Genomic DNA, 72089 nt, shown 5'->3' with positions numbered 1-72089 from the left:
CAGGGTCGGTTTCTCATATTAAATTACTACCATTATTATGGGATTGTTTTCTCAAATTTATAAGTATACATATTTTACGGGATTATTTTCTTATATTGACAAATATACCCCTTATACGGGGTTGTTTTCTCATATTATAAAATTAACCCATTTAAGGGCTTATTTTCTCATACTCTCAAATATACCAAAATAACGGGGCTAGTTTCTCCGATTGATAAATATCCCCTTATTACGGGGTTATTTGCTAATATTTATGAATATACCCGTTTTATAATGTTGTTTTCTCATATTAAAAGATTAACCCGAACTACGAGGCTGTTCTCTTAGACTTGTAATTAAACTACTTTTACGGGGTTATTTTCTCAAATTCATAAAAATACAAGTTTTACAGGGTTATTTTTTTATATTGATAAATATACCACTTTTACAATGTCGTTTTCTCATATTAAATTATTAGCACTATTATGGGGTTGTTTTTTCAAATTCATAAATATACACGTTCTACGAGGTTATTTTCTTATATTGATAAATGTACCACTTTTATGGGATTATTTTCTCATATTTAATTATTAGCACTACTATGGGGTTGTTTTCTCTAATTCATAAATATACAAGTTTTACAGGTTATTTTCTTATATTGACAAATATACCCCTTGTACGGGGTTGTTTTCTCATATTATAAAATTAACCCATTTAAGGTGTTGTTTTCTCATACTCACAAATATACCACCAATTACAGGGTTATTTCATCATATTAGTAAATATCACTGTATTACGGGGTTATTTTCTTATATTGATAAATATACCACTTTTACGGGGTCCTTTTCTCATACTAAATTATTCGCACTATTATGGTGTTGTTTTTTCAAATTCATAAAATATACACGTTTTACGGAGTTATTTTCTTATATTGATAAATATACCCCTTTTACGGGGTTGTTCTCATATTATAAAATTAACCCATTTAAAGGGTTGTTTTCTCTTACTAACAAATATACCAAAATTACGGAATTATTTTCTCCAATTGAGAAATATCCCCGTATTACGGGGTTGTTTTCTCATATTAAAAAATTTACCCCTTCTACGAGGCTGTTTTCTTAGGCTCGCGATTACACTACTTTTAAGGGGTTGTTTTCTCATATTCATAAATATATACGTTTTAGGGGATTATTTTCTTATATTAAGAAATATACCACTTTTACAAGGTCGTTTTCTCATATTAAATTATTATCACTATTTTGGGGTTGCTTTCTCAAATTTATAAATATACATGTTTTACGGAATTATTTTCTTATATGGACAAATATACTCATTTTACGAGGTTGTTTTCTCATATTATAGAATTAACCCATTTGAGGGATTGTTTTCTCATACTTAAAAACATGCCAAAATTACGGAGTTATTTTCTCCAATTGATAAATATCCCCGTATTACGGGGTTGTTTTGTTATATTAAAAAGTTTTTCCCTTCTACGAGGCTGTTTTCTCAAACTCGCAATTACACTACTTTTACGGGGGTGTTATTTCATATTCATAAATATACACATTTTACGAGGTTATTTTCTTATATTGATAATATGCCACTTTTACGGGGTTTTCTCAATTTATAAATGTACACGTTTTATGGGATTATTTTCTTATATTGATAAATATACCACTTTTACGGGGTCGTTTTCTCATGTTAAATTATTAACACTATTACATGGTTATTTTCTCAAATTTATAAATATACACTTTTACGGGGTCGTTTTCTCATGTTAAATTATTAACACTATTACATGGTTATTTTCTCAAATTTATAAATATACACGTTTTACGGAGTTATTTTCTTATATTGTCAAATATACCCCTATTACGGGGCTGTTTTTTAATATTTGTAAATATACCCCTTTTACGAAGTTATTTTCTCATATTAAAAATTTACCCCTTCTAGAGGCTGTTTTGTTAAACTCGCAATTACACTACTTTTACGGGTTTGTTTTCTCAGATTCATTAGTATATAAGTTTTACGGGGTTATTTTCTTATTTTGATAAATATACCACTTTTACAACGTCGTTTTCTCATATTAAATTATTAGCACTACTATGGGGTTCTTTTCTCAAATTCATAAATATACATGTTTTACAGGATTATTTTCTTATATCGACAAATATACCCGTTTTATGGGGTTGTTTTCTCAAACTATAAAATTAGCCCATTTAAGGGGTTATTCTCTCATACTTACATAAATACTAAAATAACGGTGTTATTTCATCCAATTGATAAATATCCTCGTATTACGAGGTTGTTCTCTAATATTTATTAATATCTTATAAGGTTGTTTTCTCATATTAAAAGATTTACCCGTATTACCAGACTGTTCTCTTAGACTCGCAATTACACTACTTTTACGGGGTTGTTTTCTCATATTCATAAATATACAAGTTTTACGGGGTTATTTTCTTATATTAATTAATATACTACTTTTACAAGGTTGTTTTCTCATATTAAATTATTAGCACTATTACGGGGTTGTTTTCTCAAATTTACAAATATAAACTTTTTACGGATTTATTTTCTTATATTGACAAATATACCACTTTTACGGGGTTGTTTTCTCATATTATAAAATTAATCCATTCAAGGGGTTGTTTTCTCATACTCACAAATATACTACAATTACAGGGTTGTTTCCTCAGATTCATAAATATCACCGTACTACAGAGTTGTTTTCTAATATTTATAAATATACCCCTCTTACGGGGTTGTTTTCTCATATTAAATTTTTACCTCTTCTACGAGGCTGTTTCCTAAGGCACACAATTACACTATTTTTACGGGGCTGTTTTCTCAGATTCATAAATATACAAGTTTTATGGGATTATTTTCTTATATTGATAAATATACCACTTTTACGGGATCGTTTTCTCCAATTGATAAATATCCTCATATTACAGGGTTGTTTTCTAATATTTATTAATATCTTATAGGGTTGTTTTCTCATATTAAAATATTTACCCGTATTACGAGACTGTTCTCTTAGACTCGCAATTACACTACTTTTACGGGGTTGTTTTCTCATATTCATAAATATACAAGTTTTACAAGGTTATTTTCTTATATTGATAAATATATCACTTTTATAGCGTAGTTTTCTCATATTAAATTATTAGCACTATTATGAGGTTATTTTTTTAAATTCGTAAATATACACGTTTTACAGAGTTATTTTTTTATATTGATAAATATACCCCTTTTACGGGGTTGTTTTTTCAAATTCATAAATATACATGTTTTACGGGGTTATTTTCTTATATTGATAAATGTTCCACTTTTATAAGATCATTTTCTCATATTTAATTATTAGCACTATCATGGGGTTGTTTTCTCTAATTCATAAATATACAAGTTTTACAGGTTAGTTTCTTATATTGACAAATATACCCCTTGTACAGGGTTGTGTTCTCATATTATAAAATTAACCCATTTAAGGTGTTGTTTTCTCATACTCACAAATATACCACCAATTACAGGGTTATTTCATCAGATTAGTAAATATCACTATATTACAGGGTTATTTTTTTATATTGATAAATATACCACTTTTACGGGGTCCTTTTCTCATACTAAATTATTAGCACTATTATGGATTTGTTTTTTCAAATTCATAAAATATACACAATTTACGGAGTTATTTTCTTATATTGACCAATATACCCCTTTTACGGGGCTGTTCTCATATTATAAAATTAACCCATTTAAAGGGTTGTTTTCTCTTACTAACAAATATATCAAAATTACGAAATTATTTTCTCCGACTGATAAACATTCCCGTATTACGGGGTTGTTTTCTCATATTAAAAAATTTACCCCTTCTACAAGGCTATTTTCTCAGAATCGCAATTACACTACTTTTAAGGGGTTGTTTTCTCAGATTCATAAATATACACGTTTTAGGGAATTATTTTCTTATATTAAGAAATATACTACTTTTACGGGGTCGTTTTCTCATATTAAATTATTATCACTATTTTAAGGTTGCTTTCTCAAATTTATAAATATACATGTTTTACGGAATTATTTTCTTATATGGACAAATATACTCTTTTTACAGGGTTGTTTTCTCATATTATAAAATTAACCCATTTGAGGGATTATTTTCTCATACTTAAAAACATGCCAAAATTACGGAGTTATTTTCTCCGATTGATAAATATCCCCGTATTACGGGGTTGTTTCGTCATATTAAAAAATTTTCCCCTTCTACGAGGTTGTTTTATCAAACTCGCAATTACACTACTTTTACAGGGTTGTTATTTCATATTCATAAATATACACATTTTATGAGGTTATTTTCTTATATTGATAAATATGCCACTTTTACGGGGTTGTTTTCTCAGAATCATAAATATATACGTTTTATAGGATTATTTTCTTACATTGATAAATATACCACTTTTACGGGGTCGTTTTCTCATATTAAATTATTAGCACTATTATGGGGTTGTATTCTCAAATTTATAAATATACACGTTTTATGGAGTTATTTTCTTATATTAACAAATATACCCCTATTACGGGGCTGTTTTTTAATATTTGTAAATATACCCATCTTACGGAGTTATTTTTTCATATTAAAAATTTACCCCTTCTAGAGGCTGTTTTGTTAAACTCGCAATTACACTACTTTTACGGGGTTATTTTCTCAGATTCATAAATATACACGTTTTACGGGATTATTTTCTTATATTGAGAAATATACCACTTCTACAGCGACATTTTCTCATATTAAATTATTAGTACTACTATGGGGTTGTTTTCTCAAATTCATAAATATACATGTTTTACAGGATTATTTTGTATCGACAAATATACTCGTTTTATGGGGTTGTTTTGTCATTCTATAAAATTAGCCCATTTAAGGGGTTGTTTTCTCATACTTACAAAAATACTAAAATAACGATGTTATTTCCTCCAATTGATAAATATCCTCGTATTACGGGGTTATTTTCTAATATTTATTAATATCTTACAAGGTTGTTTTCTCATATTAAAAGATTTATCCGTATTACGAGACTGTTCTCTTAGATTTGCAATTACACTACTTTTACGGGGTTGTTTTCTTAGATTCAAAAATATATAAGTTTTACGGGGTTATTTTCTTATATTGACAAATATAAACATTTTAAGGGTTTGTTTTCTCATACTCAGAAATATACCATAATTACAGGGTTATTTTCTCCAATTCATAGATATCCCTGTATTATAGAATTATTTTCTAATACTTATAAATATACCCCTCTTACGGGGTTGTTTTATCATATTAAAAAATTTACCCCTACTACGAGGTTGTTCTCTTAGACTCGCAATTACACTACGTTTACGGGATTGTTTTCTCAGATTTACAAATGTACAAGTTTTACGTGGTTATTTTCTTAGATTGATAAATATACTACTTTTACAAGGTCATTTTCTCATACTAAATTATTAGCACTATTACGGGGTTATTTTCTCAAATTCATAAACATACATATTTTATGCGATTATTTTCTTATATTGAAAAATATACCCCTTATACGGGGTTGTTTTCTCATATTATAAAATTAGCCCATTTAAGGGGTTGTTTTCTCATACTCACAAATATACCAAAATAACGGGGTTATTTTCTCCGATTGATAAATATCCTCATATTACGGAGTTATTTTTTAATATTTTGAATATACCCCTCTTATAGGGTTGTTTTCTCATATTAAAGATTTACCCGTACTACAAGGTTGTTCTCTTAGACTCGCAATTACACTACTTTTACAGGGTTGTTTTCTCAGATTCATAAAAATACAAGTTTACAGGGTTATTTTCTTATATTGATAAATATACCAGTTTTACAATGTCGTTTTCTCATATTAAATTATTAGCACTATTATGGGGTTGTGTTTTTAAATTTATAAATATACACGTTTTACGGATTTATTTCTTAAATTAACAAATATACCACTTTTACGGGGTTGTTTTCTCATATTATAAAATTAATCCATTCAAGGGGTTGTTTTCTCATACTCACAAATACACCACAATTACGGGGTTATTTCCTCAAATTCATAAATATCACCGTATTACGGAGATGTTTTCTAATATTTATAAATATACCCCTTTTACGGGGTTGTTTTCTCATATTAAAAAATTTACCTCTTCTTCGAGGCTGTTTTCTGAGGCTTGCAATTACACTACTTTTACGGGGTTGTTTTCTCAGATTCATAAATATACAAGTTTTACGGGATTATTTTCTTATATTGATAAATTTTCCACTTTTACGGGAACATTTTCTCATATTTAATTATTAGCACTATCATGGGGTTGTTTTCTCTAATTCATAAATATACAAGTTTTATGGGTTATTTTCTTATATTGACGAATATACCCCTTGTACGGGGTTGTTTTCTCATATTATAAAATTAACCCATTTAAGGTGTTGTTTTCTCATACTCACAAATGTATCACCAATTACGGGGTTATTTCATCATATTAGTAAATACCACTGTATTACGGGGTTGTTTTCTAATATTTATAAATGTACCCCTCTTACGGTATTATTTTCTCATATTAAAAAATTTATCCCTTCTACGATGTTGTTTTCTTAGACTCGTAATTAGATTACTTTTACGGGGTTATTCTCTCAAATTCATAAATATACACGTTTTACGGAGTTATTTTCTTATATTGATAAATATATCCTTTTTACGGGGTTGTTTTCTCATATTATAAAATTAACCCATTTAAGGGGTTTTTTTTCTCATACTCACAAATATACCAAAATTACGAGGTTATTTTTCTCGATTGATAAATATCCTCGTATTACGGGATTGTTGGCTAATATTTATAAATATATCCCTCTTAAGGGGTTGTTTTCTCATATTAAAGAATTTACCCTTCTATGAAGCTGTTTTCTTAAACTTGCAATTACACTACTTTTACGGAATTATTTTCTCAGATTCATGAATATATATATTTTACGGGGTTAGTTTCTTATATTGATAAATATACCACTTTTACGGGATCCTTCTTTCATATTATAAAATTAACCCATTCAAGGGGTTGTTTTCTTATATAAAAACATGTACCACAATTACAGGGTTATTTACTAATATTTATAAATATACCCCTCTTACGAGGTTGTTTTCTCATATTAAAAAATTTACCTCTTATGCGATGCTGCTTTCTTAGACTCGAAATTACATTACTTTACGGGGTTGTTTTCTCCGATTCATTAATATACATGTTTTTACGGGATTATTTTCTTATATTGATAATATATCACTTTTACGGGGTCGTTTCTCACATTGAATTATTAGCACTATTACGGGGTTGTTTTCTCAAATTTATAAATAAATACATTTTACGGGGTTACTTTCTTATATTGACAAATATACCCCTTTTACGGGGTTGCTTTCTCATATTTTAAAATTAACCCTTTTGAGGGGTTTTTTTCTCATACTCACAAATATAACAAGATTACGGGGTTATTTTCTCCGATTGATTAATATCCCCGTATTACGGGGTTATTTCTAATGTTTATAAATATACTCCTCTTACGAGGTTGTTTTCTCATACTAAAAATTTACCTCCTCTATAATGCTATTTTCTTAGACTCGCAATTACATTACTTTTACAGTTTCTCCAATTCATAAATATACATGTTTTACGTGATTATTTTCTTATATTGATAAATTTACCCCTTTTATAGGGTTGTTTTCTCATATTATAAAATTAATCCTTTTGAGGGGTTTTTATCTTATACTAAAAAATATGCCAAAATTACAGGGTCATTTTCTTCGATTGATAAATATCTCTGTATTACGGGGTTGTTTTCTAATATTTATAAATATACTCCTATTACGGGGTTGTTTTCTCATATTAAAAAATTTACCCCTTCTACGATGTTGTTTTCTTCGACTCGCAATTACACTACTTTTACGGGTTTGTTTTCTCATATTCATAAATATACATGTTTTACGAAGTTATTTTCTTATATTGATAAATATACCACTTTTACAGGGTCGTTTTCTCATATTAAATTATTAGCACTATTATGGGGTTGTTTTCTCAAATTCATTAATATACACGGTTTATGGGGTTATTTTCATATATCGACAAATATACCACTTTTACGGGGTTTTTTTATCATATTATAAAATTAACCCATTTAAGGGGTTATTTTCTGACACTCACAAATATACTACAATTTTACAGGGTTATTTTCTCCGATTGATAAATATCCCTGTAGTACAGGGTTATTTTCTGATATCTATAAATACACCCCTCTTAAGGGGTTGTTTTCTCATATTAAAAAATTTACCCCTTCTACGACGTTATTTTCTTAGACTCGTAATTACATTACTTTGACGGGGTTATTTTCTCCGATTCGTAAATATATATGTTGTACGGGATTATTTTCTTATATTGATAATACACCCCTTCTACGATGTTGTTTTCTTCGACTCACAATTACACTTCTTTTACCTTGTTGTTTTCTTAGATTCATAAATATATATATTTTACAGGGTTGTTTTCTTAGATTCATAAATATACATGTTTTACGGGGCTATTTTTTAGATTCATAAATATACATGTTTTACGGGATTATTTTCTCCAATTGATAAATGCCCCCATGTTACGGGGTGGTTTTCTAATATTTATAAATATACTCCTATTACGGGGTTATTTTCTCATATTAAAAAATTTACCCCTTCTAGGATGCTGTTTTCTTCGACATGCAATTACACTACTTTTACGGGGTTGTTTTCTTAGATTCATAAATATAGATGTTTTACGGGGTTATTTTCTTATATTGACAAATGTACCCCATTTACAGAGTTATTTTCTAATATTATAAAATTAACCCATTTAAGGGGTTGTTTTCTCATACTCACAAATATGCCACAATTACAGAGTTATTTTCTCCGATTGATAAATATCCCCATATTACAGGGTTGATTTCTAATATTTATAAATATACCCCTCTTACGGGGTGGTTTTCTCATATTAAAAAATTTACCCCTTCTACCATGCTGTTTTTGTAGACTTGCAATTACACTACTTTTATCGGGTGGTTTTCTCATATTCATAGATATACATGTTTTGGGGGATTATTTTCTTATATGGATAAATATACCCCTTTTATAGGGTTGTTTTCTCATATTATAAAATTAACTCATTCAAGGGGTTGTTTTCTCATGCTCACAAATATACCACAATTACAGGGTTATTTTCTTCGATTGATAAATATCTCCGCATTACGGGTTTATTTTCTAATATTTATAATATACCCCTCTTACGGGGTTGTTTTCTCATATTAAATAATTTACACTTTCTACGACGTTGTTTTCTTAGAGTCACAATTATATTACTTTTACGGGGTTGTTTTCTCCGATTTAAAATTATATATATTTTACGGGATTATTTTGTTATATTGATAAATATAGCACTTTTACGGTGTCTTTTTCTCATATTAAATTATTAGCAATATTATGGGGTTGTTTTCTCAAAATCATACATAAACACGTTTTACGAGGTTATTTTCTCATATTGACAAATATACCCCTATTACGGGGTTGTTTTATCATATTATAAAATCAACCCTTTTAAGGGGTTTTTTCTCATACTAAAAAATATACCAAGATTACGGGGTTATTTTCTCTTATTGATAAATATTCTTGTGTTACGGGGTTATTTTTTAATATTTATAAATATACTCCTCTTACCGGTTATTTTCTCATATTAATAAATTTATCTCTACTACGAAGTTGTTCTCTTAGACTCACAATTACACTACTTTTACGGGGTTATTTTCTCGAATTCATAAATAAACACGTTTTATGGGGTTATTTTCTTATTTTGATAAATATACCACTTTTACAAGGTCGTTTTCTCATATTAAATTATAAGAAATATTATGGGGTTGTTTTCTCAAATTTATAAATGTACACGTTTTACGATATTATTTTCTTACGTTGACAAACATACCCCTTTTACGGAATTGTTTTCTCACATTATAAAATTAACCCATTTACGGGGTTATTTTCTTCAATTGATAAGTATCCTCGTATTACGGGGTTGTTTGCTAATATTTATCAATATACCCCTCTTACGGGATTATTTTCTCATATTAAAAAATTTACCCCTTCTACAACTATGTTTTCTTAGACTCGCATTTACATTACTTTTACGAGGTTTTTTTCTCAAATTCATATATATACACATTTTATGGGGTTATTTTCTTATATTGATAAAAATATCACTTTTACGAATTCGTTTCTCATACTAAATTATTCACAGTATTATGTGGTTGTTTTCTCAAATTCATAAATATACACGTTTTACGAAATTATTTTCTTATATTGATAAATATAACAATTTTACCGGGTTGTTTTCTCATATTATAAAATTAACCCATTTAAAGGGTTGTTTTCTCATACTCACAAATATACGATAATTACGTAGTCATTTTCTCCGATTGATAAATATCCCTGTATTACGGGGTTGTTTTCTAACATTTATAAATATACCCCTCTTACGGGTGTATTCTCTCACATTAAAAAGTTTACTCCTTCTACGAGGCTTTTTTCTGAGACTCGCAATTACACTACTTTTATGGGGTTGTTTTCTCATATTCATAAATATACATGTTTCACGGAGTTATTTTCTATACCACTTTTACAGGGTCATTTCTCATATTAAATTATTAGCACTATTATGGGATTTTTTCTCAAATTCATTAAATATATATGTTTTACGGTGTTATTTTTTATATTGACAAATATACCCCTTTTTCGGGATTTTTTTATCATATTATAAAATTAAGCCATTTAAAGGGTTATTTTCTCATACTAAAAAATATACCACAATTACGGGTTTATTTTATCAGATCCATAAATATCACCGAATTATGGGGTTGTTTTCTAATATTTATGAATATACCCCTCTTACGGGGTTGTTTTCCCAGATTCATAAATATACATATTTTACGGGATTATTTTCTTATATTGATAATATACCCCTTTTACGGGGTTGTTTTCTCATATTATAAAATTAACCCATTCAAGGGGTTATTTTCTCATACTCATAAAATATACCACAATTACTGGATTATTTTCTCCGATTGTTAAATATCCCTGTATTATGGGGTTATTTTCTAATATTTATAAATATACCCCTCTAACGGGGTTGTTTTCTCATATTTGAAAATTTACCCCTTCTACGACGTTGTTTTCTTAGACTCACAATTACATCACTTTTATGGGGTTGTGTTTCTCCGATTGATAAATATATATGTTTCACATTATTATTTTCTTATATTGATAAATATACCACCTTTACGGGGCCGTTTTCTCATATTGAATTATTAGCACTATTATCGGGTTGTTTTCTCTAATTTATGAATAAATATATTTTACGGAATTATTTTCTTATATTAACAAATATACCTCTTTACTGGGTTATTTTCTCATATTATAAAATTAACCCTTTTGCGGGTTTTCTTCCCATACTAAACAATATACCAAGATTACAGGGTTATTTTCTCCGATTGATAAATATCCCTGTATTACAAGGTTATTTTGAAATATTTATAAATATACCCCTCTTACGAGGTTGTTTTCTCATATTAATAAATTTACTACAAGACTCGTAATTATACTATTTTTACAGGGTTGTTTTCTCAGATTCATAAATAAACACGTTTTACAGGGTTATTTTCTGATATTTATAAATATACCATTTTTATGGGATCTTTTTCTCATATTAAATTATTAATACTATTATGGGGTTGTTTTTTTAAATTCATAAATGTACACGTTTTACGGGATTATTTTCTTATATTGTACCATTTTTACGGGATTGTTTTCTCATGTTTTAAAATTAACCCATTTAAGGGGTTGTTTTCTCATACTCACAAATATACCATAATGGCAAGGTTATTTCATGAGATTCATAAATATCACCGAATTACGGGATTATTTTCTAATATTTATAAATATACCCCTCTTATGGGGTTGTTTATCCAGATTCATAAATATACATGTTTTACGTAGTTATTTTGTTATATTAACAAATATACCCCTTTTATGGGGTTGTTTTCTCATATTATAAAATTAATCCTTTTGAGAGGTCTTTTTCTCATACTCACAGATGTATCAAGATTACGGGATTAATTTCTCCGATAGATAAATCTCCCCGTATTACGGGGTTTTTTTTAATATTTATAAATATACTCCTTTTACGGGGTTGTTTTCTCATATTAATAAATTTACCCATAGTACGAGGTTGTTCTCGTAGACTAGCAATTATACTATTTTTACAGGATTGTTTCCTCATATTCATAAATAAACATATTTTAAGGGGTTATATTCTCATATTGATAAATATAACACTTTTACAGGGTCACTTTCTCAAATTAAATTATTAGCATTACTCTGGGGTTGTTTTCTCAAATTCATAAATATACACGTTTTATGGGGTTATTTTCTTATATTGACAAATATATCCCTTTTACGGGATTCTTTTCTCATATTCTAAAATTAACCCATTTAATGGGTTGTTTTCTCATACTCACAGATATACTAAAATTACGCTGTTATTTTCTTCGATTGATAAATATTCCTGTATTACGGGGTTGTTTTCTAATATTTATAAATATAACCCTCTTACAGGATTGTTGAAAACATTAAAAAATTTACCCTTTGTATGAGACTATTTTTTGAGACTCGTAATTACACTACTTTCATGGGATTGTTTTCTCATATTCATAAATATACACGTTTTACAAAGTTATTTTCTTAAATTGATAAATATACCACTTTTACGGGGTTGTTTTCTCATATTATATTATTAGCACTATTATGGGGTTATTTTCTCAAATTCATTAATATACATGTTTTACGAGGTTCTTTTCTTATATTGATTAATAAACTCCTTTTACGAGGTTGTTTTCTCATATTATAAAATTAATACATTTAAGGGGTTGTTTTCTCGTACTCACAAATATACGACAATTACGGGATTATTTCATTAGATTCATAAAATATCACCGTATTATGCGGCTGTTTTCTAGTATTTATAAATATAGCCCTCTTACAGGGTTGTTTACTCATATTGAAAAATTTACTTTTTCTACGATGCTGTTCTTTGAGACCCGCAATTACACTACTTTTGCGGGGTTATTTTCTTAGATCATAAATATACTTGTTTTATGGGGTTACTTTTTTATATCGAATAATATACCCATTTTACGGAGTTGTTTTCTTATATTATAAAATTACCCCATTTAAGGGGTTGTTTTCTCATACTCACAAATATACCACTATTACAAGGTTATTTTCTCCGATTGATAAATATCACCATGTTACGGGGTTGTTTTCTCATATTAAAAAATTTACCCCTTCTACGATGTTGTTTTCTTAGACTTGCAATTACACTACTTTTACCGGGTGGTTTTCTCAGATTCATAAATATACATGTTTTACAGGATTATTTTCTTATATCGAGAAATATACTCGTTTCACGGGGTTGTTTACTCATATTATAAAATTAACCCATTTAAGATGTTTTCTCATACTCACAAATATACCACAATTACAAGGTTATTTTCTCCGATTGATAAATATTCCCATTGACGGTGTTGTTTTCTAATATTTATAAATATACCTCTCTTATGAGGTTGTTTTCTCATATTAAAAAATTTACCCCTTCTACGATGCTGTTTTCTTAGACTCGCAATTACACTACTCTTTTACCGGGTGGTTTTCTCAGATTCATAAATATACATGTTTTAGAGGATTATTTTCTTATATCGACAAATATACCGGTTTTACGGGGTTGTTTACTCATATTATAAAATTAACCTATTTAAGGTGTTATTTTCTCATACTCATAAAAATACCAGAATTACAAGGTTATTTTCTACGATTGATAAATTTCTCCATGTTACAGTGTTGTTTTCTAATATTTATAAATACACCCCTCTTACGGGGTTGTTTTCTCATATTAAAAATTTACCCCTTCTAGGATGTTGTTTTCTTAGACTCGCAATTACACTACTTTTATCGGATGGTTTTTCTCAAATTCATAAATATACAAGTTTTACAGGATTATTTTCTTATATTGATAAATATACCCATTTTACAGGGTTGTTTTCTCATATTATAAAATTAAACCATTTAAGGTGTTATTTTCTCATACTCACAAAAATACCACAATTACGGGGTTATTTTTTTGGATTGATAAATATCCCCGTATTACGGGGTTGTTTTCTAATATTTATAAATATATCCCACTTACAGGGTTGTTTCTCATATTAAAAGATTTACCCCTACTATGAGGTTGTTCTCTTAGACTCGCAATTACACTAATTTTACGGGGTTGTTTCCTCAGATTTATAAATATACTAGTTTTATGGGGTTATTTTCTTATATTGATAAATATACCATTTTTACGGCGTCGTTTTCCTATATTAAATTATTAGCACTATTATGGGGTTATTTTTTCAAATTCATAAATATACACGTTTTATGAGGTTATTTTTTTATATTGACAAATATACCCCTTTTACGGGGTTTTTTTTTCTCATATTATAAAATTAACCCATTTAAGGGGTTGTTTTCTCATACTCACAAATATACCATAATTATGAGGTTATTTCATCATATTCATAAACATCACCATATTACGGGGCTGTTTTCTAATATACCACTCTTATGGGTTATTTTCCCACATTAAAATATTTACCCCTTCAACGAGGCTCTTTTCTGAGACTCATAATTATGCTACTTTTACGGGATTGTTTTCTCATATTCATAAATATACACATTTTACGAAGTTAATTCCTTATATTGATAAATATACCACTTTTACAGGGTCGTTTTCCCGTATTATATTATTAGCATTATTGTAACGCCTGCATTTTCTCATCATTCATGTTATGTGCATTTACATTTAATCATTGGGCATATGATGGTATATCAATGATATTTTTATTTTATGAGAACATATATATATTAATTATAAGTAGAGAATAAGAAGCATGATATTAGATTATTAATTTAGATAAGTTGATTAAGTACTTGGGTTATGTGTATTAAGCCTTAAGACTTAATTGAACCAATAGTTGAAGGTTGGGTAAATATATTGGACTTAAAAGATACAATTAAAAGTTAGTACCTATATATGTTTAGTAAGAATTGATTTAGGGTGATAAAAATAGTTTAGTAGGTGGTGGCATTAAGAGAGGAATATTGGAAATTGGAACCATGAGTAAGCTCATTTTACCTCTTCATTTCTCTAAAATTCGTACATGGCCAAAAACACAAAATTTGGAATAAGAGAGAGGAGTGGAATACCTAGAAAAACTTAAGATTAAGATAGGATTTTGCCAACTATTGAAGGAGCCAAGCTAAAGCTAAAGGATTTAAGCATATTAGCAACCCAAAAGCTGAAATTGGTAAGTTGTTACTTGAGTGTTATTAATTTGTGATTAGGGTTCTTGATTACAAATTGGAAAAACTTCATTTGATGCTCTCATTAATTAATTAAAGATCTGATTATCATGAATTAGTAGAGTATTGAATGATTGCATAAAGATTAAGCTTGATTTGAGTTTAAGTATGTTAAGATAGAAAACTGTCAAAATTCCAGCAACCTTGATGTTCTGTATTTTAGGCATAACATGGGTTATATAAGTCCAAATTAAGCTTAATTGGTGTCTATGGAAAGTTTAATAAGTCCTCTATAACTTTGTAGTTTTGTGATTTTGCTATTTTTGCCGTTTGGGTTGCTTAAATTGAGCAAACAGATTGCTGCTCGGGTACAACTAGCTGTATGACCCTTGCTCAGTAATTTGAAAATAATTAAATCTATAGAAGTCAGAATTGAGTAATTCTTCTTGGAGATGAAACTAGACACATAAATGGATATGTCTATTTAATATGAGAGTTTTGCATTAAGCCAATTTTTCCCAGCAATAAATATACCTTGGTACTAAATTCTGTCTAGAAAACAGAAATGTTGGAGATTAGTTTTATGCAATTTATTGATGTTAATTTGAGTTAAATTTGTATTTAACTAGATGGGAAATATTTATAGGATATTAAAACAGTAATTGAGAGTCTTAGAGGAAGAGTTAGACCTATGAATTAGAGAGGGGATGATCTTGTAGTGCATTAGAACTCGCATTTACATGAATATTTGTAATATGCATGAAATGTGAATTGATGAATGTGTTGACAGGTACTCAAAGGCCTGGAAAGGAAGTTGTGGAGAAAGGAGGTTCTTATATGCTAAAGGAATAAGTATATTTTGAGTAAGTAAATAGTTAATATTTGCTATGTTCATATATTTAATCAAATGTTCCGCAAATGGTTGCGTTTGCTTAATATTGTTTATGTTTGAATGGCTGAGATGGAAATGATTGGTGTTGAGTGGAACAATTGTTATTGCTGAAATATGATATAAGTGAAATGATTGAATTGTGATGTTAAGTGCATATGTGCATGTGAATGGTGGATTCCCCTGTGAAAAAAAAAAGATATATATATAAAGCCTTGGGAGGCTAAAGCCTAGAGAGGCTATAAAAGTGTATAATGTGAGATGAGGCGAGTGACTTACGTGTGTGATATGTGAGGATGAGGCGGAGCAGCACATTAAAGGGGATCTACAAGCCGTGAGAACTAACCATAATTGTTGAATTGTATTTCTTCTATGATGGTTGTAATGAATTGAGTAGAATGGTATGACTTTATACCTAAACTATGAATATCATGGAAAGTTATGTGATTGGGTGGAAATTGTATTAAGTGTATGTGATATAGATTATGTTGATTATTTATTTACCGAAATGGAGGCTCACCCTCTCCAAAATTTTTCTTTTCAGGTTTGTAAATAGTAGTGCATCCGTTGGTTGTATGCGAAGTCTAGCTTTTAGCAGTTCTGTCAAGTTGGGCCAGTTTTGTGAAGTCTCCTCCTGATGCATTTTTGTATGCAGTTATGTGATATATATGGAAGTATGCCTTATAAGGCATAAGAAGATGTTTGTAATACTTGTTAAATGATGTTTAAGTATAATCATATGTTTATATGTTAATAACCTTGTGTCTGGATTCTTAATAACCTACATATTGACCTATCTACCTGTAGTATATATTCTACGACGCTTATATGCTTCCTGGCTAATGTTTATTGGTAAGCATGTGATGGGGGTGTTACAATTATTATGGGGTTGTTTTCTCAAATTCATTAATATATATGTTTTACGGGGTTCTTTTCTTATATTGATAAATATATCCCTTTTACGGGGTTGTTTTCTCATATTATAAAATTAATCCATTTAAGGGGTTGTTTTCTCATACTTACAAATATATCACAATTACAGGGTTATTTCATCAGATTCATGAACATTACTGTATTACGGGGCTGTTTTCTAATATTTATAATTATACCCTTCTTACAAGGTTATTTTCTAATATTAAAAAACTCACCCCTTCTATGACGCTGTTTTCTTAGACTCGTAATTACAATACTTTTATGGGGTTGTTTTCTGAGATTCATAAATATACACGTCTTATAGGGTTATTTCCTTATATTGATAAATATACCACTTTTATGGGGTCGTTTTCTCATATTAAATTATTAGCACTATTATGGGGTTGTTTTCTCAAATTCATTAATATACATGTTTTACGGAGTTATTGTTTTATATCAACAAATATACCCATTTTACAGGGTCGTTTTCTGATATTATATAATTAACCTATTTAAGGGGTTGTTTTCTCATACTCACAAATATACCATAATTACGGAGTTATTTTCTCCGATTAATAAATATCCTCGTATTATGGGGTTATTTTCTAATATTTATAAATATACCCCTATTACAGGGTTACTATGAGGCTGTTCTCTTAGACTCACAATTATACTACATTTACGAGGTTGTTTTCTTAGATTTATAAATATACAAGTTTACGGGGTTATTTTCTTATATTAATAAATATCCCACTTTTATAGTGTCATTTTCTCATATTAAATTATTAGCACTATTATGGGGTCATTTTTTCAAATTCATAAATATACACATTTTACGGGGTTATTTTCTTATATTGACAAATATACCCCTTTTATGGGGTTATTTTCTCATATTATAAAATTAATCCATTTAAGGGGTTGTTTTCTCATTCTTACAAATGTACCACAATTACGGGGTAGGCTTAAGCCACCAAATCCTGCAGTAAGCCTGACTATTCACTAACTCGATCAAATTGAAATTCAGACTCAATCCAAAGTATTGATTCACAATTAACCTTAACCATCAAATTCTGCATATTTAATTCAGTGTGCCAACATAATTAGGCAAGACTCGAATTTACATAAAATTACAAACTGATAAGTCTAAAATTTCTACTGTGGAGAATCTAGAATTTTACAAGTCAAACATACAAAAATCGATTACATTAACCTGATGATGAATGAGTCGGGTTGCTAGATAAGAATTGTAGGAAGACTAACAATCACCTGAAAAATAATGAAATTGAGACTTTCAATCTCGAGAGTGAGTTAAAATCATATATCCCAAAATGAATATAAATACTTCAATAAAACATTTGTTTAATTAAAATAAAATACGTGTCATGCTATGCTGTTGTAAAATAAAAATAAATAAATCTTTGTTCATACCACGAGACGGAGTACCTCAGTAGAACCCTAGCCCCATCACTAACAGTCTCGATTCTCTCATTCCAACAAAACTGGCGCCCAGAGAGCGAAACTCGACCAGGGTCCTTAAATCCAGTTCGGTCACTTAATTATCACTAACAGTCTTAGCCTTTCAGCTCTCTTACTCCAATAAGATTGGCACTCAGATAGCGAAGCTCGACTAAGGTCCTTAAGTCTAGTATGTTCACTTAAGTATCCAAATAAGTCGGCGCCTAGAGAGCAATGCTCGACCAGAAACTTTTACTTCGGCAACACACTCTACTCAGTCCAGAGTGTAATGCTCGACTAGGACAAGTCCTAAATTTATGTTCTTAAATCTACCCTTTTTACTATCTATCTCAGATTTCTACCAGTATGCACGCAGTCTTGATGCAACCCATCAAGTGGCATGTTCTACTGTCGTCCCATTCCAATTCAACATGCAATCAATAAAATCATAATGCAAAAAATGAAACATATATAAATAGTGAATAAATAAATAATTAAAATATTAAATAATGTAATTAGAACTATTTCATAAGATCTTGGCATGACACATGTCAATCAGAAATCTTGCAAATTTTCCGATTAACCCTTCAACTTTTCTTTAGCTTTTCAATTAAGCCCCTAACTATTTAATTTGGGTCAAATTAGAATTATTGAGAAATATATAATTACTTATTTACCCTTGCTTTTAAATATAAAATTACTAAAATGCCCTTGCCGACACATTTAATTATAAAAATTCCAACCATACAAATTTTAATTGAAATCCCAAATTAATAAAAATTATATTTTTAACCCTTATTTCAAAATTAATTATCAATTTAATCCTAACACTTAATTAACTTAATTAATCAATTTGCTAACTATTTTTCAGTTAAAATCAACACCATTTGCTAATTAAAATTTATCATTCCCCAATAAATTCTTTATAAAAATATTATTTACTATTCCTTTCATGACTTTCAAATATAAAAGTTAATTCATATATTAATATTGGGGAAAAATTAAATGACAAAAAATATAATCTATATTTCAAAGAATTTACTTAATTAATTTCTTAAAGATCAAACTAATTAAATATAGAAAATACTCTCTTATTTTGTCTAGCATTAAAATTCTATCTAAATCATCCCAATTAAATCGAATAAAAATAAAATAAAATTATTTTAAATAAAAACTCGTTATTAATTATTACTAATATTATTATTATTAAAAGAAATATACTCATTTTATGGGGTTGTTTTATCATATTATAAAATTAACTCATTTAAGGGGTTGTTTTCTCATACTCATAAATATACCACAATGACGGGGTTATTTCATTAGATTCATAAATATCACTGGCTAACATTATAGGATTATTTTTTCAAATTTATAAATAAACACGTTTTACGGGGTTATTTTCTTATATTGACAAATATACCCCTTTTACGGGATTATTTCCTCATATTATAAAATTAACCATTCTGATGAGTTTTTTTTCTCATACTCACAAATATATTAAGATTACGGGGTTATTTTCTCCGATTGATAAATATCCCCGTATTATGGGGTTATTTTCTAATATTTATAAATATACCCCTTTTACGGGGGTTGTTTTCTCATATTAAAAAATTTACCCTTCTACGAGACTGTTTTCTTAGACTCGCAATTACACTACTTTTACGGGATTGTTTTCTGAGATTCATAAATATACATGTTTTACGGGATTATTATATTGATAAATGTACCCCTTTTACGGGGTTGTTTTCTCAATCTCACAAATATACCAAAATTACGGCGTTATTTTCTCCGATTGATAAATATCCCCGTATTACGGGGTTGTTTGCTAATATTTATAAATATATCCCTCTTACGGGGTTATTTTCTAATATTGAAAAATTTATCCTTCTACGAGGCTTTTTTTTAGACTCGTAATTGCACTACTTTTACGGAATTATATTCTCAGATTCATAAATATACACGTTTACGTGGTTATTTTCTTATATTGATAAATATACCACTTTTACGGGGTTGTTTGCTCATATAAAATTATTAGCCCTATTATGGAGTTGGTTTCTCAAATTTTTAAATATACACGTTTTACGGAGTTATTTTTTTATATTGACAAATATACTCCTTTTACGGGGTGGTTTTGTCATATTATAAAATTAACCCATTTAAGGGGTTTCTTTCTCATACTCATAAATATGCCAAAATTACATGGTTATTTTCTCTAATTGACAAATATCCCCATATTACGGGGTTATTTGCTAATATTTATAAATATATATCTCTCTTATCCGGTTGTTTTCTCATATTAAAAAATTTACCCTTTTACGATGCTGTTTTCTTAGACTCGCAATTACACTGCTTTTACGGAATTCTTTTCTCAGATTCATAAATATACACGTTTTATGGGGTTATTTTCTTATATTGATAAATATACCACTTTTACGAGGCCGTTTTCTCATATTAAATTATTAGCACTATTATGGGGTTGTTTTCTCAAATTCATAAATATACACATTTTACGGAGTTATTTTCTTATATTGACACATATACCCCTTTTACGGGGTTGTTTTCTTATATTATAAAATTAACCCATTTAAGGCAATTTTTTCTCATACTCACAAATATACAAAAGTTACGGGATTATTTTCTCTGATTGATAAATATCCCCATATTATGGGGTTGCTTTCTAATATTTATAAATATACCCCTCTTACGGGGTTGTTTTCTCATATTGAAAAATTTAAAATCCATTAGGCTCACCTTTAGGTCCAATTACAAGGAGTAGAGCTAAGAAGCTTTAAAGAGCCTTGATCACTTATGTTCAGGAGTGGGCCAACATTAATTCATCACAATTAGGCCCATTCTAAGAAAAATTATTGCCCAAGCCAAGGAGTATGCAGCTAGACAGTAATCCATGTGATTGGGCTTTGTTTAATGATAGGCTATTTATGTAGCTACAATCTAAGGCAGTGAACCTATCGATGCAGACTAGCACAAACGGTGAGTATCAAGGTCGTATTCTCAAGAAAGGGTGATTCTAGACCTACTGTAGCGTTTTATATTATCTAACCTAAACAAATCAATGAAGTGTTATGCTATGATTAAATATGAACAAACAATTAATTAAATATCAAATAATCTGAAAGGATTTAGGAAAAATCTCCAAGGAAAAAGCAAACCCTAGGGGACCTAAGTTAATTGGATTTTAGTGAAGATAGAGATTAAATTGATTATCAATTACAATTACCCGTGGATGAAGTCTTAACTGAATTCAGTCTCCCTCTCGAGATAACTGAATTCCTAAACCTAATAACCTAAAGTTGGAATCTCTTCCTAACGATCGATTATTCGATTAGCATTAAGGTTTAACCCGCCTTTATTAAGCTTTGTTATTTCTTAATCCAGCTAGTCAATTACCCTTATCTCTAAGTGATTATTAACCAGTTTTTGCTATTCAAATTTCCGATTACTAAATGAATCTCTCAATTACATAAAGCAATCTAAATACTACAATTCACAATGTCTCATAAATAAAGTGCCTTCTCATTAATATGAAAGCAAGAAGAATTAAGAATTGACAATTAAAATCTCATAACATTAAAATTCAATCCAACAACATAGGAACCCTAATTGGGTTTAACAATTTAGCTACTCATACTAATAAGCATCATAAAAATAGGGAATAAAATCAGAAAAGTAAATTAAAGGCATGTACACCCTTCTTCTTCAAGTTGGATGAGAAACCCTAATTTTCCAATTCAGAAAAGCAAACCCTAATTTGCCTCTTGAATGCTCCCAAATCTTGTCTTGATCTTCAATTAATGTTGAAACAAGTGTAATCCTTCCTTCAATTGATGAAATTGATCTCCCAAGGTCAAGAATTGAGGTATGGAAATAAATGATTTAAGTTCGTATCATGGAAATCAAGTCAGAAAATCGAACCCTAATTCATTAAATCGTTTTTGCCTATATAGTCCATTCAGCATGTCCGTGATCAAGCCTGTGCTGATCAGCACGAGCAGAGTCTAGGCCATGCTGAATCTATGCATTCAGCTCCCGTTGACCTCTTCCAAGCCGTGCCCTAGCTGGTGCTGAGCCACCACGGGCTGTGGTGGCTATAGAAACCGTGCCAAAATGGCACTCTGGGAGGGCAGCTATTTGACAATTCAGCACGGCTAGAGTCCAGGCCGTGCTTAACCTCGGAATGCTAGTCCTTGCTCAATTTGATGGATTCTGGTCCGTAATTGCGTGCATTTCCCTCGATTATTGATAATATCCTTCGATAACGACCTGAAACGTGAAAGGAACCAAAAGACATGTGATTCTAGCATAAAACGAGATAATTATGCACAGGAATGTAAACAATTGGGCATGTAAATATGAATAATATGATGCCTATCATTTAATGTTATGGAAGCCTAGATCTTTTTTCAATAGGTTGGCTACATATCCTAGTTAGTTTTGGACTTGTTTAGGCTTTTATTTAGCACAAAATAGTACTATTATTTAGGGATTTCTTATTTGAATAGTAAGCAACTCATATTTGGGCATTTAAAGCCTTATTAGATTAGGATTTGGATTTCTTTTCTTAATGGACCTTGTTCATTCGGCTAGGAAGGGTAATTTTGGCCTTTCCTTTATTTGTAAACCCTAAACACTTCTTTAAGAAGGTGTTGGCCGCATATCAAGAAAAGAGACTGAATTATTCAGAATTTTCATAAGCAAAACGAATTTTCTTGTTCTTTGTATTCATATAGAATGCACCTTTCACTTATCAAGGAATTGATCTATCCTTGTGGCGTGTTTAGACTTAGGGTTTAAAGAACTTAGTTTTCTTTAGGTTCTAATTCTTGATCATCTTAATTCTGATTTAGAGGGATCCTAGGGCTGAAATTTCAATTTGTTGTTGGGTTTGCACTCAAGTAATACACGGATTCATAATACGCAAAAAGGGTTCGTGTGTTCTTGTGGTTGGAGGTTCTCATTATTTAGTATTAGAGCAAGGCTCTTGAAACCGGGTTACATATTTTTATTTTAAGTCTTGTTTGATTTCTTCTTGTTGAAATTCAAAATTATATATATTTTTTTTAAAATATTTGTTGTCCTTTGCAAGCCAAATTGCCTAGTTTTGTTTTTGTGATTGCACATCTTCATCTTTAGCTTCGGGTTGTATTAAAATTCAAAAATAAGAAAAGAAAAAGAAGAAAAAGAAAAAGAAAAAAAATATAAAATAATCAAAAGTTAAGAGAGAAAGAAAGAACAACCTAAAAATTAGTTGATCATTTGTCTTGTGATTGCTAGTTTATGCAAAAGAAGTGATTTCTATATGCTGTTTGCATAAGAACTTGATTGATCTCATTAAAAACGCATAGAGCCTTTAGTTTCTCATCATATCTATTAATTTTAAGGCTGTTTATTCGATTTGGGTTCATTCTTTTGCAAATTATGGTCATTGGAGCCGTTCTAGCTCTTTTGATTATAAAATTATCCTTGTTCAAATTCTATCTTCGTTCTTTGATTCTTACTTCATCTTTGCTGTAACTCTTATTTTTCTTGATCATATTAAGAGTCAAAATATCATTAATAGGCTTTCTATATCAAATGTATTCGGTCTAGGGGAGATAAAATACAATTGAATCTTAGTTGTGTTTCTTGATAAATTATTTGCCTCTTTTTGAGTTTTCCATCATTTGTTGATTCTAATTTTCATTCATACATATGATAGTTGCCATTTTGTCCTTTTTTTTTACCTATCTGCATCAACTAAGTGTTTTGAACTTTGGGGTCTAAGTGCTTTGCAAGCCAGTAATAAACTTTGTGTGTAAAAAGTGATTCACATAAGATTACTCTAGACATAAGCTTGAGAGGTATGAGGGCAGCCTTGTGTGTGCATTATTTGTGAGAAAACACGAGTAAACAATCTCATTATTTGAGAGTAGACACGTGAGGGAGTCTTGTGAGGCCCTATTTCTCTATTTGTACAAACCTTTTTTTTGTAGAAATAAAAGACAAAAATAATATATGTCAAGTGAAGGAGAAATGGTTGATGACTCAAAATCACTCACTCATGGGATTTCAGAGGCACAAATGAGGAAAAATGAGAGGGTTAATAACACCCTTGCAAACATCAATGAAGCCTTAGAGAGGGTGATGCAAAGATTGGATATGAATAACAACCAAATGCGTGATAGGGAGCAAAATAGAGCTAGGCCGCAAGTTGCTCAACATAATAGACAGCTTGGTGCTAGTATGGTGGATGAGTATAAGGAGGAAGAGTATGTTGCTGAGGAGGAGTTTGAAGGCTTTGGTCAAGGCTGTGGTAGAGGAAATAGGAGAGGCTGAGGCAATGGAAGAGGAAGAGGTAATATAATTGCTGAATTTAGGGGTATCAGGATTAGGTAGATAGGAATCTGAGCAGCATTAAGCTTAGAATTCCTTCATTCATTGGTAGGACAGAGCCAGAGGCTTATATAGAGTGGAAAAATGAGAATTGATCTTCTTTTTAATTACTATAATTTTTTTGAGGAGAAACAATCGAAGATGGTGGCTACTCAGTTTAATGATTATGCTTTGGTATGGTGGGATCAATTGGTGAATAGTACGACAAGAAATTTGGAGGAGCCAATTCGTACTTGGTGTGAGCTCAAAACCATCATGAGGAGGAGGTTTGTACCTAGGTACTTTAATAGGGAGATTCATTAAAAACTTTAAAATTTGAAGCAAGGCACACGGTGTGTGGAGGATTATTATAAGGAGATGGAGCTACTTATGGCTCGAGCAGATTTGAATGAACATAGAGAGTCCATCATGGCACATTTTCTTAGATGTCTTAATCGAGATGTGGCAGATAGGTTGGAGCTTCAAAATTACGTGGAACTTGAGGAGCTTGTTCACCTTGCCATTAGGGTGGAAAAGCAGTTGAAAGCTAGGGGTGCGGTTAGGAGTGAGTTTAGAAGGATTCCTAGTAATAGGCCTAATTGGTATAATGCTTGGAAAAATAACAAAAATAGTGAAGAAGAGGCTGCCAAGGAAGTCAATAAAAATAAACAAATGGCAGGCAATAAAGGAGTTAGCCAAACCGAACCTAGTAAGGAGAAAATAAGAGACATCAAGTGCTTTAAGTGTTAGGGGAGAGGGCACATTGCTTCCTAGTGTCCTAGTAAGCATACGGTGGTGATTCTTGACTATGGAAAGATAGTATCCGAGACTGAAGAAGAGAAAGAAGATGAGATGCCAACATTAGAGGATTGTAGTGATGATGGCATTAAAGATCCAATGAAAGGCGACCTTTTGGTTACTAGGCGCACACTCAATGTGCAAATGAGTGAAGAAACACTTTAAGGCAGCAAAGGGACAACACTATCCATACGAGATGCCAAGTAAAAGGCAAGGTATGTAATCTAATTACTGATAGTGGTAGTTGTAGTAATGTTGCTAGTACATTAATGGTTGAAAAATTATCCTTGAATGTTATTCCACATCCTAAACTGTATAAACTTATGTGGTTGGATAATTGTGGTGAAATAAAGGTTAGTAAGCAAGTCATAGTATCATTTTGCATTGGTAGATATTCATATGAGGTACTTTATGATGAAGTTGCTATGCATGCCGGACACATCTTATTAGGTAGGCCTTGGCAATTTGGTAGGAAAGGGATGCATGACAGCTTTTTAAACCGATATTCTTTGATTAAGGATGGTAGGAAGATTACTCTTACACGACTTTCTCCTAAGGATGTGCATGAGGATCAATGTAAATTAGAGAGGGAGAGAGTAGAGGCTGAAAATAAAAAGAAAATAACACACACACCCATTACTAGGAGTGAGGGTGGTATTCGGCCAAGTGAGACTAAGAAAAAGAAAAGGGTTTCTTGGTAAGGGATAATGATATTCGACATGCATTGTATTCAAATAAGATGTATTTTATTGTTACTTATAAAGATATCTATTTGAATACTAACAATCTTGATCTTTCCTTGCCGAGAGAGTTTTTGGATCTTTTGTAGGAGCTTGATGATGTCTTTCCCAAAGAGATGCCTAATGGATTGCCGCCAAAAAAGGGAATAGAACGTCAAATTGACTTCATTCATGGGGCTGCCATATCTAATAGACCAGCCCATAAAAATAATCCTAGGGAGACAAAGGAGCTTCAAAGGCAAATGGAGTTAGTGACAAAAGGGTATGTGCGAGAAAGTTTGAGTCCATGTGTGGTTCTAGTAATTCTTGTGCCTAAGAAGGATGGAACTTGGCGAATGTGTATGGATTGCCATGCAATTAGTAATATAACGGTAAAGTATCGTCATCCTATTCCTAGGTTAGATGATATGCTTGATGAGTTGCATAGTGCTTATTTCTTTACTAAAATTGACTTATGTTCTGGTTACCATCAAATTAGGATGAAAGAGGGTGATGAATGGAAAATGACATTTAAGACTAAACATGAGTTGTATGAGTGGTTAGTCATGCCTTTTGGGTTAACAAATGCACCTAGCACATTTATGAGATTGATGAAACATGTCTTGCGTGAGTTTCTTGGTAATTCTGTAGTTGTGTATTTTGATGATATCTTGATTTATTCTAAGTCATTAGATGAGCATATTGTGTATGTGTGTAGAGTTTCAAAGATTCTTAGGTTAGAGATGTTGTTTGCTAATCTTGCTAAGTGTAGTTTTTTTCTAGAGAGTGCCGTTTTCTTAGGATTTATTATTCGTTCTAGAGGTTTAGAGGTTGATGAAGAGAAAGTAAAAGCCATTAAGGATTGGCCGACACCTATCAACATCAATTAGGTTAGGAGTTTTCATGGTCTAGCTAGTGCCTATAATTGCCGCTTCTATGCGCTTTCTTTTAATAGTGGCATTTATGCTCCCCGAATAAAACCAAACCATCATACTAGACAAAGAGGAGTTGACTGATCAACAACTCTCGCAGTCCCAAATTTTGTAATCCAGAATAATAAAAACAAGGAAAAATTTCATATGGGTATACCTAATAACACCCTAGCCTAATTTATATAATTATATGCATTCCAAACATCAAAACACGCACATTCCCGCTTGGATTAATCAAAAGCAACATGCCTTACATGTATGGATTTGTGTCTCGACCTGCTAGATCATTGAGTCACACCCCAAGCCACAAGTCAAGCTTGTCAATTGCATCTCATGATTCCTTATGCCAAACCTTATGTCATTAGAAGTCCTTATGCCTAGAGGAATATGGAATGATGGAGATCCCAATGGTGCAAATCTTGAATTGGAATATTCGGGTGTGCCTTGATTCTCGATGTTCCCTCTTTCCTCTAAAAGTTTTATTCTCGCTCATTCTGAGAATGATATCAATACTCGATCCTATGATTGCCGGTTCCATCCGCTTTCAATTAACCCTCGTATTTATGCTCACTAAATAAAAGCAAACCACAAACTAGACAGATTAGATAGAGTGGAGCAAAAGAAACGAACAAAATGAAAACTTAGGTGGGATTTCACATCTGATAAGGAAAGAAATCACAAGTTCTTTATTCTATTCCATACGGCCAGGCGAAAGGATAAAATCAAATTTACTTAAACACAAGGGTTGACAAAGAACACAAAAGAAATAAAGGACATAAGTGATAAGTCTATGTTCGCTAAAGCGAGTCTTGATAAGTCCTTAAAGTTCTTGAAAGAACCCATATCTTGATTTTCTACAAGGTAGAAAACTCAAATAATATGCTCATTACCCTTAAGTATTCAGTTGCATGCGATTTTTATAATACAAGAGAGTAATTGACTTGTCAACAACACTTGCAGTCCTAAATTTTATGAGCTAGCTTAACAAAAATAAGGAAAAATTCGCGTAAGCCTACCTAATAATACTCTAACCTAAATTACTTCATTATATGTGTCTTGAACATAAAAATGCTCGCATTGTCACTTATATTACACTTAGATTTATAAAGAAAACATTATTTGTCCCTTACACATCGTCCTACTTGATCATCAAGCTAAGTCTTAATGCCACCGGTCAAGCTTGTCAATTGAGTTCCCATGATTCTTTACGCTAATTTTTATGCCATTAGGAGTCATCGTGCCTAGAGGAATAAGGAATGATGGACATACCAATGGTGCAAAATCCTGAATCGAAATATTGGGCAAGCCTTGATTCTCGTTGTTCGCTTTTTCCTCTAGAAGATTCGTCCCTGATCATTTGAAGAATGATATCAATACATGATTAGCTAATTTCTTTCTTTGCATTTGTCTAAGCATTGGATAGGTGCCTATGATTTTTGCTTCCATGAGCTTTCACTCAACACTCGTGTTTATGCTCCCTAAATAAAATAAAACCATCGTACTAGACAAAGATTAGAAAGAGAGGCACAAAACAAACTAACAAAATGAGAAAATAGGTAAAATTTCGGATCCGATATGGAAAGAAATCACAAGTTCTTTGGTCTTTTCTATACAACTAAGCATAAAGATCAAATCGAAGTCATTTAAACACAAGGTGATACGAACCAAACTAGCACAATGAATCCTACTCTAACAAGGAGTCTTGATGATGTAAATCCTACTAACTCAAGGAATCTTAATCCAATAAGGAGTCCTAACTCAACTAGGAATTCCAATCCTGCAAGGAGTCTTGATGATATTAGGAGTTCAAGCAATAAGATCCTAATTCAACTAGGATGCTAGTTCAATCCAAAGTACAATCAATAAGCTTATCCAAGATATTTGGGCTAAGGAGACATCAAGGCTTGATGAATTGGGTTTAAGTTGAAGGCTAATTAATCTAATTTAGTTTATTGGGCTTGAATGAATCTAATTGGACTTAAAAAGACCGAAGAAGCTGAACTAGAGCATATGAAGACTTTAGGCCTAACTTGGCTTATGTTATGAGGCCCATCTATATAACTTATGTAAATTAGGGTTTTATGGGATTTAGGAACAAGCTTTCTAAATTCTAATTCTTGATCATCTTTCTAATAAATCTGTTTTCTAACCTTTCTTAGGGGTTGAATCCAATTGATTCTTAGGGTTTTTATGTTAATGTGTTGGATATCTGCAATTCAAAAGGGATTCTCAAGCTTATTCATGGAGGTTCTGATATGCATCATTTTATACATATTTACATGCCCAATTGTTTACATTTTGTGCATAGTTATCTTGTTTTATGCCAAAATCACTTGTGTTTTGGTTCCTTTTACGTTTTAGATCATTATTGAGGGACATTATCAGTAATCGAGGGAAATATGCGCAATTACGGACCAGAATCCATCAAATTGAGCAAGGAATAGCATTCCAAGTTGAGCATGGCCTGGACTCCGGCTTTGATGAACCTTCAAATAGTTGCCCTTCAAGAGTGCCATTTTCGCACGGTTTCTGAAGCCACCACAGCCTCCACCATGGCCCGTGGTGGCTCAGCATCGGTTAGGGCATGGCCAGGAAGAAGTCGCGAGTTGCGGAACGCGGAGGTCCAGCACGGCCTGGACTCCGCCCGTTCTGATTAGCACAGGCTTGACCACGCCGTGCTGAAAGATTTATATAGGCAAAAATGATTTCTTGAATTAGGGTTCGATTTTCTGACTTGACATCACATATACAAGCTTAAGCCATCTTCTTCCAAACTTCAATACTCGACCTTAAAAGATCATTTCATCTATTGAAGGAAGGATTACAATTGTTTTAACATCAGATTGAAGATCAAGACAAGATTTGGGAGCATTCAAGCGGCAAATTAGGGTTTATCATTCTGAATTGGGAATTTAAGGTTTTTCATCCAACTTAAAGAAGAAGGGAGAACATGCCTTCAGTTTACTTTTCTGAATCTATTCTTTACTTTGTGTTGCTTATTAGTATGAGTAACTAAATTTGTCAAACCCATTGGGGTTCTTATGTTGTTGGATTGATTTTAATGCTTATGAGATTTTGATTATCAATGCTTGTCTCTTCTGGCTATTCAGATTGCTTTATGTAATTGAGAAATTTATTTAGTAATTGGAAATTTGAATAGCAAGAACTAGTTAATGATCACTTAAAGATAAGGGTAATTGACTAGTGATGTGCGTAGAATACACACATCTAAATGGGGTTTTTAAGGCAGAATTTATGTACATTTGGATGTGAATTGGTCCCAACACTCACCCTATGCGTTTGTTTGTGTGCTTTAGGTCCAAAAGAAGTCAAAGAGTGATAAAGGGAAGAATTTGAGCAGAATTAGAAGTCAAAGTTGCCGAAACAAGTCGAGTTCGCGCAAGAGGAATCTGAACATGGTCGTGTTGGTTTTAACACTGGCCATGTTCCTAACACAGGCACCAAAAAAGGGCCGTGTTGGGTGCATTCAATATCAAAGAAAAAGAAGCGTTATGGAGCATGACCACAGAGAGTAACACGGGCATTAGCACGGGGCCGTGTTCCATACACGCCCATGAACACGGGCATCAACATGGCCATGTTCGCGGTGGTAGGAAGAATTAATTAAAAGAAAAAAAAGAGCAAAGAAGAAGAGAAGAACGTGGAGAATGTCCCAAACCCTAATTTTTCTCTCTCTAAGGGTTTTCTGAGCTGGAACCAAGGAAAAAGGAGACTTGGACCAAGGTTTAAATTGGATTCCCTTCAACAATTGAAGATTGGGCGAGGTTTGTTGATTGGCTTCAATTTGAGTAAGAGGAACAAGAATCGATTCAATTTGAGCAAGAGGAATTGGGGCTGTTTACTCTCATCCAAGGGTGTAATCGGGTTTCTCTACCTTTACTCATTGTTGTAATTGAATTCTTGTGGGTTTTAATAATGAACATGTTTAGCTAGATTGATTAAATCCATTGGGATTTCTTTACTATGTTGGCTTAATATTATATTGTTGGATTGTTTGAGTTAGTTGTGCATTCTTCTTGGTTTCAGTATTAATAAGATAATGCCTTATTCATGAGACGTTGTGAATTGTGGTGTTTAGATTGCTTTATGTGATTGAGAAGTCCATTTGGCAATTGGAATTTTGAATAGCAAGAACTGGTTAATAAGCACTTAGAGATAAGGATAATTAACTAGCCGGATTAAGAATTAACAAAGCTTAATAGAGGCGGATTAAAGCTTAATACTAATTTAAGAATCAATCGTTAGGAAGAGATTCCAACTTTAGGTTATTAGGTTTAGGAATTTGGTTATCTCGAGAGAGAAACCGAATTCAGTTAAGAATTCATCCACAGGTAGCATAATTGGAGTCATCAATCCTTTATCTTTTGTTTGATTGCCAACAACTTTAGGTTCCCTTTGTGTTTGCTTTTTTGTCTTGGTTATTTCATTTATCCATTCACTCCTGCATCTCCCTTAGAACTTAGCTTGTAGCTATTAATTAGTTTAGAAATTATTCATCATTCATTTTAGGTTAATATAACAAAGAACAAAGGAGTAACTCTGGGCTTTCACTTTCTCGAGGAATACGACCTTGATACTCGCTATTAGTGCTAGACTGAATCGATAGGTACACTGCCTTAGATTGTACCTGCAGAGATAGCAATCATTAAGTTTTTGGCGCCGTTGCCGGGGAACTATTTGAAAATTAGAGTGAAATTTGCTATTTGTTAATTTAGCCATTTTTTAGTATTTTATGGTTTTTATTTATTTATTCATTTTATTTTATTTGTACATATTTATTTAGTTTAATTTTATGATTCAGGTAGTGAATGATAAGGAGGTTCAATGCTAAATTCAAACTCTTTGTATGACACGTTGGCAAATGGAATCAGGAACCAAGAGAGTGCTAAAAATTAGGATACCCGTGCATCTTTAGAAGCTCGAGTGGAATCGTTTTGTAGGGCTACCGATCAAGTCACCATTCCTATCCTTTCATCTTAAGTTTTTTGTGAATTTTGTTATGGTTTAAATTTGAGTAATGATTGTCCATTGTGTAGTGATTTTAGTCATTGTTCTTATAACTGTGAACAGGTGAATTGTACGGGAAGTTGGCCAAATGACTCATATGGAAGCACCTACAATCAAGAGTGGAGCACTTATTCACCCTTTGGATGGAGCTTAGATGGCCAAGAACCACCAGGATCTCAGCAACCACATCAGCAGCCTAATCTTGCACCTTCAACTCAAGATGAAGAGTTATTGTCAAAGGAGCTGATGATGAGGTTCTTTACAAGTCTTGAGGATAGATTCCAACAAACAGAGAGGGTACTTGAAGGTCAACAAGCCTCGATTGAGAACTTAGAGCATCAAGTAGGCTTGATCTTTAAGTTACTAGCTGAAGAGCAATTGGGAACTTCATCAAATGCTACATGAATCCGAGGAACATTTGAGCGGTCACTTTGCATTCAGGTGAGAATTTTTCTGGTTTATCTACTATGTTTCACGATGATGCTTCTGTGCAGGACGACTCCTTGAACATGGAGATAGAACCAGAAAAGAAAGAAGCAAACATGATTTCTCTGAAAGACTACCAATAGGAACGTACAATTGATGATGCTGAGTTGCAGTTGGAGGAATTATTGGTGGATTTTCCACAAGTCCCTTCGATGATGGAAGATGACCATGAGTTATCCAATGAAGAAATCTTGGAGGAGCTTGAGTTTCTTCTAGCAAGTGAACTAAGCCAAGGACTGGAGAAAACCATTGACACTCTTGAAGAAATTGCCTAACCGTCAATCCTTCCAATTGGTGAAACTCCAGCTTTCAAATTGGAAGAGCCCCTAGAGCATCATGATGACTACGTGCAAATATATGAGGAGCAGTTTTGCCCATCATACTGGCAGCTTGCTTGACTGTCGGGAATAGGAATTTGACGATTAGTCCTCTAAGCGGATACTTGAAGCCATTTACTTGGAAGAAGGATGGATGGTCATCAATCCCTACCGTTTGCTTTTCACCATGAGTCCAGCTAAGAATACTCATCACATAAAAAAAAGCGCTTTTGGGAGGCACCCCAAATTCTATTTTTCATTTTTAATATTCTACCCTTTCATTGTGAACTTAGTTTGATTAGATTTTACAGTTTGTTTTTGTTAAGTTTTATTTATGTTGATTGTATGAGTTGAGGACTTATTGGTTGTGCAGGTGAGAGAGAGTGAGAAAGTGCTGAGAATCTCAAGTTTTGCAGTTTTCGGAGCTCAACACGGGCGTGTTCAAGATCGTGTTACCAACATGTTTATCTATGCTGACTGTGTTGATAAACACGGACCGTGTTCTAATTGCAGAAAAACAAACTTTAAGGGGACACGTTCACAGAAGGTAACACGACCCTAAACCCTAAACCGTGTTGGCAACACGCCCCGTGTTGTATCAACACGGACCGTGTTCTATTTGCATAAAATCAAATTACAGATGGGCACGTGCATAAAAGGTAACACGACAATTTATGCCAGACCGTGTTGGAAACACGTCCCCGTGTTTCCTAAACACGGGAATTTTCATAAAAAGTTGGAAAGTCAGCATGTTTAACATCACTCAACATGGGTCGATATCCAGACCGTGTTCATGAACACAGACCCTGTTAATGAACACGGACCTTGTTAATGAACACAGGCGTGTTCCGGTCACTGCCTATATATACGAATTCATTTCAAAATGGCAAAAAACTTTAGCAATTCTCTCCTCTCTTGCTCTCCTTTTTTTATTCTCATCTTGAAAGCTTTGGATATTGTGTTTGTCAAGTAAGTTCCCTCCAACTTCATTTTCCATTCTTTGTTTTTAATTTTGATATTAGTTCGAATTTGTGTTTTCTGTATGTTCGAATTGGTGTTTGAATTTTATTTATTTATTTTATTTTATTATTTGGTGCATTGGTTTACATTCATTTTTGTGTTTAAATTTTCTTTTATTTTCTTTAATTTAGTTTACATATTTAACTTGTTCACATTTTCCATTTTTCTTTTCTACCATTATTCATGTTTGTGATTAATTCCTTATTTTCCTCTCTATTATTATTGGTGGCCGCTAAACAATAGGCTCTGTCATATGTAGTTGACTCTGTTTGTGTCTGTTCTATATTAGCATGTTGGTTTGCCTTGTGATGAATTATGGCAAAGTTAAACTTCATATGGATGAATTGAAAATTGAATTGGTTAGCATCATGGTTAGCAGTGTTGTGGATTGAATTTTCTTTACAAGACATTGAGCGGTTTAACTTTATCGAGTTAAATCATTCAGTTTGTTCATTTTATGCCGTTATGCTGCCAGAATTTCATTGATCCTTAGTACTAAAAATTTCTTTTCTAGGTACCATGTCCACCAGACGAGGATCAGGAGTTTACAAGAGGAGGCGAACTGATGGTCCCTCTTCCTCTCGATCGTCAGGCGCTGCACCGAATAGTTCAGGCCCAATTAGACCACCGCAGCGCCATATATTCCTACTTTTCCAAGGGCAGCCCACCTTCGAGCAAAGATACCAATCAATGAGGCACAAAGATTTGGGAAAGGGGCGTAGGATAGACTGGCTAGCACTAGAGACTGTTGGACTTGCAGTTGTAGTCCGCCGATACCTTGAGACGCCCCCGTTTCAACATTTCTTTGAGATAGTTGAACCGACATATAGGGAGTTGACGGTGGAGTTTGATAGCACTTTCTTTCTGCAGAGCCAGTTACGGGACTTTCAGCAATCGGATACGATCAGTTTCAGACTAGCATAGCAGACTTTCACGATGAGTGTACAACAGTTTGGGGTACACTTGGGTTTGTGGACTGACGAGGATGTAGCTGGGGAGGTTTATAGTCGTTGTATACACACGCCTGGTGTGTCATATCTGCAGATGTGGGCTGAGATTTCTGATGACACTGAGGGGTACAGTGCCAGCCAGTCCAAGGCGTCTAACTTGCCTGAGGGACTGCGGTACTTGCATGCATTGCTAGCTAGGACCATCACTGGCAGGGGAGATAGCAGTGGTGTAGTTACCCAGCCGGACTTGTTTATACTTTACAGCATGCACCAGCACCAGTCCGTCAACATGGGATATTTATTGGCCAGACAGATCAGTGCCTTCTACAATAACTCAAAGAAGGTATTTTTCTATTTTGGGACTTACATTACTCGACTGGCTAGGAGCTTAGGAGTTTTGGAGGAGGCGATACAACATTTGACCGAGCTGGGGGTGATGGAGACGTTGGGACTTCCCCAATGGTTAGTATGGGGATGGTGACTCGTAGGCAGGGTCCGCTAGGACCAGAGTATAGACTGAGGAGTGCTCTCTTGGCAGCACTCACGGAAGAGCGACCTGCCTCACGAGCCCCTGGTACACAGGATGTTCCACCCCCTTCTTCTGATATTCCAGAGTCTTCCTCCAGACCGTCTACTTCAGCTCCTTCTGGGTCTTCTTCAACTGTTTTAGGAGTCTCCCCTATTGAGTTTAGAGAGCTGCAGCTTAGAGTGCAGAGGTTGGCAGAGGAGCAACAGCAGCACTTCATTCGAGTAGAGGCTTTTCAGCAAGACCTTTTACAGCGTTATATTGAGTTTCAGAGCCAGATGATGGCTCAGCTTGAGAGGCAGAGGGCTATGGAGTCCTAATTAGTTAGTCTAGAAATTATTCATCATTTATTTTAGGTTAATATAACAAAGATCAAAGGAGTAACTCTGGCCTTTCACTTTCCCGAGGAATACAACTTTGATACTCGCCATTAGCGCTAGACTATTGTGCTTTTATTCCAAGATCACCCGTGTTTTGTGTTCTTTTTCATTTCAGGAGAATTTATAGGACCATCATCAGTATTTGAGCAATTATAGATCAATACATGCAAAAACGGATGAGAATTCATCAAGATTGGACAAGAGCTCGCAGTGCATACACTGAGCACGGCCTAGGTTAAGACCGTGCTGATCAGCACGGCTTGGACTCTGGCCGTGACCAACCATGAGCTTTTGGCCTTCAATACATGGCATTTTAGGCATGGTTTCCGTAGCCACCACAGCCTCTAGCACGGCCCGTGGTGGCTCAGCACCGGCCGGGGCACAGCTATGAAGGAACCCTAATTGGTGAGATCTGAATGTTCAGCATGACCTAGACTCCGACCGTGCTGACCAGCACAGCCTTGACGACGGCCGTGCTGAGACAAATATATAAGGAAAACTAATTTTTTAGGGTTAGTGAGGAAGAAGTAAGGAGAGAGCCTTGGCGACTGGTTAGGGTTTTGCCTAGTGCTGAGTTCGGGAGAGAGTTACAGAGAGGAAGAACCCTAGAATCATAAGGTTCCGAGTGCAAAACTGTAGTGGAGCAAATCGAGAGGCAATTGGGGAGATCAATCATAGTGCAGATTTAGATTTGGAGCTGTTCATCCAATTCGAGAGAAAAGGGTGTACATGTTTCATTTTCATTATTCTTTCATTGTAATTGATTTCCTAGTTGTTTTAAAGATGAACATGTTTAGCTAGATTGATTAAATCCATTGGGATTTCTTTACTATGTTGGCTTAGTACTAAATTGTTGGATTGTTTGAGTTTAGTTTTGTATCTTCTTATTTTCAGTATTAATAAGATAATGCATTATTCATGAGATGTTGTGAATTATGGTGTTTAGATTGCTTTATATGATTAAGAAGTCCATTTGGCAATTGGAATTTTGAATAGCAACAACTGGTTAATAATCACTTAGAGATAAGGATAATTGACTAGCCGGATTAAGAATTAACAAAGCTTAATAGAGGCGGATTAAAGCTTAATGCTAATTTAAGAATCAATCGTTAGGAAGAGATTCCAACTTTAGGTTATTAGGTTTAGGAATTCGGTTATCTCGAGAGAGAAATCGAATTCAGTTAAGAATTCATCCACGGGTAGCATAATTAGACTCATCAATCCTTTGTCTTTTGTTTCATTGCCAACTAGTTTAGGTTCCCTTTGGGTTTGCTTTCTTGTCTTGGTTATTTCATTTATCCTATCATTCCTGCATCCCCCTTAGAATTTAGCTTGTAGCTATTAGTTAGTTTAGAAAATATTCATCATTCATTTTAAGTTAATATAACAGAGAACAAAGAAGTAACTCTAGGCTTTCACTTTCCCGAGGAATACGACCTTGATACTCGCCATGAGTGCTAGACTACATCGATAGGTTCACTGCCTTAGATTGTAGCTGCATAAAATAGCCCATCATTCCTCTAGAAGATTCATCCACAATCATTTAGAGAATGATATCAATGATCGATCAACTAATTTTCTTCCTTCGCATTTGTTCAAACATGGGTCAGAGCTTATGATTATCGCTTTCACGCGCTTTAACTTAGTAATCGTGTTTATGCACCCCAAATAAAACCACACCATCATATTAGATAGAGATTAGAAAGAGAAGCACAAAAGAAATAAACAATATAAGAACATAGGTGATGTGATTCTTATAAGGATTTGCGAGAAACACTTTACAGAATTGTTACCAAGAATGTCTAAAGTCAGATTCACAAACAAAGGCCTCAACCTAACACTTTACTAGAATTATGAAACTTGGTATAGAAAAGGTTTTGGACGCCGCACTCAAGATTGCAAAGAAGGTGAGTGATAAGTCTCAAAGAACGCCACAAGAACAAGTCTCGATAAGTTCATAAGTTTTAGTAGAACCAAGAATTGAATTCCCTCAATGGAATCAATAATAAAAATCTTCATTAACCTTGAACCATTCGGCTATAGTGTGTTTAAATAGCTAAAGATACAATATTAGCTTCCTTTACACGTTTAGGCAGAAAGTAGAATAGGAAGATAAAAATCAAAGACTAAATTAGATGTTTCCTAAATAATAAAATAAATAACTAGAGTGATTTAGACAATCTTTGATATAAGAAGAAAGGATTAAATCAACATCTAATATTGATAAATAATTACAAGGGGGGCTGCCCTTGATTCCTAAACAAAATTAGGCGCCTAAGTCAAGCTCACAAGCATGCGCCTCCTTGTTTCCTCTTTAAGCTTCTTTCCTTGCTTCCTCTTTAAGAACTCGACCTCCTTATTCCCTTGAGTAAAATTCTCATCAAAAAACTTAAGGATTCATGGCCCAACATGTTGAATTAGGTTAATAATAATATTAGGCTCGATTAACTCTAACTTTTCATGTGGCATAGAAGGCTTGGCCCAAATATCTTGAATAAGAACATTTAAGGCCTCCTTCATTCTCTTGGCTTTAGCTCTTGTAATTGGGCCTCCCTTTATGAATATGGACCACTTGGGCTTGGAACTTGATCTCCTCAACTTAGTTGGCTACTTGGCTCTTTAGGCTTTGGGGTTGCATCATCCCCCCTCTCTTCAAAAGGACTTGTCCTCAAATCATAACTATATCAAAGAGAGTTAAATCAACAATGTTGAAAGTAGCACTAACATTATACTCATCAGGTAAATCAAGTTCACAGGCATTGTCATTAATCCTTCTAATAATGAAAAGGACCATGTGCCCTTTGGTGTAGTTTGGAATGCCTTTGAGCTGGAAATCTTTCTTTTCGCATATGTACCCAAACCCAATCTCTAGGCTCAAGAATCACTTTCTTTCGCCCTTTGTTAGCTTGAGTAACATGTTGTTCCGTCCTCTTTTCAATGTTTAACCGCACCTTATCATGCAATTGCTTCACATATTCGACCTTTTTTGCGGCATCTAAACTAATACGTTGATGATGGGAAAATGAGATAAATCTTATGATGTTGAAGGATTCAAACCATAAACAATCTTAAAAGGTGAATATTTAGTAGCAGAATGCATTCCTATTATAAGCAAATTCAACATGCGGTTAACATTCTTCCCAAGTTTGCAAGTCTTTCTTAATGATAGCACGTAAAACAGTAGACAAAGTCCTATTAACCACTTCTGTTTGACCATCAATTTGTGGATGATAGGTAATAAAAAACAATAGCTTAGTACATAACTTGCACCATAAAGTCTTCCAAAAGTAACTCAAGAACTTAGCATCTCTATCACTCACAGTGGTATGAGGCATGCTATGTAAATGCACAATCTCCTTGAAAAAATAAGTCAGCTATATGTGATGCATCATTAGTTTTATAATATGGAATAAAGTGAGCCATCTTAGAATACCTATCAACAACCATATATATTAAGTCTTTTTTATATGGAACCTATATGAATAAGCTTGAGAATCCCTTTTGAATTGCGGACCCCCAATACATTAACATGAACCAATTCAGTTCAACCTTTAAGAAAGGTTAGAAAGTAGATTACTTAGAAAGATGATCAAGAATTAGAACTTAAGGAAAACTAAGTCCCTCAAACTCTAATTCCAATTACGCCACAAGGATAAATCAACTCCTTTATAAGTAAGATTTGCATTTAAATAAGAACACAAAGACAAAGCAAACAAGCTTTAAGGTAAAAATACCAATAATCATTCAACTTCAACTTAATTTTAATCAAAATTCGTACTGGCCTCATGTAGGCCTTAGAAAACTCTAAATCTTAACTCATATGGATTTACATCTCATTTAGGATAAAGATAACCTTCCTAACCAAAAGAGATAACTTAAACATAGTCCTAATTAGGTTGAAATAAATGTTTAGCCGCCCACAATAAGCTATAAAACCCTAATTTACATAAGTCATATAAATGGGCCTCACAACATAAGCCAAGTTAGGCCCAAAGTCTTCATATGCTCCAATTGCACTTCTTTGTGAAGCCCAATTTGATTCATTCACGCCCAATAAATTGATTTAGATTAATGGGCCTTGAACTTATATCCAATTTTTTAAGCCTTGATGTGTCCTTAGCCCAAATGTCTTGGATAAGCTCATTGACTTGTAATTTGAATCGAACTAGGACTCCTAGTTGAATTAGGATTCCTTTCGCTGCTTGAACTCCTAATATCATCAGGACTCCTTGCAGGATTAGGATTTTTAGTTGAGTTAGAACTCCTTATTGGATTAGGATTTCTTGAGCTAGTAGGATTTGCATCATCAAGACTCCTGGAGTAGGATTCATTGTGCTAGTTTGGTTCATATCATTCCCTCTATATTTGAAAATATTCGCCCTTGAGTCTTGCCCGAATATTATGAAAGAAGCAAACATATAATTTCCAAGAATAATACTAACTCATTATCAACCTGCAAATCTTTCACAAAAGTTGTTAGAGGAACTTTAGAATAAATAATACTTCTAATGCCAATAAACTCAACATGTTCAATTGACTCAATGGCTTCAAGTAAAACATCTTCATTTTTCACCAGCTCAACTTTTGCTTTGTATTTAACTCGACACTCATGTTTATGCACCCCAAATTAAAATAAACTATCATACTAGATAAAGATTAGAAAGAGAGGCACAAAAGAAATGAACAAAATAATAACATAAGTAGGATTTTAAATCTAATAAGGAAAGAAATCACAAGTTCTTTATTCTCTTGCATACGAGTAAGCTTAAGGATCAAATCTAAACAAGAAGAGTAGGCAAAGAACACAAAAGAAAGGAAGGACGTGAGCAATAAGTCTTGGGCCGAAGTGTTATTAGGTACGTCCTCGTGAATGTCCCTTATTTTTGTTAAAGATTCATGGGAACGCAATTGACAAGCTTGACCGATAGTGTTGAGGCGTGACTTGATGATTAAGCAGCACGAGACGCAAATCCACACACGTAAAGGAGAAATGATGCTACTTATGATTAATACAAGCGGGAATGCATGTGTTTTGATGTTTACGAGGCATATAATGAAATAAATTGGGACAGAGTGTTATTAGGTAAGCCCAAGCGAGATTCCCCTTATTTTCGCTAAGGAATCATGTGAACGTAATTGACAAGCTTCGCTGGTGGCATTGGAGCGTGACTTCATGATCAAGCAAGACGAGACAAAAATCCAAGCGCTTGATGGAGAAATCATGTTGCTTTTAATTAATCCAAGTGAGAATGCATAAAATTTGATGTTTGGAATGCATATAATGATGTAATTTAGACTGGAGGGTTATTAGGTTAGCTCATAGTAATTTTTTCTTACTTTCGTTTAAGCTACCTCATATGATTTGAGACTACGAGAGTTATTGGCCAGTCAACTCCTCTCTAGTTCTTGATTGGACTTTAGTTTCTTCATCTTTATTTATTTATTTATATTTATCTTCTAGTTTTTTCATCTTAAGGGATGAGAGCTTTTGTACTATGAAAACCACATGCAACTGAATAATTGAGGCTAGTAAGAATATTATTTCAATTTCCTACCTTGCGGAAAAATAAATTATGGGTTCTTCAAAGACCTTTACGGACTTATGAAGACTCGCAGTAGCAAACCTAGACTTATTGCTCAAGTCCTTCGTTTCTTTTGTGGTCCTTATCTACCCTTGGGTTGAAATCGATTTGATTTGTTCCTTACGCTTAGCCATAGAAGAGAATAAAGAATTTGCAATTTCTTTCCTTATTGGATACGGAATCCTACCTATTTTCTTATTAGTTTGTTTCTTTTGTTTGTCTCTTTCTAATCTATGTATAGTATGATGGTTTGGTTTTATTTGGCGAGCATAAATGCAAGGGTTGAGTTAAAGCGCATGGAAGCAGCAATCATAGGCACCAATCCAATGCTTAGACAAATTCAAAGAAAGAAAATTAGTTGATCGAGTATTCATATCATTCTCTGAATGATCGCAAGTGAATCTTTTAGAGGAAAGAGGTAACGTCGAGAATTGAGCATGCCCAAATATTCCGATTCATGATTTGCACCATTGGGATCTCCATGACTCCTTGTTCTTCTAGGCATGAGGACACCTGATGACACAAGGATTGGTGTAAAAAGAATCATGGGAACGCAATTGACAAGCATGACTTGTGGCATTGGGCCGTAACTTAATGATCAAGCAATAGGAGACCCAAATCCACGAGCGTAAGGGAGAAACCATATTGCTTTCGATTAAACCAAGCAGGAATATGCGTGTTTTGATATTTAGGACACATACAATAAAGTAATTTAGGTCGGCATGTTATTAGAGAGGCCCATGCAAATTTTTCCGTATTTTTGTTAACTTACTCATAAAATTTAGGACTATGAGAGTTGTTGACCAGTCAACTCCTCTTTGGTTCTTGATTTGACTTTGCTTTATTCATCTTTTCTTATTTATTTATTCATATTTAGCTTGTAGTTTCTTCTTCTTATGGAATACTTGAAGCCGAATAATTGAGGCCAATGAGCATATTATTTCAGTTTCCTACCTTGCGGGAAATCAAGTTATGAATTCTTTCAAGAACTTTGTGGACTTTTCAACACCCGTCTAATGAGCATAGACTTATTCCTGACGCCCTTCGTTTCTCTTATGTTCTTTGTTTATCCTTGTGCTTAGCCGTATGGAAGAGAGCAAAGAAATTGTGATTTCTTTCCTTATCGGATATGAAATCCTACCAATATTCTTATTTGTTGGTTTCTTTTGTGTCTCTCTTTCTAATCTTTATCTAGTATGATGGTTGGGTTTTATTTAGGGAGCATAAACATGAGTGTTCAGTAAAAGCATGTGGAAGCGGCAATCATAGGCACTGATCGAATACTTCGACCAGTGTGAAAAAACAAAATTAATTAATCGTGCATCAATATCATTCTTCAAATGATCACAGGGGAATCTTTTAGAGGAAAAAGGGAACAACGTGAATTGAGGCACGAACAAATATTCCGATTTAGGATTTACACCATTGGAATCTCCATCATTCCCTATTCCTTCAAGCTTGAGGTCTCATGATGACACAAGGATTGGAATAAGGAATCATAGGATTGCAAGTAACAAGCTTGATCAGTGGCATTAGGTCTTAGCTTGATGAGATATAAAGGAGAAATAATGTTGTCTTTTATTAATCCAGCATAATACAAGCGGGATTTCGAGCGTTATGATATTTGGGATGAATATTATGAACTAATTTGGGTCGGTGTGTTATTATATAGGCCCACTCGAATTTTCCCTTGTCTTTGTTAAGCTACCTCATAAAATTTGGGACTACGAGAGTGGTTAACCAGTTCTTACGGTATTCCTTATGTTCTCAGGAGTCTTCATGCCTTGAGGAACAAGGAATGATGGAGATCCCAAATTTTATGAACTAACTTAATGAAAACAAGGGGAAATACATATGGACATACCTAATAACACTTAAAACCAAATTACTTAATTATATGCATCCCAAAGATAAAAAAGCTCGCATTCCTTATTATATTACGCTTGGATTCATTGATAATATTATGATTTCTCCCTTGCGCGTGTGGATTTATGTCTCGGTCATGCTTATAAATTGTGTTTCCATAATTCCTTATACCAATCCTTGTGTCATCATGTGTCGTTGTGGCTAGAGAAATAAGGAATGATGGAGATTCCAATGGTGCAAATCCTGAATTAGAATATTTGCTCGTGCCTCGATTCTCATCGTTCCCTCTTTCCTCTAAAAGAGTCGTTTGCAATCATTCAGAGAATGATATCAATACTCAATCAACTAATTTTCTTTATTTGCATTCATCTAAGCAGTAGATCAGTGTCTATGATTGCCGCTTCCACGCGCTTTCACTGAAGTCGTATTTATGCTCTCCAAATAAGAAGAAACCATCATACTAGACATTAAGGTACAAAAGAAACAAACAAATTAGAACATAGGTAGGATTTCAGATTTGATAAGGCTAAGCATAATGATGAAATAGAATTTTTATAAACATAAAGGTAGACAAAGAACACAAAAGAAAGGAAGGATTTGAGCAAGTCTTACTAAGTCTACAAAGTTCTTGAAACAATCTATAACTTAATCTCCCACAAGGTAGAAAATTGAAATAATATACTCACTAGCCTCAAGTATTCGGTTGCATGTAGTTTTTATAGCGTGAAAGCCCTTATTCCATGAGAAGAAGAAACTAGAAGCTAAATATAAAATAAATAAATAAAGGGAGATAAATAAAGTGAAGTGAAATCAAGAATGAGAGAGGAGTTGACTGGTCAACAACTCTCGTAGTCCCAAATTTTATGAGTCAGCTTAACAAAAATAAAGCAAAATTCACATGGGCCTACCTAATAACACTCCAATCCAAATTACTTCATTATATCCATCCGAAACATCAAAATACTTGCAGTCCTGCTATTATTATGCTTGGATTAATTGAAAATAACATTATTACTCCCTTACGCATGTGGATTTATGTCTCGAAAAGGTAAAGAAAGAAATAAACAAAATGAGAACACAGTTAGGATTTCAGATATGATAATGAAAGAAATCACTAGTTCTTTATTCTCTTCCATATCGCATATGTAAGGATCAAATCTAAATGATTTAAGGATAATGGTATATAAAGAACACAAAAAAAAGAAAGGACATAAGCGATAGGTCTAAGTTCGCTAGCGGGAGACTTTATAAGGCTGCAAAGTTCTTGATAGAATCCATAACTTAATTTCCTGCATTGTAGAAGACTAAAACAATATGCTCACTAGCCTCAAAATTCAGTTGCATGCGCTTTCATAGTGCGAAAGCCTTCATTCCATTAGAAGAAGAGACTACAAGCTAAATATGAATAAATAAACAAAGAAAGATAAATAAACTAAAGTCAAATCAAGAATTGGAGAGGAGTTGACTAGTAAAAAACATTCGTAGTTCTAGATTTCATGAGCCAGTCTAATGAAAATAAGGCGAAATTTGTGTCGGCCTACCTAATAACACTTCAGCAAAAATTACTTCATTATATGTGTCCCAAATGTCAAAACTTATGCATTGATTTGCATCTCCTCCTGCTTGATCATTAAGTCACGCCTCAATGCCTCTAGTTAAGCTTCTGAATTGCATTCCAATGATTCCTTACGCCAATGCTTCTGTCATTAGGAGTCCTCATGCCTTTATGAATTAGGAATGATGGAGACCCCAATGGTTGAATTAGAATACTTGATCGTGCCTGGATTCACGTCGTTTCCTCTTTCCTCCAAAAGGGACACACAAAAGAAACGAACAAAATGAGAACATAGATAGGATTATGGATTCAATAAGGAAAGAAATCACAAGTTCGTTATTCTTTTAGATATAGTTAAGTGTAATGATCAAGTTCTTTATTCTCTCTTAGTCCAAAAAATTTTATGAGCTAGCTTAATGACTACTATTCCATATGCTTTCACTCAACACTAGTGTTTATACTCCCCAAATAAACCAAACTATCATACTAGACAGAGATTAGAAATAGAGGTAATAAGAGACGAACAAAATGATTACATAGGTGGCATTTTGGATCCGATAACAAAAGAAATCAAAACTTCTTTATACTCTTTCATATGGGTTTGTGTAAAGATCAAGTCAAATTTATTTCCAATCCTTATATCATCAGGAGTCCTAGTGCCTAGTGGAACAAGTAACGATAGAGATCCTAATGGTGTAAATCCTGAATAGGAATATTTAGGCGTGCTTCAATTCTCGTCGCTCCCTCTCTCCTCCAACAGATTCATCCGCTATCATTCTAAGAATGATATCAACACTCGATCAACTAATTTTCTTTCTTCGCATTTGTCCAAGCATTAGATTGGTGCCTATGATTGCCGCTTCCATAAGCTTTTACTAAACACTCGTGTTTATAGTCCCCAAATGAAACCAAACCTTCATACTATACAAAGATTAGAAAGAGGCACGAAAAAAATGAACAAAATTAGAACATAGGTAGGATTTTGGATCCTATAGGAAAAGAAATCACAAGTTCTTTGTTCTATTCTATATGACTAATCGTAAGGATCAAATAGAATTACACAAGGGTAGATAAAGAACAAAAAAAAAAAGAAGGACCTAAGTTATAAGTGAAATTAGGGCGAGTCTTGATATGTCCGAAAAGCTCTTGAAAGAACGCACAACATGATCTCCCACAATGTAGAAAACTAAAACAATATGCTCACGAGCCTCAAGTATTCGGTTGCATGCAATTTTCATAGAGCGAAGCCCTCATTCCAATAGAATAAGAAATTGGAAGCTAAATGAATAAATAAATATAGAAAGATGAATAAACTAAAGTCAAATCAAGAACTAAATAGTAGTTGATTAGTCAACAACTCTCGTATACCAAATTCAGTGAGTCAGCTCAACGAAAATAATTAAAAATTCACATCGGCCAACCTAATAACACTCGTAAATTAATTCATTATATGCATCCTAAATATCAAAACATTTACATTGCTGCTTGTATTATTGTCACACCCGTGCTCTAAGTATGTATTCATCCTTTTAGCATTGTATTTTCATATAGTATCTTAATTGAATTAAGGTAGTACGTAAGTTTGTTTAATAATAAAATAGTAGTGGGGCTTAATTGAAATGAAAGAAAAATGATGGATTGAATTAGGATGAAAGAATAAAATTTAAAGGATTCATAAGTAATATGAGCAATTCATTAAGGACCTAAGGGGATATTTTACAACTAATCCTATCCTAAACTATGTCTAGAATCATCCACGCTCTACTCTGAAGTCTCCATATGCATATATGCTCACACACACACACACTTAATATTAAAAAAGAAAATAGAGGAATTAAGAGAGTTTCTTCATTAAACAACCTCGTCTAATCTTTTGGGCAAGAGGAATTTCAAGATTTAAACACTTTGTTGGCCATAATCTTCATCTATAAAGGCTTTAAAGGTTTATATGGTAAGTATTATAAGAGTTTTGATTGATTTGAGTTAGGATTGGTGAGCTGTATTCTCGGGTTGGATTTTTCAGCCTCTGTATTTATTTTATATCTCGAGCTAGAAAACTCAAAATTAGGCATGGCTTGATGCAGAGGAAACTTTAGATAGTCCTCTATGACTTTGTAGTTTTACGTTTGTGCTAGTTCTATCTCTATCCTTTTAGAATCGCACCAAAAAATTTATTGCTCATTCTATCAAGATAGTTTGAGTTGGTCATATTAAATTATGCTTAAGTCCTTCTTAAATGTTCATCTCGGGCTACATAAGATGAGGTTTGACAATTACGCTTGGATTAATTGAAAGCAACATGATTTCTCCCTTACACGAATTGATTTTCATCTCGTCTTACTTGATTATCAAGCTAAGCCCCAATGTCACTACTTAAGCTTGTCAATTGTGTTTCACTAATCCTTTACGGCAATCCTAGTGTGATCAGGGAGTCCTCGTGCCTATAAAAACATGGAATGATGGAGATCCTAATGGTGCAAATCCTGGGTTGGAATATTTGGGCGTGCCTCGATTCACGCTATTCCCTCTCTCCTATAAAAGATTCGTCCGTAATCATTTAAAGAATGGTATCAATATTGGATCAATTAATTTTATTTCTTCTCATTTGTTCAGTTTCTACGATAGTTGCTTCCACATGCTTTAACTTAACACTCCTATTTATGCTTGCCAAATAAAACCAAATAATCATACAAGACATAGAATAGAAAGAGACAAACAAAAGAAACGAACAATGAGATACTAGGTAGGATTTCATATCCGATAAGAAATGAAATTACAAGTTCTTTATTCTTTTGAAAGAACCCATAACTTAATTCTCTACAAGGTAGAAAACTAAAATAATATGCTCACTAGCCTCAAATATTTGGTTGCATGCAGTTTTCATAGTGCAAAATCCCTCATTCCATAAGCAGAAAAAATTAGAAGCTAAATATGAATAAATAAATAAATAAAGATGAATAAATAAAGTCAAATCAAGAACCAGAGAGGAGTTGAGTGGCCAACAACTCTCGTAGTTTCAAATTTTATGAGCCAGCTTAATGAAAACAAAGGAAATTTCATTTGGGCCTACCTAATTACACTCCGACCCAAACTGCATCATTATTTGTGTGCCAAAGATCAAAATATTTGCATTCTCAGTTGTATTAATTGAAAGTAATATGGTTTCTCCCTTATGCACATCAATTTGTGTCTCGTGCTGCTTGATCATCAAGTAATGCCCCAATGCCACCCGGTCAAGATTGTTAATTACTTTCCCATGATTCCTTAACAAAAACAAAGGAGAATTCATATGCATGTACCTAATAACACTCCGGCCCAATATACTTCATTATATGCCTCCTAAACATCAAAACACCCTCATTCGTGCTTGGATTAATTGAAAGCAACATGATTTCTCCTTTACACGTGTGGATTTACATCTCGTCCTGCTTGATCATCAAGCTAAGGACCAATGCCACCCGACAAGCTTGTCAATTGCTTTCTGATGATCCTTTACGCTAATCCTTATGTCATCATAGAGTCCTCGTGCCTAGAGGAATAAGGAATGACGGAGATCCCAATGGTGCAAATCCCACATCAGAACATTTAGGCATGCCTCAATTCATGCTGTTCCTTCTCTCCTTCAAAAGATTCATCTACGATCATTCTGAGGATGATATCCACACTCTATCAACTAATTTTCTTTCTTCGCATTCATCTAAGTATATGATTAGTGCCTATGATTATCGCTTCCACGAATTTTCTCTCAACAACTGTGTTTATGCTCTCCAAATAAAACCAAACCATCATACTAGATAAAGAGAAGTTGACTGGTCAACAACTCTCATCATCCTAAATTTTTTGAGCCAGAATAATGAAAATAAGGGAGAATTCATGTGGGCATACCTTATAAAACTTCAGTCCAAATTACATAGTTATATGCATCCCAAACATCAAAACACGTGGATTCTGGCTTGGATTAATCAAAAGCAACATGAGTTCTCCCTTACGCATGTGGATTTGTGTCTTCTCCTGCTAGATCATCAAGTCATGCCACAATGCCACCGGTCAAGCTTGACAACTGCATTCCCATATTTCCTTATACCAATCCTTATGTCATTAGGAGTTCTCATGCTAGAGGAACATGGAATGATGGAGATCTCAATGGTGCAAATCCTGAATCGACATATTAGGACATATGCCTCAATTCTCATCGTTCCTTCTTTCCTCCAGAAGATTCATCCACGACCATTCTGAGAATGATATCCATACTCGATCAACTAATTTTCTTTCTTCGCATTTGTCCAAGTATAGGATCAATGCCTATGATTACGGCTTCCAGGTGCTTTTAATCAACATTCATGTTTATGCTCGCCTAATAAAGCCAAATAGAGATTAGAAAGAGTGGCACAAAAGAAACAAATAAAATGAGAATATAGGTAGGATTTTGGATCCGATAAAGAAAGAAATCACAAGTTCTTCATTCTCTTTTATACGGCCAAGCGAAAGGATCAAATCGAATTGTTTAAAACACAAGGGTGTACAAAGAACACAAAAGGAAGGAAGGATGTGAGCAATAAGTCTATGTTCGCTAGTAGGAGTCTTGATAATTCTGCAAAGTTCTTAGAAGAAACCATAACTTGATTTCCCACAATGTAGAAAAATGAAATAATATGCTTACTAGCCTCAAGTATTCAGTTGCATGTGGTTTCTATAGTGTACAAGCCCTCATTCCATAAGAAGAAAAGACTAAAAGCTAAATATGAATAAATAAATAACGAGAGATGAATAAACTATAGTCAAATCAAGAACTAGAGAGGAGGAGATTGGTCAATCACTCTCGTAATCCTAAATTTTATGAGCCTACTTAACAATATTAAAGAATAATTCATATGGCATACCTAATAACTCTGTGGTCCAAATTACATCACTACATGCATCCCAAACATCGTAACACACGTATTGCCGTTTGGATTAATCAAAAGCAATATGATTTCTACTTTACGCGAGTGAATTTGCATCTCGTTACTTGATCATCAAGCTAAGCGCTAATGCCAATAGTCAAGCTTATGAATTGAGTTCCTATAATTTCTTACGCCAATCCTTGTCGCATTAGAAGTTATAGTGCCTAGAGGAATAAGGAATGATGGAGATTCTAATGATGCAAATCTTGAATCGAAATATTGGGCATGCCTCGATTCTCATTATTCCCTCTTTCATCTAGAAGATTCATCCACGATCATTCAAAGAATGATATCAATACACAGTCAACTAATTTTTATTTCTTTGTATTTGTCCAAGTATTGGATCGGTGCCTATAATTGCCACTTCCACACGCTTTCACTCAACACTCATGTTTATGATCGCCAAATAAAACCAACAAAATATTTAGTTTCGTTTAACTCAAAATATTCATTAACCTTGAATAATGTGGCTACACTTAGTTTGTATAGTGAAAGAAATAAATCTAATTTCTAAAGAGCATAAAGGAAATAAACTAATTAGGAATTGTCTAAAAGATATGCTAAATAAGAGTTTCCTAAATAATAGAATAAGGAATAATCAATCTTTACTAAATAAGAATTGACTAAGCAATCAATCAAAACCTCCTAAACAATGAAGTGTACTGCTCGCTCCTTATTCTCTAATGAAGAACAAACTAACTTGGCAAAAGAGGAAGCTAAAATGTGTCTCCCATGCTTCTTATTTGAAGAAGCACGCCCCTACAGCTAAATATGAAGCTAAAGTGTTGTTTCCCTTATTTCCTTTTCAAGTATTAGGCTCTCCTCCTTGTGCACACATTCGGCCCATGCTTGGTTTCTTCAAGAACATCATATTGAATTAAATTAACAAGGCTAGGAGCATTAATTAAATCTAATTCTCCATGGGTTAATGATAGGCATCATATTACACATATTTACATGCCCAATTGTTTACATTCTTGTGCATAATTTTCTTATTTTATGCTAGAATCACCTCTCTTTTGGTTCCTTTCACGTTTCAGGTCATTATCGAAGGACATTGTCAGCAACCGAGGGAAATACGTGCAATTTCATACCAGAATTCATCAAATTGAGCAAGGACTAGCATTTCGAGGGTTAAGCACAACCTGGACTCTGGCTGTGCTGAATTGTCAAGAAGTTACCCCCAGAAGTGCCATTTTGGCACGGTTTTCGTAGCCACCACGGCCTCCACCATGGCCCGTGGTGGCTCTGCACCGGCTTGGGCACGGCTTAGAAGAGGTCAACAGAACAGAATGCGCAGGTTCAGCATGGCCTGGACTCTACGATCGTGCTGAAGGGACTATATAGGCAAAATCGATTTGGTGAATGAGGGTTCGGTTTTCTGACTTGATTTCCAATATACACACTCAATTCATTGTTTCTAAACGTCAATTATCAACTTTGGGAGATCAATTTCATTAATTGAAGGAAGGATTACACTTGTTTCAATATCCATTTGAAGATCAAGACAAGATTTGGGAGCATTCAAGAGGCAAATTAGGGTTTGATACTTTGAATTGGAAAATTAGGGTTTCTCATCCTACTTGATAGAGAAGGGTGTACATGCCTCTAATTTACTTTTCTGATTTCAAATCTTATTTTGTGATGCTTATTAGTATGAGTAGCTAAATTGTTGAACCTAATTGGGGTTCCTATGTTTGTGGATTGAACTTAATGTTATGAGATTTTGATTATCAATTCTTGATTCTTCTTGCTTTTATTATCAATGAGAAGTCACTTTATTCATGAGGCGTTGTGAATGGTGGAATTTAGATTGCTTTATGTAATTGAGAGATTCGTTTAGTAATCAGAAAACTGAATAGCAAGAACTGGTTAATAATCACTTAGAAATAAGAGTGATTGACTAGCTGGATTAAGACTTAACAAACCTTAATAGTGGAGGGTTAGGCCTTAATACTAATCGAATAATCGATCGTTAGGAAGAGATTCCAAATTTAGGTTATTAGGTTAGGAATTCGGTTATCTCGAGAGGGAGACCAAATTTAGTTAAGACTTTGTCCACGGGTAATTGCAATTGATAATCAATTTAATCTTTATCTTTATAGAAATCCAATTAACTTAGGTCCCTTAGGGTTTGCTTTTCCTTCGAGAATTTTCCTAAATCCTTTTAGATAATTTGACATTTAATTACTCGTTTGTCCATAATTATAGTACAACACTTTCTTGATTTCTTTAGAAAAATAACATAAGATGCTACAAATAGGTCTAGGTTCACCCTTTCCCTAGAATACGACCTTGATACTCACCAATTGTGCTAGTTTGCATCGATAAGTTCACTGCCTTTAAATTGTAGCTACGTAAATAGCAATATCAAGTTTTTGGCGCCGTTGCCGGGGAATTTATTTTTTGTGTGAACTAGAACGAACTTGTGTTTTTGTTAATTTAGCCATATTTACTTTTCTGTCTTATTTTGCTTTATTCTATTCTTTCATTATTTTAACTATTGTTGTTCTTTGGTCGCTACATTCCACTTATATGTAGTTTATGACTAGGAGCTCAAACTCTGATCTTATAAAGCCTCTGTCTGATCTAGAATGATCGCTCAGACTCTCAAGGAAGCGTTTGTAATTAGAAGAGGAGGATATTGAGGTTGAGGTACCTGTTGATAAACCAGAAGAGATGGAGAATCACAATGGAAATGCCGCAGGGGATGCAAACATAACAATGTATGAGTTTGCTAGACCATCATTGGATGGGACACAAACGAGTATACTCAGACCGGTGGTGGCAACTAACAATTTTGAGATAAAGCCAAATGTTATCCAGATGGTAAAGTAGAGTGTACAGTTTGGGGGGCTGCCAAGTGAGGATCCCAATGCCCATATAACCAACTTTTTGGAGATATGCGACACTTTCAAGATAAATGGAACTACTGATAATGCCCTCCGGCTGAGATTCTTTCCATTTTCTTTAAGGGATAGAGCAAAGAGATGGCTATAGTCCTTTCCATGGCACACTATTACAACCTGGAAATCATTAGCTGAAAAATTTCTTTACAAGTATTTTTCTCCAGCTAAAACTGCTAAATTGAGAAATGATATTTCTTCTTTTGTGCAAATGGATGACAAGAGCATGTACAAGGCCTGGGAGAGGTATAAAGACTTGTTGAGATGTTGTCCACACCACGGTCTACCAGTATGGATGCAGGTTTAAACCTTTTATAGCGGTTTGAACCTTCCTACGAAGCAAATGGTGGACGCTGCGGCAGGTGGAGCTTTAAACAACAAGACGTCGGAGCAAGCGCAAAACCTGATAGAGGAGATGGCCATGAACAACTATCAGTGGCAATCCTCTAGGGGTCGATCGGTCAAACAAGGAACGGTCAACCAGTTAGACTCCATAGCAGCCTTAGCAGCTCAAGTGGAGCTTTTGACTAAGAAGTTAGCTTTAGATGCCGGTTCATACAGCCCAAATAAGCTGTGAATTTTGCGATGGCTCGCACTGCAGTGCAAACTTAATGCGTGAGGTATGTTTGCTTCTAGTAATAATCCTTCCTCTATTGTTTCTGCTGACATGGAACAGTTAGACCACATGGGTAATGCCCCCAGATAGCAGAACAACCCATACAGCAGCACATACAATCCTAGTTGGCGTAATCATACAAATTTCAGGTGGAGAAATAACAACGCCCAAGGTCCACCAGGCCTTTAGAGACTGCATCAGTAGCCACCACAATCGCAGCAGTAGGCTATACCATCACAGCCCCCTCCACCAGCCGAAAAGAAATCTAACTTGGAGGAGCTGATGATGAAGTTCGTCACATCGATAGAGATGAGATTCTAGCAAACAGACAGTGCCCTTAGAAATCAGCAGGCATCCATCCAGAATTTAGAGAGTCAAATTGGGTAGATATCTAAGATGCTATCTGAGAGGCCACAAGGATCGCTCCCTAGCACAACAGATTCAAATCCTAGGGAGCATTGCAAGCTGTCACCTTGCGGTCAAGTAAGCAATTGTCTAGCTCTCTACCTTTAGCTGATGATGAGGATGTTTGTATGCAGGATAAGCAAGCTAGGCAGGAGCCCCAGCCTGAGACAATGGAAGGAGAAAAGGTGGAAGACATGCAGAAGAGCCCTGTGAGAGACTACCAGCCACCAGTCCCCTACCCTGCTCGACTTAAGCAGGAAAAGGTTGATAAGCAGTTTGGTAAGTTTCTTAACTTGTTTAAACAACTACGGATTAACCTGCCTTTTATTGAAGTTATTTCGCAGATGCCGAAGTATGCAAAGTTCCTAAAGGAAGTTTTGAGCAACAAAAGGAATTGGAGGATTTGGGCCTCGTGACTCTAAACGAGGAGTGTTCAACTATTCTTCAGAACAAGCTGCCTCTCAAAAGAAGAGACCCATGGAGTTTTATTGTTCCTTGTGTCATTGGCGATTTGCCTATTAGTGGTGCATTAATTGATTTAGGAGCTAGTATAAATTTAATTCCCACTAGTCTGTTTGATAAATTAGGTTTGAATGAACCTAAGCCCACTAGGATGAGCATTCAATTAGCTGATAGAACTGTAAAGATTCCTAGTGGTATAGTTGAAGATGTACTTGTTAAGGTAGAAAAGTTTTATTTTCTTATAGATTTTGTAGTTATGGATATGGAAGGTGAGAGTATTGTACCTTTAATCCTAGGTAGACCCTTTCTTGCAACATCTAAGGTTGTAATAGATGTTTGTGATGGAAAGCTTAAACTTAGGGTAGATGATGAGACCATCACCTTCGACTTAGCAACTACTGTGAGACACTCTTTAGAGCATGATGATGCTGTATTTTCTATTGATATTATGGATAATTTGGTTGAGTCTCACTTTCAGGAAATGTTGCTTGATGATCCTTTGCAGGTAGCCTTGCAAGGAGAGGAGGAGGAGTTGTCCAACGAGCAAGTGTTGGAGTAGCTCGCTAGTTTATTGGCTACTGAGCCTAGCTGTTCTACTGATCCTTTTCTTTCTCTTGACAGGTTAGAGGTGCGGAAAGTGAAATCTTCTTTTAAGGACCCCTCGGCCTTAGAATTGAAGGAGCTGCCCAAGCACTTAAGCTATGGATTCTTGGATGAGAAAGAAAAGTTACCAGTGATTATTGCAGCAGATTTAACACCTGAGGAGCAAGCAAAAACTCTAGATGCACTCAAGAGGTATAAGAAGGCCTTCGCCTACAAAATCGCTGATATTCCTAGGATCAACCCAAGTTTCTGTTCTCACAAGATTCTTATAGAGGATAGCTATAAAACAGTAATTCAGCCATAGAGGCTGCTTAATCCGAACATGAAGGAAGTAGTGAAAAAAGAGGTAATTAAGCTCCTAGATGCAGGATTATTTTACCTTATTTCTGACAGTTCTTAGGTGAGCCCTGTGCAGGTTGTGCCAAAGAAAGGAGGCATGACAGTAATTCAAAATGAGCAGGATGAGCTGATACCTACCCTGACGGTAATAGGATTTCGAGTATGCATCGATTATAGGAGGCTTAATGATGCAACTCGGAAGGATCACTGCCCTCTTCCTTTCATTGATCAGATGTTAGAAAGATTGGTAGGACACATGTTTTACTGTTTTCTTGATGGTTTTTCAGGATATTTTTGGATCCCAATTGCACCTGAAGACCAAGAGAAGAAAACTTTCACCTGCCCCTACGGGACATTTGCTTATAGACAAATGCCTTTCAATTTATGCAATGCGCCGGCTACGTTTCAGCGGTGTATGATGGCCATTTTTGATGATATGATTGAGGAGTTGATGGAGGTATTTATAGATGACTTCTCTGTTTTTGGTAACTCATTCTCTCACTATTTGGCAAATCTAGAACGCATGTTAGCTAGGTGCATTGAGGCTAACTTGGTGCTAAATTGGGAAAAGTGTCATTTTATGGTGAGAAAGGGAATCGTTCTAGGGCATAAGATTTCACATGCAGGGATGGAAGTCGATAGAGCTAAAATAGAAACAATATCTAAGCTACCACCCCCTAGTTCTGTTAGGGCTGTTAGGTGTTTCTTAGGCCATGCTGGATTTTATAGAAGATTCAATAGAAATTTCTCTAGGATTGCTAGGCCTCTTACTTAATTGCTAGTTAAGGATGCACCTTTCATTTTTTATGATGCATGTGTATCTTCTTTTGAGTTATTAAAGAAACTTCTGACCACAGCCCCTATCATGGCTTCGCTTGATTGGAGGCTGCCCTTTGAAATTCTTTGCCGATTTGAAATACTACATTTGGGAAGACCCCAACCTATATCAAGTGTGTGCAGACCAGGTCATCCGTCGATGTGTTTATGAAGAAGAGAGTCTCTAGATCTTAAGGCATTATCATGAAGGACTTGCAGGAGGCCATCAAGCGGTGAACCATACTGCTAGGAAAGTGTTGGATGCAGGCTTTTATTGGCCAATGATCTTCCAGGATGCTAGAACCTTTGTTCAGGTTTGCGACGCTTGTCATTGCTCAAGTAATATCTTTACCCGTGATGAGATGCCCCAAAACAGTATGCAGACAGTTAAGATATTTGACATTTAGGGTATTGACTTCATGGGACCCTTCCCTTCCTCAAATGGTAATAAGTATATCCTAGTAGCTATTGAATATTTCTCCAAATGGCCGGAGGCACAGGCCTTACCCATTGATGATGCTAGAGTTGTTTGCAGGTTCCTTACAAAGTTATTTGCTAGGTTCGGCACACCTAGAGCGCTAATTAGTAACAGGGGAACACATTTCTGCAATGCTCAATTGGAGAAGGTACTCAGGCGTTATGGTGTAACACAGCGGTTCTCCACTCCCTATCACCCACAAACCAGTGGGCAAGTTGAGGTTACTAATAGGGGTTTAAAATGTATATTAGAGAGAACTGTGGGTGTAAGTCGGAAGGATTGGGCCTCCAAACTAGATGATGCATGTATGGGCATTTAGAACTGCATATAGGACCTCCACAGGTTTTACGACCTATAGGCTAGTATTTGGGAAGTCTTCTCATTTACCTGTCGAATTACAACACAGGGCTCTTTGGGCCCTTTAAAACTTGCAATTTTGATGTTGATTCTGTAGATAAGGAAAGACAGTGGCAACTGGGTGAATTAGAGGGATGGCGTCAACAAGCGTATGAAAACTCCTCAATTTACAAGGTAAAGACAAAGAAGTGGCTCGATTAGAGGCTCAAAGGTCCCAAGGAGTTTCAAAGTGGAGATAGAGTATTGCTATATAACTCACATCTTCGGTTGTTCCCAGGGAAGCTCAGGAGTTGATGCGTACTACATGTGTTAGCTACAATCTAAGGCAGTGTACTTATTTATCAGTCTAGCACTAATGGCGAGTATCAAGGTCGTATTCCTCGGGAAAGTGAAAGCCCACAGTTACTCTTTTGTTCTTTGTTATATTAACCTAAAATAAATGATGAATAATTTCTAAACTAACTAATAGCTACAAGCTAAGTTCTAAGGGAGATGCAATTGTAATTGATAACTAAAATAACCAAGACAAGAAAGCAAACCCAAAGGGAATCTGAACTAGTTGGTAATCAAACAAAAGATAAAGGATTAGCGAGTCTAATTATGCTACCCGTGGACGAATTCTTAACCGAATTCGGTTTCTCTCTCTCGATAACCGAATTCCTAAACTTAATAACCTAAAGTTGGAATCTCTTCCTAACAATTGATTCTTAAATTAGCATTAAGCTTTAATCCGCCTCTATTAAGCTTTGTTAATTCTTAATCCAGCTAGTTAATTATCCTTATCTCTAAGCGATTATTAACCAGTTCTTGCTATTCAAAATTCCAATTGCCAAATGGACTTCTCATTCACACAAAGCAATCTAAACACATAATTCACAACGTCTCATGAATAATATATTATCTTATTAATAGTGAAAGCAAGAAGAATAAAAAACTAACCTAAATAATCCAACAATATAATATCAAGCCAACATAGTAAAGAAATCCCAATGGATTTAATCAATCTAGCTAATCATGTTCATTATCAAAATACACATTCCTCTTGCTCTAATTGAATCGATTCTTATTCCTCTTGCTCGATTTGAAAACCAATCAACGAACCTCGCCCAATCTTCAATCTTTAAAAGAAATCTGATTGAAACCTTGATCCAAGTCTCCTTTTCCCTTGGGTTCAGCTCAGAAAACCCTTAGGGAGAGAAAAATTAGGGTTTGGGACGTTCTCCCCTGCTCTCTTTTTTTTCTTTCCTCTTTTCTTTCTTTTAACTAATTCCCCCTGTCGCCTGCCAACACGGCCGTGTTGGTGGCCGTGTTCCCAACACGGGCTGGTGTTGATGCCCGTGTTACTCTTTGTGGCTGTGCTCCCTAAAACTTATGTTTCTTTGATGTTTGATGCACCAACACGGCCGTGTTGGTGCGTTCGAGATTAGGGATGCGCAAACTCGACTTGTTTCGGCAACTTTGACATCAAATTCTTCTCTTTATCACTTTTTGACTTCTTTTGGACCTAAAGTAACAAACAAATGCATAGGGTGTGTGTTGGGACCAATTCACATCCAAATGTACATAAATTCTGCCTTAAAATCCCTATTTAGATGTGTGTATTCTACACACATCAAATAACCCCACAATGAGCTCATTGCTTGTCCTCAAGCAATTAAAAGTAAAATAAGGAAAATAAACCACTAAGGAACAATATTTAAACTGACAGACAAGCTACAGAGCTCCTGCACATATCCTTAACAAGCGTAAGTCAAACAAAAAGAAACGAAGCAATCAATTCATGTATCACAACCAAGATGCCAATAATTCGCAAAATACTGTCTCAACAAAATTATTCAGAACCAACTCCTCACCAGATTCACTCTAAGTCACTCAAAGTGTTTATAGGATAGTATTAAATCGCTTAATGCATCAAATACTGCCTTACTTACTATATGCTTGCTCTTAAATCCTACTCCTACCACTTATGGAGAGTCAACAACCATGTCAAGAGGTCTTTATAAGGGTTGTAATGGGGATTAGGTAAGGGTAGGAAAATTTGGTCAGAGTTGAACCTATGGTGTTCTGCAATGAAATACATGATATGCACACAAGTCACAATGATCACAAGGGATAAACAATGGACAGTAGTCTAAGGTGGGGAATAGGAATCAAGCCAAAATGCTTAGCTCACTTACTTTCTTTCTTTTCATCACCTTTCCCTCTTATTCTTCTTTTTCTTTTTTTTCTTTTTTTTTTTCTTTTTTTCATAAGGGAAGAACATTCACATAATAGAGTGAATTTCTTTTTGGATTGAAGTAAACTGCTACAAGATTCCAAAGCTATTCCCAAGATAAAAATTCCCTATAAAAACAACTCATGTGCAAAATCATAACCCAAAGCAGAATAAAACTAAGTGGTAATGGAATATGATAAAAAAAATGGTGAAAGAAGGGGTTATCTACAGAATCAATAAACGAATGAAGGCTATTTGGCTAGAATGAAAAACCGAAGTGCCCCTATCATACCAAAGTGTTAAACTCTCCTTGTGGCCCTCATAAGCATTACCAAGAAAATTCTAAAAGTAAAGACAGTAATTCGCACTCTCAACAAGAAATCAATACAAGCATATAAAGTGTATGCTTACAATTTAGGCTCAATTTTTCACAAGTTTGCTTTTGAGTATGTTCCAAACAAAAATCATCAAAATAGAATTAGATAAACCAAAGCAACTTAGTACAAAACTCAAATTAATTATCTTACATTCTTCTGCAAGACTGAACACTATCGATTTTACCCGATCACATGGACATAAACAGGATTTCCAAAAGCAAGTCAACAGTAAAAGCATTGAAACAAAGTGAAAAATTTTCAAAATTTTACAAAACATTGCACAAAGAATAAACAAATAATTAAGATGGAATAAATATCACCCACCCCACACTTGAAGGACACACTGTCCTCAGTGTACAAAATATAAGAAATGCAAAAGGGAAAAGAACTAATACTGCCTGACTATGGCTCCGGAGTGGAAAGAGGTGCATCATTAGGGATATCAGGGCACTGGCTAGTCTATGGTAGAGGAGTGGCTGCAAATAATAAAATAAGGAATTAAAATCAAAACTGAAACAAAAATTAAATAAAATATGAAAAGTAAAACTAATAAAATGTTTCAAAATGAAAGGGTAAAAAAATGAAAAAAAAATAATAAGATTTGGGGTGCCTCCCAAAAGCGCTTCTTTTTGATGTGATGAGTCTTCTTAGTTGGACTCATGGTGAAAAGCAAACGGTGGGGATTGACGACCATCCATCCTTCTTCCAAGCAAATGGCTTCAAGTATCGATGGTCGGGGCCCTTCATGGTTAAGCAGGTTTTCCCATGTGGCACAGTCGAGCTTCATCATCCCGAGAAGGGTGATTTTAAAGTCAATGGACATAGGGTCAAGGTGTATCATGGAAACTTATTGGAGACCAAGCAGTGGGTTAACATGATGATGTACCTGTAATGATGGTTCATATTGAGTCCAACTAAATGACTCAAGAATAAAAAAAAGCGCCCTTAGGAGGCATTCCCATTCTAGTTTTATGCTCTTTTCCTTGGTCCATTCTTATATTATCATTTGTTGCATGCTTATTGATCTTTAGAACAATTACTTTTTATATTAAACATATTTGTATGAACTTAGTGTTGGAATAACTTATGTCGGATTCTTGGTAATCAGTGAAGTGTGACTTTCCCGTTTGATTTACTTACTTGATTTACAGCCTAAATATGTACGTAAATGTGTCGAATGCAGGTAGGGAGTTCGGTGACTCGAGATGGCGAAGGAAAGCCCGGAATTAACACTTTCACCACAGTTTCTGTGGCCATCACGGGCTACATGCTGGAGTCAAGCCTGTGGTGAGAGAACACATAAAGGACAAAGAAAACTTAGCCAATTCAGCACGGCTTCCGAAGGCACCACGGGCAGTAACACTAGGTCGTGCTGGTCAGCACGGCCGTGCTCCCACCCGTGCCAAATGGTGCATCATTGAAGCATAAGGGCTCAGCACGGCCTTGCCCTCGCCCGTGCTGATCGATGTGCCTATAAAAAGGGAAGCTTTCAAAAATTTTGCAACCCCCTTTCTAAGCTCCAAGGTGTTGTTTTCTTCCATTTCTCTCATCCTTCTTACCTTTCTCAGCAATTCAAAGTAAGTCTCTTCACTTTTTACTTTTATTTATTTTTTAATTTGGTTTTTCTTTTATGCATATACTTTATTTAGGACGTGCTAGTATGTTTTGGTAGTTTTATGTTGTTACACTGCTTCAATATGACCTCAGTTAGATTTAATTTACATTAGTTGTTATGTTTGCTGTGAAGTCGATTATGAAAATGATAAGTGCAGGGTTTGGCGGAAATAAAGTTTATCTATGGCAATCTATTATGAATAATTTTTAGAATAAAGTTACGTTAGTTAGTGCACGATAAAGTAGGTTGGAATGTATCTGTTAATTAGTTTATGAAGGAGATTGAGGCTTTAGTCTTTTGTTAAGTCTAAAGTTCTCTGTTAGTCGAATTATAGCCGTTATGCTATTTAATTTTTGATAGGATTTCTGATTAACTTGATTTCTTGTACAAATAACTAATGATTCATTGCATTAGGTAATATGATGGACTGCGATCAATCCCGTAGAAAGCAACCGAAACACGTTGCTACCAGTAAGCGATCGCATGGCGAAGGAACATCTTCCTCCACAGCACTAGAACCAGCACCAGCACCTCCACCTCCAACGCAACAGCAACTAGTTTGAGCTCGAAGAGCACCAGTTGCTAACCCACTTACACCTGGTCGTCATCCTTTGTGGACATTCCCTAATGCAGATAATGAAAGTCGATTCCAAGTCATGAGATGGAAGCAAGTGATGGCGGGTCATTGCATCGACTTCGTATCCCTAGAAAGAGTGGGATTGGTTCATGCATTCTGTTCGAGACTCTGCCGTATGCGCGATTCTTTGACATCATTGAGCCAACCTACCGTGAGCTTACAATTGAGTTCCTCAGCACCTTCTTCCTACAGCAACAGATCACAAACTGGCATAAGCCTGATGCAGTCTATTTCAGACTTGGGGGAAGGAAGTTCTCAATGTCAGTCCCACAATTCGGCATGCATTTGGGATTATGGACTGAACAGGAGATCTCGGAGGAGGAGTATCAGGGATGCCTCTACATCAACCTAATATCCTATGACACCATGTGGGACTCATTGGTACTTAGGCCGGAAATGTACTACCCAAGCAGGTCTAAGGCGTCTAGCCTTTTGGATCATCTCCGTTATCTCCATACCCTATTAGCTTACACCATTACAGGTAGAGGAGATAGTTTTGGAGTGGTAACACAGACTGATATCTTCATCCTTACTTTTATTTCTAGAACTTGCTCTGTAATGCTTGTTGTGGTTACATGAATTTTTGAATACCATTAGATGATTTGGGCAACTTAGGATTTCACCACATCTGGTGAAAAGCCTACCCTCTGTTTCCATTAGTCAGCCAGTTTGAGCCGTAACCTTTTCTTCATAATTTACACCTAATCACTATGCATACACCATTCTTTACATCTGTCTTTCCTTTCACCCTGTAAACTGAGTAATTATGTGTTATTTTTTGGAGTCATAGTGCTTAACATTATTTTTAATTCACTTAATCTTTTCAGTCACACTTTCTATATATCTGTCTTCATTATCGGCTGCATGCTATCGGAGATACAAATATACAAATACTAAATAAATAAACTAAATAAACTAAAAGAAACTATCAAATTTGATGCTCCTTTCAATCAAAAATTGGATATTCATTCTTATTGTTTATGTCAATAACCACGGCAGCCCCTACATAAGCTGCTGTAATAAATATACATAGCATATATAAAAAAAAAAAAGAAAAAAAGAAAAAATTATTATTACTTACTTTTTAGCTTTTAGCTCTTCTAAATCTAACTCTTGTGAGCGTCCTTTACTTGAAATAAGGCTTAGTGAATGCTTTTATTATTTTTAGCACTCAGTTCTTGAAGCATTCAATTCAATTAAATGCATAATTTTTCAGTATACTTTACACTTCTATCCAAATATTCGTACCTTTACCTCAGCCTAATTATAACACTTGAAAAGACCCTTTGATTTTGGTATGCAATTATTCGCAATAGCGAATATGAGATTTATGAGCAAGCTTATGGTAAACAGGTTTTGTGCAGCTGCATTGAGGAATTCTCTTATTTACCTATAAACACTGTGAGTGATTTGAGAGATTCCTGTGAGGCAATGGTTCTTAGTCTTTAATGCTGATTTGTTATGTAAGTTATATTTCGGGATGATATCATCATAGTTCTTTCTTAAAGGTATATAACTTGTTAGTTACTTGAGTTTCATTCTTTATATGTTGAATAGGATTGAGTTGTGAACTTTAGCATGGATTCTGAGGGGTGATTGTTTCTTGTGCATGCATTGAGTTATTGATTGCTTAAGGACAAGCAAAAGCTTAAGTTTGGGGTGATTTGATAGGCATCATATTTCACATATTTACATGCCCAATTGTTTACATTCTTATGCATAATTATCTCATCTTATGCTAGAATCACCTGTCTTTTGGTTCCTTTCACATTTCAGGTCATTATCGAAGGACATTGTCAGCAATCGACGAAAATACACGCAATTACAGACCAGAATCCATCAAATTTAGCAAGGACTAGCATTCTGAGGGTTGAGCACTGCCTGGACTCCGGACGTGTTGAATTATTAAGAAGCTGCCCCCAGAAGTGCCATTTTGGCCCGGTTTCTGTAGCCACCACGACCTCCACCATAGACCATGGTGGCTCTGCACCGGCTTGGGCACGGCCTGAAAGAGGTTAACACGATGTATCGCGCAGTGCAGATGGTTTAGACTCACTTCGACCAACCCAGGCTTGACCACGACAGTGCTGAAGGGACTATATAGGCAAAATCGATTTAGTGAATGAGGGTTCGATTTTCTGACCTGATTTCCAATATACACACTCAATTCATTTGTTTCTAAACCTCAATTGTCGACTTTGGGAGATCAATTTCATCAATTGAAGGAAGGATTACACTTGTTTCAACATCGATTTGAAGATCAAGACAAGATTTGGGAGCATTCAAGAGGGAAATTAGGGTTTGATATTTTGAATTGGAAAATTAGGGTTTCTCATCCTACTTGAAAGAGAAGGGTGTACATGCCTTTAATTTACTTTTATGATTTCAATTCTTATTTTGTGATGCTTATTAGTATGAGTAGCTAAATTGTTGAACCCAATTAGAGCTCCTATATTTGTGGATTGAACTTAATGTTATGAGATTTTGATTGTCAATTCTTGATTCTACTTGCTTTTATTATGAAGGAGAAGTCACTTTATTCATGAGACGTTGTGAATGGTGGAATTTAGATTGCTTTATGTAATTAAGAGATTCATTTAGTAATCAAAAAATTGAATAGCAAGAATTGGTTAATAATCACTTAGAGATAAGGGTGATTGACTAGCTGGATTAAGAATTAATAAAGCTTAATAGAGGCGGGTTAGACCTTAATGCTAATCGAATAATAGATCATTAGGAAGAGATTCCAACTTTAGGTTATTAGCTTTAGGAATTCGGTTATCTCGAGAGGGAGACCGAATTCAGTTAGGACTTCATCCACGGGTAATTGCAATTGATAATCAATTTAATCTTTATCTTTACAAAAATCCAATTAACTTAGGTCCCCTAAGGTTTGCTTTTCCTTCGAGAATTTTCCTAAATCCTTTCAGATAATTTGACATTTAATTACTTATTTGTCCATAATTATAGAACAACACTTTCTTGACTTCTTTAGGTTAAATAACATAAGATGTTACAATTGGTCTAGGCTCATCCTTTCCCTAGAATACGACCTTGATACTCACCAATTGTGCTAGTATGCATCGATAGGTTCACTGCCTTTATATTGTAGCTACGTAAATAGCTTATTAGTTAAATCTTAGCCCAAATATCTTGAATGAGTCCATTAAGAGCCTCCTTTATGCGTTTGGACTTAGATCTTGTAATTGGCCCACATTGAATGTGTAAAGAATCCCTTGAGCTTGGTGTAGGCTTTTTCCCTATGCTCGTGCTTGGATCATGAGTTGAGTCGTGAAGCTTGGAGCTTTATTATTAACATGGCATCTAGTATGAAAAATATTATCACATTATACCTCATCTATTTTGGCATGTGCACTCAAGGGTCTTCATGCCACCGACATCTCTCCACTTATGGGCATCTCAATATCACTTGAATCCTCAAGTGGTGGCATGTCATCCTCTTCCTTACTATTAGTCTCCACTCCAGCATCACTCATCAAAATCAAAGCTCTTTTAATAGGACATTGAGAAGCAATATGTCCTATCCCTAAGCACCAAAAACATTTGATATCCCTTGTTCTTGAGTTAGGTGTTTCAATCTTAGTTGGAGCTTTACCATTGGACTCCCTTGAGTCTTTTGGCTTCTCTTATCTCGGCCTCTCCTTGACTTCTTTCTTCTTCCAATTTGGTTTCCATGTGGATGTAGAAGCTGAATTGAATATGTTGGAGTTGCTTCAATTCTTGAGTTGCCTCAAGTTCCACATAATGATGCAATTCAATCACATCAGCAATATGTCGGTTAAAGCCATGACAAAACTTAACCATCGTAGCCTCTCTATCCTCTTCCATATTAGCCCTTATCATGGCTATTTCGATCTCTTTGTGGTAGTCCTCCACACTCTTAGATCCCCGCACAATACTTTGTAATTTCTTATACAAATCTCTATAACAGGGAGAATGAATAAATCTCTTTTCATGACCTTCTTCATCTCCTCCATATTGAAATCGGCCCTTCACCATTTCTTCACTTGAAAGCACAAGTTAGTCCTACCAAACCACGGCATAATCAGTAAACTCAACCGCAGCTAGCTTTAGCTTCTTCTCTTTAGAATAATCATGGTAATCAAATAGTAGCTCAACCTTCTTCTCCTGTTCAAAATAATACTCCGGGTTATTCCTGCTTTGAAATGAAGGGATTTTAATTTCGATATTCTCTAAGTTTCCATCTTGCCTTTTAGGTCCTCTTTCATCTTGTCCTCCATAAACTCTCCAAAATCTATCCCAATCCAAGTTGAAACCTCGCTCCTCTTCTTTGTAGTCATCCTCATAGTAATCATCATGATCTGTATGCCTTGACCTCCTTTGCCTATTGTTGTAGTGCCTAGGCTACCCTCTTTGAGAATTGGACTCCACTCGCTCAAGTATTTCATCCATGTTGTCAAACCTTAGATTTAGGAATTCTAAAGTCCCTCGAATAAATTTTATATAGAGTTTGAGATCCACCACTCGCAGCTTATCATCCGAGATCCCTTTATCCTTACTTTGAGACATGATTCCAATCTGTAAAACAAAGATCAAAACAAAATCTCACCCACTAGTGAACCTATGCAGACCCATACTAGCGAAGAAGGTGAAGACCCATACTAGCGAACCTAGACTTATTGCTCATGTCCTTCATTTCTTTTGTGTTCTTTATCTACCCTTGTGTTTAAATCAATTCTATTTGATACTTATGCTTAGGCATGGAAGAAAATAAATACCTTGCGATTTTCTTTCTTTATCGGATTTGAAATCCAAACTATGTTCTCATTTGTTTGTTTTATTTGTTCCTCTCTTCTATTTTATATCTTGTATGATATTTTGGTTTTATTTGGCGAGCATAAATAGCTGAGTTAAAGTGCATGGAAGTGACAATCATAGACACTGATCCAATGCTTAGAAAAATGTGAAGAAAGAAAATTAGTTGAGCGAGTATTGATATCATTCTTTGAATGATCATGGAAGAATATTTTGGAGGAACGGTGGAGTGTCGAGAATCGAGGCACACCCATATATTTCAATTCAAGATATGCACTATTGGGATCTCCATCGTTCCTTGTTCTGCTAAGCACGAAGACTCTCGATGACATAAGGATTGGCATAGGGAATCATGGAAATGCAATTAACAAGTTCGACCGGTGGCATTAGGGCTTAGGTTGATGATCAAGCAGGTGAGACGTAAATCCATGCACATAAGGGAGAAATCATGTTGTTTTAAATGAATCCAAGCGTAATACAAGTAGGAATGCGAGCATTTTGATGTTTGGGACGCATATAATGAAGTAATTTTGGTGGGAATGTTATTAGGTAGCCCAATGCCAATTTCCTCTTATCTTCATTAAGCTGGCTCATAAAATTTAGGACTACGAGAGTTGTTGACAGCCAACTCCTCTCTAGTTCTTGATTTGACTCTAGTTTATTCTTCTTCTTTTTTATTTACTCACATTTAGCTTGTACTTCTTCTAATGGAATGAAGGCTTTCGCACTATAAAAACTGCATGCAACCAAATATTTTAGGCTAGTGAGCATATAATTTCAGTATCCTACCTTGTAGAGAATTAAGTTACAGGTATTTTCAAGAACTTTGCGAACTTATGAAGACTCGCACAAGCAAACCTAGGCTTATACCTCACGTCCTTCCTTTCTTTTGTGTTCTTTGTCTACCAGAAACCCATTTTTGGCCCTTGCACAATTGATTCAGACTGTGTAGAGCCGATTAACTATGTTCATAGCCGAATTAGCTCTACATAGAGCCAATCAGCTCTATAGGTTAGGGCATAAATCAATTTGATTTGATCCTTATGCTTAGCCATGGAAGAGAATAAAGAACTTGCAATTTCTTTTCTTATCGGATCCAAAATCCTATATGCTCATTTGTTCTTTTCTTTTACTCCTCTTTTTCTAATCTATGTGTTGTATGATGATTTGGTTTTATTTGACGAGCATAAACACGAGTGTTAAGTTAAAGCGCGTGGAAGCGACAACCATAAGCACTGACCGAATGCTTGGACAAATGCGATGAAAGAAATTTAGTTGATCGAATATTGATATAATTTTTCTAATGATCGTGGACTAAGCTTTTGGAGGAAAGAGGAATGCCCAGAATCGAAGCACGCCCAAATTTTCTAATTCAGGATTTGCACCATTGGGATCTTCATCATTCCTTGTCCCTCTAGGCATGAGGACTCTTGATGACACAAGGATTGGCAGAAGGAAACATGGGAATGCAATTAAAAAGCTTGACTGGTGGCATTAAGGATTAGCTTGATGATCAAGTAGGATGAGACATAAATCCATGCGCATAAGGGAGAAATCATGTTGTTTTCAATAAATCCAAGGGTAATACAAGCAGGAATGCAAACGTTTTGATGTTTTCAAGGCATATAATGAAGCATTTTAGGTTGGAGCATTATTAGGTTGTCCAATGCAAATTTCTCCTTGTTTTCGTTAAATTCCCTCATAAAATTTGGGACTAAATCAAACTCCGCTCCTCTCTCTAACTCATTGAGTTCCTAAATCTGCACTAACCTAATGGAATCTCTTCCTATCAAAGTATTACAGATTAGCATTAAGCGTGATAGAACTATTAAGAGTTGTTAATTCTTAATCCGGCGAGTGAATTAACCTTATCTCTAAGTGTTAATTACCAGTTCTTACTATTTAATTTCCAGTTATAAAAAGCATTTCTCAATGTCAAGAAACAACCTAAAAGACAATTAATTTAACGTCTCAAATTAATTGAATCAAATTTTATTACTAAACAGTAAGAAGATTACAAAAATGGCAGATAAAAAAAAATTATAATATTTAAACACAAACCATCAACAAAGATGAACTCCAATGGGTTCGGCAATCCTAGCTACTCATAATGAAAGAAACAAATACAAAAGGAAATAAATAACAGAAAAGGAAATGAAACATATAACCGCTCTTGTATCGAATCGGAGTGGGAATGTCGCAAGTGCCAATTCTGAAACTAGCCTCAAGTATGGATCTCGGATGTCTCGGTCAATCGTCTAGAAACTTCAATCTTTGCTTGAATCCTCCAAATCAATCCTTTGAACTAACGTTGGTCTCCCAAAATGTTAAGAACAGAGGTGCAGAAGTGAGGGTCGCGCGCGTAGAGAAGTCCAGAAATCAGAAGCGGAACCCCATCTCATTTTACGTGTGCCTATTTATAGACAGAACTGCCTTCGACGTGCCACGGCCCGTGCCATGGGCCGTGCAAATACGCACGGCCCGTGCAAATATGCACTGCCCATGCAACGGGCACCAACCTCCATGAAATGCAAAATTTCTGAAATTGTCTAGAGGAGGTCGTGCAAAAGCCTCAAAACTGCGCGCCAACAAGGAATCGACTCCGATAAGCATCTAATATGCGTAAATCATCCAAATAGCTTGGTTTCTGCCCGTAAATCAATCAATCTTTATCGAGGAGTCCGAAAACCTGAAAAATTCATAAACATACCACAGTGCGATCAAACAGGAATAAATATGACTCAAGTACGCGAATAAATGACTGATAAACAGTCAATAAACATGCATAGAATCATCTACATCAAACTACCCCACACTTGAGAGTTTGCTTGTCCTCAAGCATTCAACAACTCTCTCCTTAAACATAAACCAAATGACTCAATCAACTACATTACAGAAGGTTAATTCAAAAGAAGTCTCGAAACTCCATGACGAATTTCCTTAAAACCCCCAAATCACTAAATCATTGAGACAAAGAACAAAGTTAATAAAGCTGCTAAAATCAAAATGATAAACTATCTAAACTGAGAATTTGAGAACCATGCCTTACAAGATGTCACTCGAAACACACAAGTGTATATAGGTGAGAAGAATATTGCCAAGCTCTCAGTGCAAAAGTACAGAACAAAGTGCTTACCATAGGCTTGCTTATAGATCCGATCTCCACTACTGTGAAATAGTCAATGAACATGATCAAAGGGTCTTGAGCCAGGTTGTAATAGGGTTAATGGTAGGGTACGGAGAATTATGGAAAGTAACCTGAAAGTTGCTAGAAAATTATGCAGGTAATGCAAGAATATGGCCAAGGATCAAACACTGTACCAAAATTAAACACTAAGTTGTTCTAATAATAAGATCATGCTCGAACTAAACCCTTATATATATATATATATATATATTATTATTTTTTTCTCCTGCAACAACAAAATGCAGGATGAAGTAATACAATGCTCAATGAAAGTAGTAAAATGATATGTATCATTTGGATTGAAGGGAGCATCTATGAAAAATCAAGGAACTTAGTAAATATATGCAAATTGATCCAAAATAAAATGCAGCATAAACGTACATTATTTCCAGCAATAATGGTATAAAGAATGGTGGAATGAATAGAAGTGGTAAAACGAGTGTCAGATGTAATTTATAATGAAGAAAAAGGCTAAGGCTCAAAATGGGTCCACTAAGGGAAAAAAAACCGGGTTAGGCTTTTGGACAAATTGTGTAATACCTAAGTGCCCAAATCATCTCATGACAACAATTCATGTAATCTTAAAAGCCATCACAAAGCAAGTTCTAGAAACAAAAATTCTGCACAATGCTCACTAATAAAAAACAAAGGAGCATAAACCCTCACCATTCAGTGGGATAAAATTGCATGAATTCTCAAACCAGAGTTTAAACAATTAAACAATCTAATATGCATCAAAATTAATCGTGTTCTATATCCAAGATAAAGTGAAATGACAGGATTAAGGAAGAAAAACACCAATTTTACCTAGCTTAATTGAAACTAAGAGATTCGTTCATTGCCTTCTTCCCAAAAAGATTCGATACAAGCAATAAAGGTCCATTCAAAAGAAAGAAAATCATTAACTACTTAATTAAAACAAAACTCAAGATAAGGACAGTAATAATGAACGGACTCAATCAATAAGGGAAATTAAAACAAGATAAAAACAGCAAAGACAAAATTGGTACTTGCACAAATCTATGGTACCTACCCTACACTTGTGAAAAACACTATCCTCAGTGTGAACAAGGTAGGCACTCCAAAATAAAAGAACAAAATACATAAAATGAAGCTAATTATGGGAGTCCATAAAAGAAATTGGAAAACTAAGACAACAACAAGACGACAAAAAGAGATAAAAACTAGAAAGTCTACTAGATACTGCCCTTGATGTGTACTTTAACACTTCAAAATATGTTAGTCCTCAAAATTACGTACGAGCATCAAGTATGCTAACTCCTGCAAAACTCAAGAATAAACTCATCCTAAGCCACATCTAGTAAAAGGTTCAATAAGATAGCATCTCCTCAAAATCAAACTCACTAAAAACAGACTGAAATATCTAACTACAAATAACTACATAAAATAAAATAAAAAAATGTCCAAAAATTCAGAAAGCAAAAATAGATTCGGGAATGCCTCCCGAAGGTGCTTCTTTTTATTCGAGTCATCTAGCTGGACTCTGCATCAGAATTCCTGCATCGCGGGCAAATTAAGAAGGTAGGCTCAATGTAAGTTGGGGCTCGAGGCATATAAGCGCAATGAGAAGGTCCGATGTGTGCGGTAGATGACCAAGGAGGCGTAAATCCTTATTAGGACTTTGCTTTAGTTATCTCTTTTAGTTGGGAATGTTATCTTTGTCCTAGATGGGACGTAAATCCTTATTAGTTAAGATTTAGGGTTTTCTAAGGCCTATATAAGGCTAGTACAAATCTTGATGTATACAATTAAGTCGAATTTGAATGATAATTGGTTGTTAAACCTAAGAGGTATTTTGTTGTTGTCTTTGTGCTCTTGTGTAGAATGCATACTTAAGAAACATTCAAGTAGATTTATCATCTTATTGTGGAAACATTCAAGTAGATTTATCATCTTATTATGGAATGTACGAGTGTGGATTTATGTCTCGTCCTGCTTGATCATGAAGCTAAGCCCCAATGCTACTGGTCAAGCTTGTCAATTGCATTTCGATGATTGCTTACGCCAATCCTCGTATCATATTAATAGTCATTTGGCCTAGAGTAATAAGAAATGATGGAGATCCTA

At 34.6% G+C, this 72089-nt stretch overlaps 1 non-coding gene across 1 annotated transcript; it reads right to left on the bottom strand.

Moving 5' to 3' along the window:
* Positions 1 to 53275: 53275 nt before the first annotated feature.
* On the bottom strand, positions 53276 to 53382 carry LOC112536545. Its single transcript, XR_003080535.2, has one exon. It is a non-coding gene; the product is annotated as a small nucleolar RNA R71 (small nucleolar RNA).
* Between the last annotated feature and the right edge of the window lie 18707 nt (positions 53383 to 72089).

This window comes from Ricinus communis, chromosome 3 (assembly GCF_019578655.1).
Source record: "Ricinus communis isolate WT05 ecotype wild-type chromosome 3, ASM1957865v1, whole genome shotgun sequence".
Taxonomy (NCBI): Eukaryota; Viridiplantae; Streptophyta; class Magnoliopsida; order Malpighiales; family Euphorbiaceae; genus Ricinus; species Ricinus communis.
Note: the sequence above shows the minus strand (reverse complement) of the source record. Positions and strands in the feature narration are given on the sequence as shown.